Here is a 53,525-nt window from a genome sequence, read left to right as displayed (position 1 = left end):
ACCCCCGGGTCCATACCCTCGTGAAGGCTACTTTTTACAGTAAAACAAACCTTATCCAAAACAGGAGATTAACATTGGAGAAGTGCTTCGAAGTATCATAAATTTATACCAGCTTTTGTTTATGTGTGATTTTTTAAGGTGAAAATACCCTGAACTAGAAAAGACTGAGTTTTTTGTTTTTTTTTTCATTTCATTACCACTATTTATTAGATTTCGGTTAATTTATTTGGGCTCCTGTCGGAGTAATTTAACCGAGTTAATCGTGACCGTAAATTACATAGAAACGAATAATAAAGCATGCCTTGGAATAGTTCAACTAATCTATTATGAGTCAGCCTACTCAGTGCAACTTCTGATAAAAAGAATAGTTCAACTTTTTTAAAGCAGGGAGAAATAATATATTTTGTCCGCAGCAACACCAAAAATATCACCAGAAAGAAGTTTCAAAAATATATTCAAATATTTCTAAGAGTAAAAATGGAAAAGTTCTGTATACAATTCTTATCTCATGGAAAAATTCTGTTTGCACAATTCTTATCTCATGGAAAAATTCTGTTTGCACAATTCTTATCTCATTTGATTTGATATATGTTTGATCAATCACCTAAATGTCATCAACAATGGACTTGCTGGAGAAATATGGAGTATTCCATCCACATTGGCTAGAGGTATAGGGGGAGGGTTGAGATCTCACAAAACACGTTTAACCCCGACGCATTTTTGCGCCTATCCCAAGTCAGGAACCTCTGGTCTTTGTTAGTCTTGTATGTTGTTTTTATTTAATTTTGGTTTTATTTATATGTTTCGGAGTTTAGTGTGACGTCCTTCTCTGAACTAGTATACATTTTTAAAGGGTCCAACCGGGCGCAGGATTTTCTCGCTGTGTTGAAGACCAATTGGTGGCCTTCTGCTGTTTTCTGCTCTGGTCGGGTTGTTGTCTCTTTGACACATTCCCCGTTTCCATTCTCAATTTTATTCGTAAACAAAACAACAACCCAACAAAGTTTTTTTCCTGCTTGCAATATCAGCGACTGTTATACTAGGATACCTGTATTAGGTACATGGATCCCTTGCAAGGTCTACATGTCCTTTGGACAGTTTAATCTGATCTCAACCTCATTTCACGGATCAGTGATCAAAGAGGGACGAAAGATACCAGAGGGACAGTCAAACTCATAGATCGAACACAAACTGACAACGCCATGGCCAAAAATAAAAAGACAAACAGACAAATAATAACGTTTAACGTTACCTGATTAGTGCTGTTTCTCAGATACTGTTACCAGTAAGTCATTTGTCAATGTCAAGTTTTTATGTTTTGGTCTGCTTTTTCAATGCTAAAAGCAATAGGTAAACTATATTTGGTGTATGCCAATTTTGACATGATTCAATGTCACGGGTAGTAAGTTCGTCATATCGAGGAGCGTTTAGTATGTTGTAGTGAATTTGTCATAGTTTGGTTAAGTTGGTCATGGATTAGTTATTTAACTTCCCAAAACGATTGCCTCAGTTCTTTTCAACTGAGCAAATAAAAAGCAAATAACATGTTTGAATCTATATTGTAAGTCAAACAATCCAAATTGAAATAGTTGTTTTAAAGAAATTAACGCAGGTTAACCAAAATATGGTTTGATTAAGCGATTGACATGGTTCAGTTAAGTGTCTAGAAATTCTTCATGGTTTTGATCAAATTTGTTATGGTTTAGATCCAAATTAATACATATTTGTTTCGCCTTAATATTAATAGTCTGTTTGAACGCGCTTGTGAAAAAACGAAGTTACATAATTTACCAATTGACTAAGAAGAAAACAAGGCCTTTTTGATAAAATTTGGTGGGCGTAATCGGCAAACTTGGTCCTTACATTTATACATTTTTACTTTTGGTGTGTTACTAAGATAGAATTTATATAGCCACTGCTCATTTTAACTGACATTCGATGAAATAAATTACAAAAATAGAAAGCGTTGCTTCTGTTTCACCTAGACTCTTTTCTCCATATGTCCATGATGGAATCTGCCGGGGATATCGTGAGCAGCGTCACTAGTCAAATGATTGAAAACGTCTACTTAGAATTGCAAAACTTAGCAGCTAGTAAAAAATAATCTTTGTTTTAATTTTTTTTCTAGCAAACTATACATATGTTGTTTTTATTTGAACCAGATTATGTCTATGATGAATAAAAGGAGATGTGGGGGTTATATGCCCATGATACAGTAACCCAACTACAAAACTAACCTAACGGGACAAAATGTTAACATTGACAACAGTTTAAACTTATTTTTTTTTAATAAATTATAAGTGAAATTACTATGAAAATTACTTTCAAAGTGCCGAATTTAAATATATAAAAGATCACAATTTCGAATTAGAAATAGGTCGATATAATGTCCAATTAATTATTATTACGAATGAATAAAAATGAGTACGTTTTTGTCATATTGTATACTTAACCCGTCTACGCATTTTTTTCTTTTATGCAATAAATTTTCGATACTATCAGAAAAAGCTCTGTCGATCTAGTATTTCGTATGAGAAAATGTACATTATTATTGCGAACCAAATGAAACTTTTCCACAGATTCATTTGAAGGTTACCTGTTGATTTAAACTTTTGTAAGTTCTTTTGTCTCATTCAATAATTACATAATAGTTATTGAAAAACTGGTCATTATCGTGATATATGGACTGCCCAAAGGACAGTGGTATTGACTAAGACAGCTATAATGACTGAGCCGTAGGCGAGGTCATTATCGCTGTCGCAATCAATACCACTGTCCTACGGGCAGTCCATGTATCACGATAATGACAAGTTCATCAATAACTATTCTGTTTACTTCATTGAGGAACCATGTTTTTAAAAATTCTCATAAACTCAAATTGTTCAAAACAAACTCAGTTATTGAACGATTTCTATAGGAAAGAGTGAAGACAAGTCATAGTGATAACTATAAGTCACTGCCATTTATTTAAGTGCAATTTTTTGTATATGAAAACAAAAAAAAGTTTTCTATAATTTTATTATTAACGAAAACATATGGTAAACAATTCAACAATTTCAATATAAAATTGAAAACAGGAAAACGTTTTATTAAAGGGACATCTCTATCAACAGAGAAACCACGCCCATCGGTCATTAACATGTAAAAGTCTGTTAACGACCGGTTTTCTGGTCCGTTTTTTTCTGTTAAAGACCGATAGACATTGCCCTTGTTATCCAATAAGAGAATTCTTAACTGATATGAAATAAATACAAATAGCTATTGTGTTCTGTGCAATTTATTCACTGAGACCTTTCACTCATTGATTAATATACATAAGTAAAAAAATCATCTAAATAAACAAAAATACATATTTCAACTAAACAAAATGCATGTGATGTTGTTGTTTTATTCAATGTCAATAATATTTTAACAATCTGTTTCATTTAAACACTGATTTAATCATAAAAGGTTGATTTCTGACAAAACTTTCAGCATTGCTCCTATTGAAATTTGCATTTTTTATTTGGTTGCAGAAGAAGGCTTTAATTTAAACATCTTCATTTTTCAGTTTTCATTTGTCAAACACACAAACAAACAAAATTCAATACGAATAGCTACTGTGCTCTGTGTAGTTTATTCATCTTAAACAATGTGAACTCTCCAACATTGTAGACTCAAATAGATTCATGTCAAAAATCTTTTGTTGATCTTGTATTGCTGACCAATTTCTGTTTACTGTTTCTCTCTATCTTCTTTAGTTTTTACCCAAACTTGACACGAATTAGGGTAACAAAGTCGTCATTTAAGGGCAATCACTCCTATACAGAATCTACTTACTACAACGGCAAAATTTGACTTGCTTTTAGATCTTGTCTTGCTGATCATTTTTGTTATTTACAGTTTCTATTTATCTTTTATAGTTTTCAAGATAATAGTCAAAACACCAAAAATTGGTAAATAGAACAAAAGAGAGGCGAAAAATATCAAAGGGACATTCAAATTCTTAAGTCGAAAATAAACTGCTATAAAACAACGCCATGGCTAAAATAGAAAAAGACCAACAGACAAACAATAGTACACAAAAAAAAACATAGAAAAAATAAAGACCGAGCAACACGAACCCCACCAAAAACTGGGGGTGATCTCCGGTAAACTCCAATAACGAGTCAACTAATTTTTTACCTCTTTGTAGATCTTGTCTAACTGGTCAATTTTTCTATAAAAAGTTCCTCTCCATCCATTATATACTACAAGGTAAAAGGCAAAAATGAAGAAAAAAATATGGTAAAATTCAACATTTAAGATCGATTGCTCCTATCAGAAGTCGTCTGACAGTTTTGACGTGAATATAAATAAGAAGTTGTGGTACAAGTGCCAATGAGACAACTCTCCATCCAAGTCACAATGTATAAAAAGTTTACAATTATCATTTAGTAGAGCTCGACATTTTGAACATTTCTGCCTCGTCAGATTTTCTCTATTTATAGAGGTCTTCAAAATGATAGACAACACTTGCATTTTATCCCTATGTTCTATGTTTAGCCATGTCGGCCGTCTTGGTTGGCAGGCAGGGTTATCGGACACATTTTTTTTTAAATGGATAACCCAATGCTTATTGTGGCCAAGTTTAACCAAAACTGCCAGACGACTTCTTATAGGAGTTATATTTGGATAAACTTGGCCCAGTATAGTTTCAGGGGACGACAACTGATGATAAAAGCTCACTAGGCCCGTTGGAACGGGTAAGCTAAAAAAGAACTCTCAAAGTATACCACCACTCAAGATAAAGGCAGGTCTAACAGTAGAAAACGGCCATGACAGAGCGGAGACATTGGATGCACAATTCACTTTAACTGTATCTAATAAAAGGGCATCAACTGAACATGTACCACTAAAGAAACCATCATATCAAAAAATTAAAATACATAGAAATTACTTAATAACTAAACAGGGATGAAATAAAAATTAGTACATGGACTTAATGAATACATCAAAAGCCTGTGGGCCAGACTAAAATAATACCTAGAATACGTAAAAATATCAAATGAATTAGCACATAGCTATCAGTAGTCACCCTTTTTTAACAATTCACCCATACCAGCTCAATACCAGATGAATTGGCAACAGCAGACATTTGTCCACTTTTCAAGAAGGCTGACCATTCGATACTGGCAAACTACAGCTCAGTATTATTAACTTGCAATCTCTTTAAGATGCTCAAACATATAGTATGCTCCAAAATAATGCGTCACCTACATCATTATAATATCATCAACGAAAAACAATTTTTCGTAAATATTGCAGTTGCGACTATATCCACTGGTATTAATGCTTGGACCAAAAACATTGATAAAGGACATCAAAAAGATAAATTTATAATAGATTGTGAAAAAGCCTTCGACACGTACAGCCCCATATGAACTACTTAAATCTAAATTAAACAGTTACGGGATATCAGGTAAAACACAATGCTGGATTGACTCATTCCTATACTACCACATGCAGAGAGTCGTGGTATATTGGACAAAATCAAACAGTTCCAACCGGCGTTGATTCAGGAGTACCTCAAGGTACTGTCCTGGGTACTGTGCTATTAAGTCTATATATCAATGATATCTTGGATAATCGGATGTTTGGAAGGTAGTACCACCCAAACGATCAGATGCGTAGTGTAAAACAAAGTATTTTTTTTCGTCATAGAATATTAAAAAAATAAAAAGAAGAGTGCATAATGATTTTCGAGTTATCTTGAAAAATAACTGCTTTAAAATCTAGTATTATAAATAAGAGCAACTTTCAAATTTCAACATTCCTTTAATATGAAAGAATAGCAATACATGTCGGTGTGAATGTTTTAAATTATAGTAATGCTTAAAACATAATACTAAATGAGTGACACCATTTTCAGTTGTCTATCATTAAATACCGGTCAAGGCTACTTGAATGGGACTTCATTTTCAGAGAAAAATTAAGCAGCATGATATTAAAAGCACTGTCGTCAATTTTATTTTTAAAAATCATAGGACATGATTACGGCTAGGTTGAAAAGGGCACTGTGCAAGTCGTATATCATGTACTGTTTTTCCGCCAGTTTTTTTTTCACACCAATTCGTATTTATTGATATAAATATCAAGGAGAGCATGTAGTAATGTTAATACCAACAACAACCTTCAGAATTGTAATCGGGTGAGAAAGGCTTTTTATAGTGATTGATTTTGTCAAGTTTTGCATAAAAAAAAAGAGTATCCGAGTTTCTATGCCTAGATCCCAGATTTCCATATCAGTTGTTGTGCATCGCTAACCCTAATTCAAAGCAATTAAAATAGAAACAAACTAATGAAAATAAGAGACGGAAAGCATTTCCACCAAAAATGAATTACTCCACAACCTATCTAGAATCGAGGTGACTGCCCATCTATTAATCCCGTAATCGTACAGTTTTCGTTAATGTTCAGCCCTTTTATGTTGGTCATCCCTTTTGTAATAAATTGCAAGTGTGATTTTGCCGCTATACATGCGCACAAATTATTTTCGATTCAACTGTACTTGTTTAGATCGATCTCTGCGTTCACATTTAAAGTTAGATCGGTTCATTTAAGATCGATTCAAACTAAACTACCTCTTTTGGTGTTTTAGTTTAGACCGATTAAAGATCGAATCGATCCAAAGCGTTCACATTGGGCTTAAGTGATTAATCGATCTAAAGTGAACCGATCTAGTTTAAATCGATCTAAATGTCAAAGTGTGAACTGGGTCTTTATCATCTGCTGCTATCTCGGATAATGATTATAATTGTGGTATTTTGCTGCATCATTTGTTCTTTTTAACTTAGAAGGTACTGTTCCCCATTGATCCTTATACTAAAATATACCGTTTTTCGTTGATCCAAACAAAAGGATAAAGCATTCTTCACAGATCCATATAATAAGATATACTATTCCCAACTTATGTAGATAAAAGGAGGACATACTATACCCCACTGATCGAGATAATGGAAGACAAAACTGCTCTTCGCATACCCATTTTCTTTGACGAACGTTCTATATATAAAAGGTGGATATATATATATATGATCTAGACACTTATTCTCACTGATCGAGACACTATAAGGATACATTGTTCTTCGCTTATGATTCCGATACATGAAATAAGAGTATATTCTGTTCTTCGCTGATCCAGATGATAGGCGGATAACTGTTCTTATATTAATTGATCCTGATAATAGGATAAACTATTCCTCATTGGTCCAGATAATAGGATAAATTGTTATTCACTTATCCAGAGTATAAGGAGAATATACTTTTCTTCATTGGTCTTGATAAGATGATACATTGGACTTTATTGACATGTAGTTAATGCCATATACTGTTGAACTTGATGTTGATATGATATAATCCAACTAGTATTTACTGTTATTTCTATTAGCATATGCATTTTTGTATTTCCAAAATAAAACAATTCTCAGTTATTACCAACGGGGATCGAGTCTACCATCTCATTTGCTGGCGGATACCCAGTTGAAATCAAACAAAAGAAATGGAACGCTTTGTTAGAGAAGGTGAAAAAAAAATGAAATTGGTATATTTAAATTGTTTGCATCTCTTTCTATGGGCTTTAAAAGTTCAATAAAGATGCATAATTTAGGATTGTATGCATCTGATATACGTGTTTTCACTTAAATTATAGCATGGAGCTTCGAGATATTTGTAAATTTTTAAATTATAGACAAATTTTCATAAAACAGTCGATTGTGGTTGGTGCAAATACAAGTGGATCTTTTTTGTGCATAAGCATAAATTCCGCCGAATAAAAATCCACAGAAAAAAATAGATTGATCTCTTTAAAGCATTAATTTATTCTGTCTTTAAAACGTATAGAGCATAAATATTTGATACGTCATATCGCTTCAGATTCTATTATTTTTACATATTTAGGCTACAGATTGATTTAATAACATTAAAAATTCAAGGTACTAAGAAATGAAATATATGGGTCAAGTGAAATACCTTTCTAATGAATCATAATAGCAGAGTAGGTGTGTTCGGATAACAAATTTTTACTAAAAGTACTTGACGACAGACTTTACAAGTTGATCTTTAAAATGCATAACTTCAAAAATGCTTCATTTTTTGTGTGTGTTATCTAGGGTTATCAGTCTTCAACCTCTGAAAATGTTAGTCTGCCCTAATACGAAATATTTAATTAGAATTTTTTTAAATGTTTTTGAACTTTCGAAAATTCTACCTGACAACCGATCAGAGACAATAGTTTTAAGTTGATTACATGCAAAAAAGTACATTAAATGATGCTCAATAGCTAGTAGATACATTTGTCTTTTAAAATACAACTGGCATATAAGGATCGTAAAGGTGCTATGTGGATTTATCGGTTTTCAAGAGCTAAATTGGTAGTGCGTCATCCCTACAATGGTTCCATTTTTACGATTGAAAAAATTAGCTGGCGTAATGGGGAGATAATATTGACAAAGTAGAATCCTGACTGTTTGAAGACGAGCAAAAGACCATAGCCATCAAAGAGATAACTTAGATTGGTCATCTACCATGTTTTTGTTAAAGAAGGTTATTCATAAAGTATATACTTTCCGTTAAGATTAAGTTATATGTCATATATAGGCTCACCGTAAACTGATTTAGAGTTATGACATTCTTTTTATCATTGAAGCCCAGTGACTTCGGGGATGATGAAATACTTGTAACTAACTTTAAGGATTTGATTTTTTATTGTATTTTGCCTAATGTTTTTGTGAGCATGTATCTACGATTGTTCTCTTAAACATGTTAAACCACGCCACATTATGTATGTGTTTTTCCCAAGCTAGGCAACTGTTTTCCAGAGTTTGTCGTTGGTTGCTGAATGTCATATTTGTGTTTAGTATAATTCGGGCAGTTTTCTTTGAGTTGTTTCACATTTATCATAGCGGACCCTTTTATAGAGTATTATGTTCTATAGGTTTAGGTCATTAAATAAGACCGTACGATGACCGTAGTTGATGACATCTTTGTCGTTTGGTCTTAAGGGAACGACTATTTAACTCTGAGGTAAGGTGTGGCATGTTTTATTTTTATAAATAGAATATTCAGATTCCTATTTTTTTTAAAATATATTGATCATTGAGAGAAGTAATACGAATCTGTTTCACTTTGATAGTAAACTTGAGAATGGAAATGGGGAATGTGTCAAGGAGACAACCCGACCAAAGAGCAGTAAACAGCCCAAGGTCAACAATGGGTCTTCAACACAGCGAGAAAATCCCACACCCGGAGGCGGGCTTCAGTTGGCCCCTAAACAAAAATGTGTACTAGTTCAGTGAAAATGGACGTCACACTAAACTCCGAAACAAATAAATGATCATATAGCATTTGCCATTAAATTGAATGGTAAATTTTCGTGCTTTGTGTGACAAAAAACAAATAGTTTGATAAATTGTGTGGTCTCATTTGGCAATTATGCAACTGACATTTCCTTATTTGTATAATGTATACAGAAAACAATAAGTAGATAGATGACGGCTCTAAAAGTATTGGATACCAATATAAAGCTTGATATCAATTATCAAGCTCTGATTTGTAGCTGCAGAGAGAAATGCGACATGTTCCTGGAGAACGGAAGGACACAAGTGAACCCGTATACTCCTCTTTACGAGAGCGGGTTTAAATAGTTGGAAAGTTGTTAAAACTGTATAGCTAAAAATATGATAAAAGACTTTATTTCATCAATCCCATATTTCGATTAAAAACGCGAATGCAGGTGCCGAGAAACAGTCTTTTGACTACCACAGCGTAAAGCAAACGTCATGTGCAATCAATGCATCAACATTTTTTTTTCACAATGTCTCTGGTTGTGTAATTTACTACCAGGGCATCAATAATATACTGCGCAGTATAAATTCAGCTGTAGTGAAATCAATATACAACATTTATTTTTAGACTGTCACACTCGACCTATCGTAGTTTTACTTTATCTGTACTTTCGGTACAATGGCAGATGCATCAAAGGGACCAGGTAACAGGATTGCTGTTGTGGCTATGGATGGAAGTGAAGCATCAGAAGCGGCACTAGATTGTAAGTTAAACGCATGCAAAAATGCCCATTTGTATACAAATCATTATCTATTTTGTGTAACATACTTGTCATATCGGTGTTTAAGCTAATGTGAACGACCTCTCTATCATATTTATTTGTCATGAATAATACGGAAAGTGACAAAATGCACTTTTGTGCATAATACGTGAGCTTTAACATGTTAAATCATAACACCTCTTTTTGGTGCAATTGTTTATGTTTATAAAAACATAGTAAGCCCGAAATACATTAATGAAACGCTTCGAGGCAGTAAAAATATAGGTTCAAGGATTCGTGACTATAAATATAATTTGTAATCTATGAATCATGGATAGTCCTAATGTAAGAAGCTCCCAGACGCCGGTGATTTTTTCAAACAACGTTGAACATTTTTCGGTTACCTCTTGAAATTAAATCGACAAACACTTTTTTTTAAAATTTATGCAATCGAATTGTGTTCGAAATAGTATATTTGGTAAGAATATTTTCAACTATTTTAAAAAACCTTACCTTTTTACAATTTGCTTCACTAGAGTAAGACGCATGCGAATATTTTTATATTTCCCAGCATCCCTCAACATATAACTGAGTAAGGTCTAAGAAGCGCAGGTTTTGTTGATCCCACAGACTTACACTAAGTCTTCATGGCTATTTTAAAGGATTGTGAAAATTAATATAATTCAAAACTGAAACGTTAAGACTTAGGACAAGCACAATTTTCAATAATCCGAATAACGTTTCATTTGATGAGTCATAATATTACAATACTTAAACAAAGGCGCTCGGTGAATGTCACCCCTCCCCCTTTTTATCCATTTTTTTATATATATTTCCGACAAAAAGGACTAAAAGAATAAATGGGCATCATATATATTACTGTTATTGTAATACTTTATGGATAAGAGCCAGAACACATTAAATAAGTTAAACTATTAAGAATAGTTCGACTAAAAAATGAAATACACCCAAAAAAATATTTATAGACGTAAAGAGGAACCATTCCGCAAGCGCCTGTGTATTTGACCAGTTATACATGTAAGTGGAAGACTGATCGCCTTTGAATCTGCAGATAGTAAGAAAATCCATCTGTTAAACGAGTTGTCTCCTTTCTATTTACAGTTTTTGCACAGAATATAAACAAAGTAAACGACGATGTTGTAGTTATGTATTATGTTCACCACAGAGCACAACATGACTACGGATGTGAGTTTACATTAAATTTTGTGTGTTATTTATTTTCAGTTTTTGTTAAGAATGTTTACCATGAAGGCTTCGAAGTCGTTCTTATGTACTGTGTTCACCATAGAGCACAGAACACTTATGGATGTAAGTTACAATTTTGTTTCCTTTATTTTTTCTTCAGATTTTACATAATATGTTTACCTTCATACTTAAAATTGATGAGGCTTTTATGTGTTATTTCATCTATATAGCGAGGGTTGGGAGATGTTGCGGCTCTGTACTCATATGTATATTCTTTTTTTTCAACTTTTGGTGTTCTGCAATCTAAACTTGCATATATAACTACAGTTTCGTCTAGAGTTTAGGTTTTTTAGAATATTTTTCAACATGATTTATTTATGGTAATGCTTATACTATGCTTGTGTACAATACCACATCTATTTGAAATGTACTTTGGTTTGTCTAAATATGCTTAAAACTGGATTCTTTGGCATTTTGAAGACAAAATAACCTGAAAAATGTTTGATTCTCAAATAGACCTATATTTATATGTGAATGTGAAATGTGTCAGTGTTTTTACTTTATTTGTTATTTGTTTTTATTTGTTTTATCACAATCCTTAAGTGCAAGGCAACACGACATACAATAAAAGATTTCTATAACCTATACAGATTAGAGATATTCATAATAAAATGTTGGTGTTTTTTTGTGTTTTTTTTTACACGTCTGTTGTCTAGATTGAATGTATTATTGTTCTGCAAATGTTTATTATCATATTGGTCTTGTGGTGTATTCCCCGTGGTGAGTAAACCAATTCTTATTCAAATTCTGGTTGATTATCGTTACTCTAATAAATTGTAGCTGTTTGGATGCCCGTAGAACCACATTTGGTTGTGCATGCATACCACGAAGAGAGAAAGAAAGGAGAAGAGGTCTGTAAAAAACTGAAAGCCAAACTTGACACGTACAAGGTAATGTTCTTACTTAATTTAATTCTTTATTTATTTAAAGAGGATTGCCAACAGCCAGAGGCTACGTGTGGGTCTCCATGTTCTTACTTAGTAGTGGGAATTTCACTTACATGTCTTAAAGCAGCATCAGCGAAGTCAGAATTATTTGCCACAGTCTGTGCCTAACGTGCATGGATCATATCATGAGATATTTAATCTTAAGGAATTGATTGGATCACGCGACCATTGGATATGGAGTTTGAATCTTAATTTCTTTATTGGGGGGGGGGGGGGGGGGGGTTCTGAAGGGAAGTGAAAACAATAGTGTTTGTATTGAAGATTTGTTTAAAAAAAGAAATAAAAACAATTGTGATTTAAAGAAAATGTGATAAATTTATTTCTCAAATGATATTGGAAGACCCTTCTAATTCATGTTTACCTTGTTTTGTTTAGTAGTTTTGCCTCCATTGAAATCATTTTCAGTATTTTATTCAAACAGCACAACTTCATGCTTTTTTATTCGCTCCAACATCAGTCGTATTTGATTTAGTCTTCCAGCTGTTTTGATTCGAGCGCCATGCAACTGATGAGTCTTGTGTACCAAATTATTATAGCCTAGTATCTTGAAGAGGTTTTTTTTATCCAAGTTTATGAGGCAATGAAACCTTATATTATTATTTTTTTTATGTTTTTGGGATATAATGTTTTACTATAGTCCGATTACCAAATTGCCTCTGTATCCACGAGAAACAATTAACAATATAGATTTGATGCATTTTTTCTATAACCTGGGACATGTTATATTGACTATTCCGAGCTATAACAGGTTACAGCTTATTTGATCAAATTGGGTTTTTTTCGACAGTGGAAATATTATCATACAGCAGGTGGACAAAATCGTCAAAATATAATTATAGAAATGTATCCATGTTATTGTTTAATTGTGTATTATCCGCAGCGGTCACTGATATATTATATAGAGAGCTCACTATATAATATATCAGTGACTGCTGTGGATAATAAACTTGGAATTGATAGTAAATAGAAAATACAAGTTATTTCTAGTATATTTATGTTCATATTATACAGTAAAACGCGAAAATAATTGAAATTAATGGAAAACAAAAAAAAATAACGGATTTTGGAAAAAAGGGGGAGGGCTAAAAAAATTGTCCCGAGTAACTATGCAAAATAATACCCTTCTTGCTCCTTGTACTTTGTATTGTAACTTTTGTCTGTACAAATTTGGAACATGCACTTAATGAAAAATTACAATAAAACAGTTATCAGCATGTGTCAATCACTCACTTGTCTTTTTAGAATTGGACATAATTTGTAATTATTATATTAAGTTTTAGAGAAGATACGCTTATCATAGATACTAGGCTTAAAATTTTATACGCAAAACGAGCATTTCGTCTACAAAAGACTCATCAGTGACGCTCAAATAAAAAAAGTTAAAAAGGACAAATACTCATAGAGTACGAAGTTGAGAACATTACAGACCCAAAGTTCCGAAAGGCTTGCCAAAATACAGTTAAGGTTATCTACTCCTGGCGTAAAATATCCAAAGTATTTCGAAAAATTCAATGTTTTGTAAACATTTAATTAAAATTGTATCATACTAAAGACATCTGATTTGTTCAGACTACATTTTGTATGGTATAATTTCTGAAGAAAACAAACAATGCAGTTGAATAACAGATACATTTTATGCATTCTTTAGATTGGTGGACAAGTCATTCAGTTAGACGGCGGTGATCCAGGCCACACAATAGTTCAGAAATCTGAGGAATTAGGGGCCAGTTTAATTGTTGTTGGCAGCCGAGGTTTAGGGGCCATTAGACGTACACTTATAGGAAGTGTTAGTGAATATATACTCCATCATTCAAACATTCCTGTGTTCATTTGTAAACATTAATTAAAATATATGTTGTGTGTTGGACTTTTTGTTATTGATGTTTTAATTGTAAAATGCATGCTCTCATCGAGTGCACGCATGAGGTCGTGAGTTTAATCCCCGAAGTTTTCAACCGAAAACTTGAAAATTGGGATTTGCTGCTTACCTACTAAGCACGCGACATTATTTAAGACTAGTGAGCTATGTTTCGGAACAATGTGTCCGGCACGATGACATATCTTCCTGTGGACTGTTTTCTAGTGAACGAGCACATTAAAACCCGACTCCGAGTGTCCGTCTAGGAGCAGAAAAAATATTATAAGCATCACATTTACATGTTCTCACTCTGATATGCATATAATATTTCTAGTTATTTAATGATCTTTAATGTGTTCATGCTCCTATTTATACAATCACTACTTTAAACGTGCTGTCCCTATATGTTTTTATGTTTGGACTACTGTTATTGTAAGATCGTATGAATAGGAACAAAAACACATCAATTAAGTGAAAATAGGTAAAATTTAGAAGAATTTGAGAAATTAAATTATCTAAATACCGGGGAAAGAAGAAAAAGTTCATTTAGAATATAATCGAAAAATACCTATATGATCTAAATACCCATATGGTCCAGCTCGTTAATATCCAAACGGATATATACTCATATGGTCCGACCATACGCGTATGGTCCAAATACTCATATGGTCCGGAACATGTATATTATGTTTGCATTTTAACCCGTCAGGGTTTTACATTTTGCAATAAAGATTATATATAATAAATATCAAAGCCATCAATCCGTGCTGGTGTCCATATTAGTTGGCCACTCAGAACAACGCAACCATAATTGAAAAGTACCACGCAAGGATTTGCCGGCACATTCATTTCGAAGTAACATCCCTTGTCGGTTGGCCAATCATCGTGAATGGGCACCAATGCAACAACTCTTATGTCTGGCTCTTGAGAGTAAAAGCTGCCTAATATATAGGCAGTGCTTCGTTTCTGACATTTTTAGATGATACATTCTTATCATCTGTCAGTCTATTAGATATGTAGTTTTATCAAAACTTAGGTGAACTTTTTTGTAATTTATGGTTGTGACGACCTCAGAAAATGTTTACACACAATATCGTTTCTCAGTCTGTGTGTAAATTGTTTATTAAGGGAATCCATTACTTGCAGGTAGGTACCTTACATTACTCCAAAGACATATTCTTAAAAGGAAATCCTGGATGTTCGAAGGTATACCGATAAAGTTTCAATCAAAGGCGTACGACAACCTTATCTCCCTGCACAAAGACGTTCTTACAAACAACGATATATAGATGGGCTCGCCAAACACTCCACGAAAGTTCTTTCCAAATTACTAACATGTATTAATTATTATACCCTATTGCTCTATATTGCAATCACCTAGTCGTCTATCCGTCCGTCCGTTCCTCAAAAAATATGGTCGTCACACTTTTCTCAGAAACTACTTAAAAGAATTAAAGACTTCAATTTTGGTCCTTTCGTCAACATGCAGCTTTGATAGTTATGTGTTGTAACATGTGAGCACTTTTTGGATCATTCAAGTACTTATTTCCTGTTTGTCGATACTTTGATTTTTCGACATCCGACAACGTGTGCATTGTTGTTCTTTTAGCAAAACCAGGCTTACTATGAAACTCCCTATACATCACGGGCTGTGTCAATCTGTCTTCTCGTCCAAAAGTATATATATCCTTTAACCTCTCTACTCTTTTAGCAAGTATTTCTTATTTTATAAACTTGCAGACAGATTGAAGTCATTAGTTCAAGTTCGTTATAAAAAAAATGACCAACAGGCAGCCGACTTTCAAGTAGAAACCAAACATCACCGTCTTTCCTTACTTCGTCTATATTTCAAACAGTGGCTGCTCAAGAGAATGAAAAGAAGCAAGCATCATACTTTTAGTTCCTGTTTCGAAATATAGAGGGAGTATTTGTTTTTGTTTGTTTTAGTTTGTTTGCTTGGTATTGTTTGTTTGGTATAATTTAGATTAAGTTCAGTGACCTTGTTGATTGCATAGGACACCACAAATGCACTTAGGTCTGCTTCATATCTAGAAATTGACAGCGAAGGTCACCTATACCCACGAAATTCACGAAAATTGTTATCCAACGATTTACTATGTATCCACAGTATATAGTTCATTACATAACATTGATTGTATATGTGGAGCCTTTAAGTGCGGACTTTTTTTCATTTGCAATACAACGAATATAAAGTGACACCTTACAGTGGCGTAGGAGTGGGCTGAAAAATGGAGTGGGGGTGAGGGTGGCTCAAACTTCTTAAAGTGACAAAAAAGCTTTTAAATAGACTTAGAGTCTAGGAGTTATACTCGTCGTCCTCTTTCGTTTTCAATAGATTTTTATTTTGCCGCAAAAGTGGAGGGTTAAAACATGGTCCCCCCAACTACTTTTGAAAGTGGAAAAGGGGGACAATTGCCCCTTGTCATCCACCCGGTCTTCTACGCCAGTGTCTTAAGTATCACGTATCAAGTAGAAACGCTATAAATAAACAAGAGATTAGGTATTTATAAATAGTTTTAAATTACCCATCGATCTTATGTAAGTAACACGTCTATCCGACTATTAAATTTTATTTATAGACCTTTACACTTGACCTGCTGGTCGTCTAAATATTCCAGAAACTTTTTAATCTGACAAATGGCCGAAGGGACAGAAACTGCAAAAAGGATCGCTGTTGTGGCGATGGATGGAAGTAAACATTCAGATATAGCATTGAATTGTAAGTTTTATAAGTATTGATTGTGATCAATAAAAAAATCACAAGTTAAATCAAAAACTCTTTATTTACGTAGTTTATTTGTTGAACTCAAAACATTTGAGAAACATGCACATGCATGACGAGGCACAACTGCAGTTCACATAAGGTGTCATTGGTCACAGTTCAAATTATGTCAAAGGCGAATATAATATTGTCGAAAGGGACGACGAGGACAGGGGTTTCAAAAGTTGCGCACATTTTAAAGCAATCTAATTAAAATATAGATCTCTGGTTTCGTTATCCTCATTTGAGTTATATACGAGCACGCGAGTTATTAAGATAAATCTGAATTTTAATCAGATCAATTTTAAAGAATTGTTCAAACGTGTACATAGTGAGTGATAGTCGTAAAATAAAAATATGTCTATTTTCGTTTTATAGTTTACGTGCAAAATGTTTACAAAGAAAATGATGAGGTTATAGTGATGTACTGCGTTCACCACAAGGCACAACACAAATATGAGTGTAAGTTAATATATATATATATCCAAATTAGTTGACATTTGTAAACAATACATTTATGTGCATATATATAGGTGTGTGTAATTGATTGAATAATTTACTTTAGAGAGCATGAATTGTCCTTTCTCACTGTCTTCTTAAGTTTGCACAACAGCTTGACGGCCACAAATAATAAGATGTTGTCTGATTGTCAATGATTTGTAAACATATTATGTTTCACGACCAGCCTAGTTCAAACAAAATGACTAAAATTCGAATTAAGACGTAATGAAAAAAAATTCAGGTTATATGATTTTTGTAACTTTGTGTTTCTACCCTAAAACTGACATAACTGTGCAAATAGATATAAGAAGATGTGGTATGAGTGCCAATGAGACAACTCTCCATCCAAGTCAAAATTTATAAAAGTAAACCATTATAGGTCACAGTACGGTCTTCAACACGGAGCCTTGGCTCACACCGAACAGTAAGCTATAAAGGGCCCCAAAAAATTACTAGTGTAAAACCATTCAAACGGGAAAACCAACGGTCTAATCTATATAAATCAAAGTACTGAAGTACTGAACATCGGATGACCGCAGGTTCTTGTGTATGGTCAAAAGCACATGTCACAGAAACAGATCACATCTCTATACCTGAAACTGAGGTTAATTTACAGAGATTTTCTTTTCTGATACAAGTTCCTGGTTGGATGATGAATAAATGACAGGAAATTCAACCTCACCGTAATAACTATTATATTGTAGTGATACAAATCAGTATACCTTAGACTATTATACTAATATAATAATAGTTCCAGAGAATACACTGGTTTGTTGTTATATATTATATTAATATTACGGTTGCATGTATATATAATTTTCATCTATTTGTAAATCATTCTATTCTACTATTATTATAGTGCAGTGCAAGTGCATGGTGGACACTCTTCTGTAAAAAAAATCAAAGCCTTAAAGGCTGTAAAAGCAATTGCTGCCATGTTAATGCTTTGTGGACTTTTTTTTCATCCATATATATAAGAATTAACCTGGCAGGACAGGAGTGTTGACTAGTGAGAAGCAAGACGGTTTTAACTTTATATCAATAAAAGACTTTAGCAGGAAATCATTTTAAATATGTTTTATATTTCACAAGGAGACAACAAGTTTACCAGGCTAAAGTTGGGGTTAATTATACATGTGCTGAAACATATAACTAAAAAAAAAATCAATATGGATTGTCCCCTGGTAGTGTTTGTAACTGGGCAATAATTTCCTTTATTGATTTAATTTTAACAATTTTCATAATTAATTTAAATTAACCATTCAGTTAAAACATTTCAACTTTCCAGACGCAAATGTTGAAAAACGGGCAAGAAATAAAATATCTTACAAGACATAAACATGTAAAAAATAAATATATATTTCAGCTTACTAAAAATATTTTCATAATGTTACTTTGACATCATTTCTTAAAACTAAGTCCCAAACATAATTGCTCAGTTGATATGTGTCATCCTCATGCGATACGAGATAACTATAATTCTGATGCAATCCCGAAAAGGGGGGTCATCACAAACAAACATGACATTAAATTGTCATTATACGAACTAGAACAAACAGCTCTATGTTGCTTTGATATTTATCAATTTTCAGGAAACATGTGAAATAAATTTCAGGTCCATTTCATTATAGTGCCTAACAAGATTGTGTGAGGTAGACGAAATCATAGTGACCTTAAAACGATCGTATTGTCTTTTGATGTCCAAAAATAGGCAGATCGGACATATAAGGACTTTATCTAATGACTACATAAATTTGGGATTTATTATTATTATAATATTCTAATGAAACTGAAAATTGTATTTTTTTGTTAGGATAAACAACAATTTTACCTGGCGTAGCCGTGCATAAAATGTTTTTCTGCGAAAAATGACGTATTTAATGGAATAGAACGTTAATACAGTGAACTTTCTCTTTTTTCTCCGCAATAGGCTATCAAAAATAATTTATCTAATGTGTATGTGGAAAATTATGTGAAAAGATAAAAAGTGGCAATTGTTACCTTTCATACCTTAAGTTTCATTCATATGCCGCTATTATTGTTGTTGTTACCAATTATGTAAATCAATTGTATCTGATTTTATGCCCTTTATGGGCCCTGTAATTTGGAAAATACAAAAAAACAAATCTATTCATTGATAAAACGTAATATGGACTGGTCCAGTGTCCAGTTTGCAGGTCATTTAATTTACTGTACACATTCATGCACGCTCTGATTTAATCGATATACTCGTACGAAAAAGCATGAACAGTTTGAAGGTAATCTAATAATAACTTAATCCAATCAAATTGCAAAAGATTCAATAACAATGTCCAGTCCACGTCATAATGAGTAATAGGGGTAAACTTGGTAGGGAGAAAATGACAGATATTTCAAGTTAATATTTATGCAATAACGAATTAAAATTTGTCAACCAAAAGTTTTGCTACAATTTCAAAAACATGTCGTTCTGTATGGGTATAGTTTTCGGATCTTTCATTAGCATATTTAAGGCTATAAAAAGTTTGGGCTTCAAAAGTTCACACAATTATTGACTTTATACAGAAAATTCGTCCTTGTAAAACATTTAATAGTTAGCAAATGATACGCGATTTTAAAGTAAAATTATTTCTTAAAACACTGCAAAAAATTTCATTCATATTGATAAAGTGGTATCGTCATAAAGTGCGTTGAAATGAACAGTGGTATAGCAAACATCGAATTTCCTCACAAAATGTTATCACACACTATAGTAAGGGGAGTCAGTTAAGTTTGTTTATTTTTAGATTACAGGTAATCATTTGACATTACGTATACAACCTGTGTGACCTGTGTAGTGATTTTGATTTTACGATAAATTCATGAATGAATGAACGATAATTTTATGAATGAACATGAGCACCTGACCTCTTTCTTAAACACCAATTAAACATATAAAAAACGTATTTAAAAGGAGATAATTTTCAGTACTAAATCAACAACTGAAATGATTCCATTTTTTGATGAAACATCGTACGAACGGAAAACGGAATCGCAGGTATAAAAATGCACTTTTTTCCCTTGTAATGACCGCGGATCTATAATTTTTATAGATCGGTTGAAATCCCAAAACTAATTTGCATAATGGAAATTTAGGCGATAGCAATACATCGGAATGACCTGAAGGTCATCCTCTGTAAAAACGAGAAACGAGAAACACTTATTAACCACATCAACAAACGACAACTACTGAACATCAGATTCCTGACTTAGGACAGGTGCAAACAAATGCAGCGGGTTTAAACGTTTTAATGGTACCAAACCTTCACCCCTTTTCTGAAACAATAGTGTAACATCACAACATAGAAAGACACACTATAAAATATCAACTGAAATAGCTTAACTCAATCAAAGGACATATTAACACCATTGAACATACACTGAACAAATAAATTTGAGCTATGGCACAATGTAAATACAAAATAAATAAACTAAGGGAAGAATAATAAAAGTAACATGTTATATCGGTAAGAAATGTTAAACAATTAAAGAAAAACAATATGCTCGAACAAAAATACCATCCATTTGCAATAACTTTAAACACAGGTAACTGAAATAATTTTGTTGTTAGGTATACCTGTACAGTACCAAAGAGAAAGGAAATATTTTTACAAAATAAATAATTTTGAATACAAAATAAATAAACTAAGGGAAGAATAATAAAAGTAACATGCTATATCGGTAAGAAATGTTAAACAATTAAAGAAAAACAATATGCTCGAACAAAAATACCATCCATTTGCAATAACTTTAAACACAGGTAAATGAAAATAATATTGTTGTTAGGTATACGTGTACAGTACCAATAGAGAAAGGAAATATTATTACAAAATAAATAATTTTGATGTTCATAGTACGAAGTGAAAATTTATAGTTATACCAAACACTTATCAAAATCTGTATTTTTGGCTCAATTGTCCTAGAAGACCAATATTAGCTAAATCAATTAGCGTGCGTCGAAAACTTCAAAAATGTTTTTCTCTTTCACAGCTAAGCCAATTGGAATAAGCTTGGCCAAACAGTCATTATAGCAGGTTGTCTAGTTTCAAAATTATATCTGATTTTGAATTTCCTGCCGAGTTACTATTACTAATCATGGCGACTAAGATTATACTTAAAAAAAAAGTAGGATAAAATAGCGAATTGCTACTAAAATTTTGATAAATAATATTTTTTATGATCGCACAAAACCGGCATCAAACGTGTGCTTCACAGCTTAGATAATTTAGGGTGGGGATCAAAAAGTTAATTAACTAAGTATTCAAATATATGAATGATACTTAGAATGCTGTTAAATAAACTTTAATATTTTTTCTTTGATTTTACCTTTACAGCTAAATGGATGCCCGTTGATCCAAATATTATTGTCCATAAATACCACGAAGAAACAGCTAAAGGAGAAGAAATATGCAAAGGGATAAAAGAAAAACTTGATGCATACCAGGTATAATGTTTCATAAAACGGATATTGACCTTTGTCTTAAAAGAAAATGGAAAAGTTATTATAGATAAGGAAACTTTGGGTAAATGTCAATGCGATCACTATAATTAACGGTAAACAATCAACAAAATACATCTTCTGTTATATATAGAAATAAGGAGATGTGGTATGATTGCCAATGAGACACCTTTCCACCATGGTTCAAATAAGTGGATATAACAATTATATGTCACCGTACGATCTTCAACAATGAGAAAACTTATACCGTATAGTGGTATATTATATAACTCCAAAGCGTTTATGTGTCGAAAATTATGTTGATATTTGTTTGCTCAAAATATTGAAACATGTACCAATTCAGGATAATAAATCACACAATAGCAAAATGGTCAGCATAAGGGAAATACATATTAAAGTCGATGGACCTACACTATCTGGATTGAACTGTAAGTTTTAACTTGAATATTGTTTCTGTGCATTATAGAAGTCCAAAGTGTCTCCCTTATGGTCAAACATGTGGTCTTTCTTTTTTTAAACTGCAGACCAAACTCTCTACTTTCCCTTCAATGCAATTTCTTTTGGTTGGACACTCTTGGTCCTCCTCCCTGTTTGGAAATCCGGAATCCGCCACTGACGTATTAAAATGTTCAAAGGGAGTTAACTATTTGACATGCCTAAATTCCTCTATATCAATGGTGTGGACTATATTTTTAGCCAAGGAGAATTATTTTAGGCCTATTGTTTTAGGTCGGCGGAAAGGTGATGCAATTGGAAGGAGGAGATCCTGGTCACACCATAATGAAAAAAATTGAAGAACTTGGAGCCAGTCTGGTTGTTGTCGGTTCCCGTGGTCACGGTACCCTCAGACGGAAGATTTTGGGAAGTGTTAGTGAATACATTCTTCACCACTCGCCAGTACCAGTTTTCATAAGTCGACATTAAAGAGCAACCCCGCGTTCTTTTGTTCATAACAGATATTCATTTGAAGATGTGCTGAAAATCTGAGATAATGTCTTTGAAAGTCATTCTTTGTGTATATGGGATAGCTTCAGTAGAGGGGCTGAACAGATTAAGACAGATCAGTTTTCAAAGAAATTTTGACTACATACTTGTTCAAATTTATTTTTTATTTTTTTCTTCCCCGATCGACGGTCAATCGATGTCTAGTTCTAACTTGAATCACTAATATATAATTTTCAAATACATTTAATAGCAACCTCTGTATGGCTAAGTGAGGCTTATATTATATATTTTTTTGCGCATTAAAATTATTTCAATTTTGTCCGTCGTTTAGGTCACAATCTAGCATATAATGAGCCCGATTGTGAGACTACAGATAAATATAGATAAGAGAGATTAATGTGAATTTCATTTCTTTCCGCGTTTCTGCTACATATTGGTCATATTTTTATGCTGATAAGATAAAATTATCGCTAGAATTTTCTTTTTATCATTGAACTTGATGTTCAAAGGTTGTTATTGTAATGAACTTAGTACGACTACCAAATTGAGTCCAAAATACAGAATTGCATGTATTTTGATAATTGTATGTGTTTAATTGTATAAAAATATGATTCTGAATTTTAACAGTAGTTTCATTGGACTGCTGAATACAATTGAAATAGTTTACTGGCATGTGCATGTATATTTCGCTCCGGATAACTAGAAGTGGTGTAATGTATACTTACCGCAAACTTGAAAGAAAAATATCTACATTGTTGATGACTTTGGAGTAAGAATAGGTTAAGAATTATAACAATATTTTTTGACATCAATGTAGTCTATTCTGCAAATAGGATAAGATTTTTTTTTCATCGAATTTCCAAGTTTTTTTTATATTTTGTTTATCTGTTGCAAAAACAAATTCTTTGTAAATATTTTATTTCTTTCTTTATTCATATCTGTATAGGACCTTCGTAGTATTGTTTCAATATGCAGTCTAATGATGGTATTACAATGGTCCTGTCACGAGTCACACATGGCGATTTTTTGTCTATTATTGAAGATTTATGTTGACCTTCAGATATTTTTTGTTGTTAATTATCTGTTTCGTTGGCTTATATATCTGCTTTTTAGCTCACCCGGACATCACTAAATGCGCCCGTCTCCTTTGGAGCCACTGTACGAATTTGAACCAAATATTATGTGAATGATTCTAAGATTATCGAGTTTATAACTTAAATCCGTTATTTTGATTCGTTCACCAAAATTACCACCCTTAAGCTTGCTAAAATAGACTGAAAAGTGGTTACAAGTTGACAATGTTAAAAGTAGTCATCATAGAAAAATCGTTTGAAGTCAACCATATTCATGATTGTGTTTCCGTTACAAATATTAAATTTGAATACAACTTGAACTTGATATTACTCAACCGAGTACCACGGGTCATAAGGGCCAGAATACTTTATTTCTTTTTCTTAATCTTTCTAGCAATACAAAACAAACAAGTCTTGTACTTAAGTAATACAATAGCCCAATACCTACAGAAATGACAAAACAATATAGATAAATTTCTATTCTATAGTATATTTTTTATTGTGCATTTTGAATACATGTAGATCACTAGGAAAAGTATCTAGCAAGAAATAAAATAAAATAAAGCAAACTATATAGGGAGGACGAGGGTGCATGATTATTGCTGTTCTATTGATGATTCTAATCGAACAGAGATGTGAATAGATCCATTGATCGATGTTACACATTCTTTGTAGATTTGAGAGCTACTGTATCAGTTTGCGTGTCCGTCCCTGTCCCACCACATCCCTTCTTCCTCGCTCAATGTCGACAATGTTCAATGTCAAGAGGATTTCCTGTCTGTTTTCTTTTTGTTGTCTTTACAAAACAGTATTATCAAAACAAGAACCAATACTTCAAGTACTATTCCAATAAACGGCCATAAAGGAGCTAATTTTTCTGAAACAAAAAAACATCAAAATAACTCGCATTATCCATATCTGAAGATTTTTTATCTATCTTTATAGTCTTGTGTTTCTTAACAATTAATTAGGAAAAACGTTTGGACATTTTTGTATGTGTTGCTTCTTGGCCCTATTCTAGCCATTTGTTTTTAATTTCACAATTTATTTTTTGCAGCGTTTGTTTTTTTTCCTGCATAGTTTGAATAGTCTGTGTATTCATTGAGATCAAAGATGCACCGGTGTGTGTTTTAATTATACGTGTGTCAAAACGGACGGACATATAAACAAAAAGGACCAAATTCTTCTTTTGCATCTCTAATTGAAAGATAAAATATGGTTTATTTTTAAAAGGCTGTGGGTGTGTTGGTGTTGTTGGTGTGTGTGTGTGTGTGTGCCGATGGTCTAATCAACATTGTAATTCTACAAGACAGATGAGTAATGGTCTTTCATGTCTGTGATATTTGTTTTTCGTTAATTGTTTAATTATAAATTAGGCCGTTAATTTTCTCAATTGAATTGTTTTATATTTTTCATGTCGGGGCCTTTTATAGCCGACTATACGGTATGGGTTTTCTCATTGTTGAAGGCCGTACGGTTGCCTATAATTGCTTACATCCACTTTATTTGAACTTTGGTGGATATTTGTCTCATTGGCAGTCATACCTCATCTCTTTATTTTTATATCAGATGTACTTTCAATTTATTAAAACATGATAGGAGTTAAGACATAACTAGTTAGAATGCTTATTCGCACAAAAAAATAAAGTGTCCAGTAGTACCAACTGTAATGGTCTTACCTCTTACACGGACCAAAGTTGTAAAAGATTTTCTTCCAATACTCCATGATGCAGAGCAAGTATAATGACCTCTGTCTGAAGTTTTGATTGCTGAAAGTTGAAGTGAACCATCTTGTTTTCCCTGTGTATTTGACAGAACTATTCTATCGTCATTTAACAATGAACCATCTCTGTACCAATTAACTGTAGATTGGAGAAAACTTGGAACTGGACAGTCTAGAATTAAATCTTTGTCCTCTATAAAACTGTATGATTGGTCAAATTTGCTGTTGTCTGAAGTAAAATGGAAGATGTATTGTACTACTATATTACAAACATCTTTATCTTTTCTAATGTATAGTTATCAGTTTTGCAATTTTGAAACCTTTACCTTCGGTCGTTCATTTTCAACACGGTCTATAAGCTAAAATGCCCTGTACAGATACAATATCAGTTCAATGTCACAAAAATGATATTAACTTGTTTATGATGCCTAGAAATTCAAGGGTTTCGTGTCGAATACAAAAAAAAATGTTTTAATAGTATTCCTTATTCTTCTGTACTCATGACTCCGGCACATGTGCATCTTATCACATTAACTTTTTTTTTTCTGAGTCTTATAATTATTGAAAAACCAATTACCTCAATAGAGTTTATGCAATGCTGACTTAGAAGTAATAAGCGGTTCATTACTGCATGCAAATTCCAATTTTCTTCCAATGAGCGAACAAACCACACACATGCATACATATATGCAATCTAAAAACTAAGATACATGTCAGAGACAACTTTTAATACAAATAATAGTTCGATCAAAGAGTTGTTATACCTGCAAGAACCATAATCGTAACATTGACTGACGAATCGTTTGAAATGCATGTATATATTCCTCCGTCTGAAATATCTGTTGACGATTTGAAAATATTTAGTTTTACAGTTATTGAACCTTCGCTCGCAATGTTAATAGTAACATTTCTCTCAAATCCAACCAATTCTTGTCCATTTTTCCTGAAGATGGGTACTAAACTTTCATTTGTATGGCTGTATGTGTATTCGCATCTCAGAGAGAGGGAACTTTTTTCAACTGTTTGGAGTAATTCGCTTCCTTCTAATATTCTGGTAGATCCTGAAAAAACACAAGCACTCAAATTATAGACTGAGTTCAATGAAAGTAATCAGTATTATATATGTAAATGAATTTTTGCCACAGATTAAGGGCGATTTCATTTCTCATATTTGTTAGGTATATATTCCGGTCAGTCTAATATGAATAAAATTGAATGTGCTTTTCCTTATATTTGTACATATGATAAATCCAATTTGTTTAAAGTTTTGAGGTTGTGTGGCTTCTCATTAAAATCGTGGACTCGGCATCTTTACACTCCTCTCCAAGCATCAATTCAACAGTGTTGATCGTGTCGTCTCTCAATACTTATCTTGTTTTACATAGACTATAGTTACACGTAGATAAACTAACCTGAACGCAAAATGGTAAATACTAAAAATTCAAATATTGTTTAATGTGGGTATGGATGGGGTTTACAGAATAGAGAATAATTGACCAAGAATACAGAAAAATGACATACCAATAAAGAATATGGAAACATGGCATACAAAATTAGGGAATATAAGAACGAAGACCCCTGTCTTCCCCTTCAAGACCCTCTTTAATGATTATGCCACTATTTAAAGAAAAACACATTATCATTTGACAGAGGCTTTCTCTCTCCTGCTCTTGTATATGCTAATTAATATAAGATTAAGAAGATGTGGTATGATTTCCAATAAGACAAATGAGTAAACTAACCTTCAGAGAACAAATGACATAGAAGTAAACAACTATAGGTATCCGTACGGCCTCAAACAATGAACAAAACCCATATATACCGCATAGTAAGGTATAAAAGCCACTTCCAGGAAAAAAAATTATCCGTAATATATAACATAATGACCACAATGACATGGTAAACCAAGTTTTCTGTTTGTCTACAATAAAAGGTAAACTGTACAGTGCCAAATAGAAAACATACACATACACAATGTTATGTTGAAAAAAAGCATTTTCCTCGCTGAAGTACATAATGGGAATACTTTGCAGTTTGTGTCAAGAAGGTCTATTGCCATTTCCGTATTAGGAAAAATGAGATTTTTCTTGTTTCTTCTAGTTAATTTTGAGCACATATATATACATATAAGAGTCGAGGAACTCATACTTCGTTTCTAAGAAAGCATCGTCTTACCTGTAACACTAGTAAATAATCCTAAAAGCCATAGAAAAAACTGCAGACTTCTAGTTTTCATTGTGTTTAGTTTACATTATCTTACAATATGTGTCTTTAACCATAGCCGGAAACATCAAAGTACAAGGACGGATATTGTAATTGTCAAGTCTTTAAAATCGCAAATAATTTGTAAATTTAGTAATCCGGTAAGCAATAGCTCGTTTAAAGTCTTATGGTGACATAGCAGGCGCTTGGAAATGGACTTCCCTTTTTCTATATATTTTTGTGTTTCAATTTTTTTATGTTTATTTTCAAGGGCTGAGGGGCATCATATATAAACTTCTTTTATGGTAATATCATATGGATACGGGCAAGCACACCTTAGATAAGTGAAAATAAGTTCAAATATTAATGAAAATGTACATACACAAATTAAAACCTTAAAAAAAGAAAAAAAATACATAGAAAAGGGGGGTCATTCCTAAGCGTCTGTGGGTGACATTGTACAAAATTTTCTTTAAAAACTTATTCACAGAAAGCTTGTATGAATTTCTGTTTTTAAAGTTATCTCTTTCCACTTTCAGAGTTTTTAGGTTATAAACTTTTCCTCACAGAAAATTTATAAAAGTACTATGATATATTGCTACTTCAGTATGTGAACTGTATAGTGCGGTTTCTGTATGTGTACTGTATATTGTAATAATGTGACGTAGAATGAGACCCTAACCTCCAAATCAATGTGTCTGAAGAAGTGTACATGTATATTGGCAATAAGTTAATATCTACGTTATTTATGCGAGTTCGTCTCTATAACAGTCATGTATCTGCTAGTAGATACATAATTACTAGACCACAAGAAATTGTAACAGGCCGTAAGCTCAACTTTTGACAGTCCCTTAAAAGACATGCACATCGCAAAAATCAGCTGAGAATGTTGTTTTTAATGATTTTGCCTGTTTACCAGCAGTATCATCCACTAGCCCCATTATCTTTTTCGAGTTTTCTAGCAGTGGACCTAAAGCTATAATTCATATGAAATTACTAGTAGAGTGTTTCTTGTTCACGGTTTTGTGCTTTGTACAAATTTGAGGAATCATACCCTTTTCAAATGATTTCTTCAGTTTGTATTGGTGTTGTACTGTTACACGACTGTCGCATGTAGTTTATAGAAGGGTTGAGAGCTCACAACATATTTGACCCCGAAACGGTCTTTGTGTGTTTATTCAAAGCCAGAAACTTGTAGTCCGGTGGCGGTCGTTCTTTTACTTCTTCTTCCATATCTTGCCCACATTAAACTTGTTGAATATTCTGGGAAGTTTGTTGATTACACACTTCTCAGTGCATACGTAGACTAGTTAAGGATGTTTTTGGAAGAAATCTAAAAACATCATATTAAACTATCTAAGGTCTTCCCTGAGCCACCCGTACTGGCTTTCCGTTGGCCCAAAACCCTTAAAGACTTGCTGGTTAGAGCTAACTTATACTCTAAATCAGGCCCTTCGTCTGTGGGCTCTTGCAAGGGTTGTGGGAATAAACAATGTCTAACTTGCAACAAATACTGAACATCAAGACATTTAACAGTCACTCCACTGGTACGAAATACACCATATTTTGTAATGTTAATTGCAAGACTCTAAATGCTGTCTATCTTCTACAGTGTAAATGTGGTAAACAATATGATGTGAGTCAGGACAGCTATTTCACAAACGTATGAACGGCCATCGTAGTGACTATGATTGTAAGCCAGACCTTCCTCGCAGTCGATATTTGAAATCCCCTGGTCACACTACAGCAGATCTCAGTTGACTGACTATTACCATAAGCACACCACTGCTTGGTCTAGGGAGGAAAGAATCACTCGGGACAGGTTTTGGATAAGAAAATTAAAAACGTTGGCACCAAATGGGATCAATGAAAAGGTGTTGTTCAATTCGCGCAGTGCTATTTAATTTGGGATGTATAAATATGCAGTCTCTGTTGTAATTACTTAACCTTCGTCAACTTCGCTAGTCTGAGCCGGTGTCAGTTGGAATAACAGCAAAATGTTTTTTTTTTTTGTTGGTTTTTTTTCTGGACATCATTACCAATCTCGTGCTTAGCGTACTTTTTTAGTGGTGGTAATTTTATTGTATTTAGCATGTTGGTTGTAAACAATATTCGCATTGGGGTGTCTGTTGCAGATATAATAAGCAGTTTGTCTTTTGACCAATTCTAATTTTTTGGATACCAATTCAGCTGTATGATATCCCATACAGAACAAGAATATTCAAGTTTGGGTTCAACGAGTGCTTAATTTGTATGCCTGGATTTTTCTATGTTGATGTACTGTTTTCATATTGCGTTTTAGGAAACCAAGTGATTTGTTGACCGTTCAGTGGTGGTTTCAAGTGGGGTATAGAGGGCATACGCCCTTCTTTGACCGGAAAATATATCATTCATTTGCACAAAATCATAAAAAAATAATCTCCTCGCTACGCTCGGCGCTATTAGACTGTAACGGTCAGTTACGGCCCTTTTCCTCGAATCCTGAATTCGCCCTGATCTTTCATATTACATTATTGTAACTATACGTTTGTTATGGCAAGCCGTTTTACTATTTATTCTAACTTCAAGATATCTCATATAGTATATAAGATATCTTATATGATTTAGTTTTTATAAGATATCTTATAAACTTTATAAAGATATCCTATATACTTTATAAGATATCTTCTACAGTTTAAAAGATATTTTATAAAGTATATAAGATATCTTAAAACTTTATGAGATATTTTATAAATATTTTTATATAAGATATCTTATATACTTTATAAGATATCTTATAAACTATATGAGATATCTTTTATAATATATAAGATATCTCATATAATATAAAATATATCTTATATAATTTAGTTTTATAAGATATCTCATATAGTTTATAAGATATCTTATATACTGTATAAGATATCTCCCAAGGTTTATAAGATATCTAATATACTTTATAAGATATCTCCCAAGGTTTATAAGATATTTTATAAATATCTTTTATATGAATTATCTTGTATACTTAATAAGATATCTTATATAGTTTATAGGATATCTCATATAGTTTATAAGATATCTCATATAATTTATAAGATATCTTATAAAGAAAATTATATGAGATATCTTATAAATCATATAAGATATCTTATAAACTACATAAGATATATCATAAACTATATAAGATATCTTATAAACTATATTAGATAACTTATAAATTTTATTAGATATCTTATAGATTTTATTAGATATCTTGAAGTTAGAATAAATAGCAAAACGGCTTGTCATAGTATGTCGCATTTGATATTTGACTGTATGTTAATGAAAATGCAACTCAGCGACACACAGAAACACAAGTCATCATGATATCAAAACAATATGCCAAACCGATTTTAAAAAGGTTAGTTTGTATTCCTATTTGTGTTCAGTCCTTTTTTTTCGGTCTTAAGATAAAGCACGATTATTTACTCGCTTCAACGGAAGTGGAAGCCACATGTTCAACAATCAAAACACTGCCTTTAATCTAACATGAGGAAAAGAACTTTGATTCGTCCTAAAGATGTTGGTAACAATGCAGCTTCGACTGAAAATAAAGCTGAGGTCAATAGTTTAAAATCTGGAAAGGTGATGATTATTAAATGATACATTTACTGTGACAAGTTAGGCCAGACGCAAAGTTTGTGTTTAGGTTTTCACACACAGGTTGGAAGCCATCAAGTATAATATAAGCCTTCGTAGGTCCATGTCGTTTGTTTTCATCGTTTATATCGGATTTTTTTACTATCAAAGCTGAACCACGAAGTCTTATCGGAAGTCGCTATTTTCTCGAATTTCCATTTAACATTGTTTTCATCAGTCTTGTTTACTTCTGTCATTATTTATTAGATAAACGTCTAAAATATTAAAAACAATATTTTATCTTATCAGGTGGTGGTGGCATATCCTATTTTGAAAAACTTTACTAACTGTTCCCCATTCTTTCAAATTGTTGAGCAAATCACATAAGAGACCTTCCACAGTCTTTCCAAATGAATAATAAGTTGTATATAAAAAAAAACTATATATTGCAGAATACTCATTGTAAAACAAATTTATTTGTGTTTTGGATGAAAACGAACGGTGATGTGATTTAATTCTGATTTCTTCATGAAAAAGTGAGCAAGCCAGCCAATCATCAAATTTTTCTTTTAACTTTTCTAAGGGGGCCACGATATAGTATTCATAAAAATAAAGGGAGGGCAGTGTTCCAGCTAGGTCGTTTTCACAGGACGGTCCGCCCGCCCTTTACCGAGTGACTGTGCCCTTTTTCTGACGCCCTGCCCTTTTTCGTAAGTCCATGCATTTATTGCCGTAATATTTTGATGAAAATACAATTATTCTACCTGTCTTCATATTTATGACAAGTTTATGACCCTCAGCTAATTAACATTTACAGCAGGTGTAATAAGTTGTGATTACAGATAATCCTCTTATCGACATCGGATGGGTCATTTATCCGTTAATTAAACTTCATTATTGACCATTGTAATAATTTTTCTCATTAAATTCGGTCAGTCAGCATTTCAATTTCAATATTTCTTAAAAGATGACAATTTGCGTTTGATGTATCCATAGATCGTCTGTTGTTTATATGTCAAAGATTGATTTTTTTAAATTGATCTTTTAAACTAGATTTAATCCAGAAGAAAGTAAAAACAATGCTTGACTGTACCTTTCATTGAATATCTATATCCAAATTAAATTAATTAAAGCTGTAATTCATGTTCACAAATTTAAATTGACTGCTTTGTTTACATTTGTTGAAAGCCATGTGCTTTTTAGGCGGGAAAAATCGGAAAACCCCTTTAATAAGAAACAGTTACATTTCATTGTTATTTATAGACAGTAAGATTTTCATTTTGATTAACTGCTAAGATTATTTCATTAAAAATTAATACTTTCTTGGGGTGAAACTGATAATACTTTAATACTCTACATCTAGGAGTGTGTAAAATGGAAAGGGGAGGGGGGGAGATTTTTTATATATAATATTAAAAATATAAGTTTAACAGTGAAAAGACATGGTTAAATGGATTTTAATTCTGAAAAACTCAATGTGATTTATCATAATTCATTTATTATTTCTATCATAATCAGAAACACTGGGCTACATGTATTAGGCATTTCAAACATATATCATTGCCTTTATAAGAACATTCAATAGATATAGGAAGATGTGGTATGAGTGCCAAAACGACAACTCTAGACTATTAATAAGTATGTACCTGTAGTAAAAATACCCTGGTAGGGCCTTAAAATTTCTACTGGGCCCTTGGAAAAAAGTTTTGGGATCCAGGTTGGCCCCTGGAGAAAATGTAAGGTATTGTTCCTGACTGTATTGCAGATCTAGTGTAGTATTTTAACTGACATGCACAATTCATTTCACTAATGAAATAAAAATAATTCTGCAAAACACCGCTGCGCTCTGCATTGCAACTTAACCTTAGACCTACCATGCATCAAAAATGTTCTAGGGAAGACTGAGCTAGTAATATACGTCCTTGCATGGTCCCTTTAATACTGTTACCCAAAATAAGGTTGATTTTCATCTAGTGTAAAAGTGACTAAACCCCCTAAAAACTCCTAGCTGAAACCCCTGCAGTTAACATATGACAAATGTTTGACATGCCCTTTTTGAAATATCAATCATCGTGCTAAAGTGCCCTTTTCATGATTGGTTCCCTGCCCTTTTGAAATCCTAGCTGGAACACTGGAGGGGGGTTTGATAATGGAAAAGAATTTTCTGTCCTGATAATAAAAGGAATTATATAATAATAATAACATGTTGAAAATAAAGTAGCTGTCCAATGAAAATACAGGACAATGCTAGAAATAACTATATGTTTTGGAGTTTAGTGTGACGTCCATTTTTGTTTAGGGGCCAGCTGAAGCCCGCCTCCGGGTGTGAGATTTTCTCGCTGTGTTGAAGACCCATTGGTGGCCTTTGGCTGTTTTCTGCTCTTTGGTTGGGTTGTTGTCTCTTTGACATATCCCCATTTCCATTCTCAATTTTATGTACATAAATCATGATCTAAGGGGTATGAATAAAAGTTTCTCAATATTTCAATTGAGGCGATGCACATTTTTTTGTTTAATTTAAAAGGTTAAATCTGTGTCAAAATATCTTTTTGGGTAAAGACTTGGCTTATATCAAAATATTAAAGACAAGACATCAAAATGAGGCTATTCTGGAATAGTTTGCTGTTTACAAGACACAAAAAAGTTTCAAGACCTAAAGCAAATACATTTACATAGATACAGACAGTTGAGAAATATAAATGCTGATGTATGTCAGATTAATGTATTGTGAATGTTATTTGATAGATATATAATTCTTTTTAATTTTTAGAATTGAAAGGGCCAATTTGTGACCTTGTCACACCTTCTCCTACTAGCACAGAGCAATTTAGTTTTATAGTTACTTTTCGCCAGTGTTGAGGGGAGTGTGAAGCTTTGGTATGTAAAGAAAAACCCTATCATTTTGTAATTATTAATTTTATTGATTTATTTTCAGACAACCACTAATGTGAAGGCTTCGAGAAAAGAAGTTGCTGGAGTTTGTAAGAAGATCTGTAAAGTTATCCAGTACTTGATTTTAATTCTTATCATACCACCGTTTTTGAATTATGCATCAATACAGAAAGAAGTCAGAGAATTGATTCCAGAGAAAGGTAAAATTACAATAGTCTTGGACTTGCTTGTTAAATGTACTGTCTGTATGGCCAGTTCAGAGAATGACTTTCATTATATACTGTCTTTTTGTCAACTTTCATTATATTAGGTCATGATTGTGAACGTATTAATAGGCAAGACATATATCATACAACCTAGTACATTTTGATCAAACATATTCTAACCTACATAGTCTTTTTTTAGAAAATTTCAAGGTCAAAGGACTCAGCAAGAATGAAGATTTTATTTCTGTCCTCTGTAAAACATAAGTGAATCAGTGTCTAGTGACTAGGTCTAGTCCAGTGTCAATTTTAGGAAAAAAATCAGTGTATATTTGTGTATTTATAATTTTTATCTAACACATTGTAAAAATCAGGATGATTGTGAATGTACACCTCTCCATGATATATCGCAATGCTGTATGTCCAACATTACTTGTTTGATCTATCGGTATATCAAAAATATTTATCTAATTAATGATGGTTACATAGAAATATGTAACTATGTAACTCTGCACCCAGTATGGGTAAACTTAAAGTTATGATAATATATAACTCTAATTATGTTCATTAACTTTGTGACATAATTCTTAAAGAAATATTTGATACCTCAACTTTGAAAAACTATTTCAAGGTGTTCATTAAATTATGTTTGATATTTTTTCCTGAATTGGTTTAGTACATGTATAATTTTACTTATCATAGTATTATTTTTGTAATTGTTTCTTATTGGATTAAGTATAATTTTGGGGAACAACAGAATTAACGAAAACAGAGGTCAATTGTAGTATATTTTAATTGTTGCATTGCTTTGTATGAAATAAATGGCTCATACTGATTCATTGTAATTTCAGGAAGTTTGTATGATGTAGGATGGGGTCAAAAGATGTTCAAATTATGTGAAGGGCAAGGACCACCAACTGGTAAGTATTCTATAGAAAATAATACACTATTATAATTTATTGGATTAAAATGCACTTTTTATGTAGATATTTCTTGATTTGCATGGATTCAGTTAAATGAACCTACATACCTGTAAACTGACCAGTATCCTGCGGGTGTGACCTGAGATTTTCACAACTCTTAGGGGTCACCCGGGATACCCCCCGGGTCGTTAAATAACCCGGGAATTCCGAAAATGACCTGTTTTCACCCATATTCGTAAGCCTTCAGACTGATTTCATAAGTGATTTACCTTTGAAATACCGGCATATTCGTAATTCTTCCTGAACTAGCTGTGTAAACTCAAATTAAGTGACCTATTTCAGTGCAAGGCTTCACTTGAAGGCTTTAAAGTTTACCTTTAGAATTTTAGAGTAATACTGCTAACTTCTGTATACAGACATTTTTGTACATTAATTTCCATTTGTAAGTGAGCAATAAAAAAACCCACAAAGCAAGAAGTTTTTGACTTTACAGAACGAAGCATTAACTACAGATGTCATGGCTGTAGTAATTATTTTCGCTCGATGTGTTCATTTGTTGAGAAAATGTAATAGATATATGAGATTTTTTCAGTACATTCAACTACTGATATTGCAAGTTTTTGTGATGGAAGTGCAGATTATGTTACTTGCTTTTACATTTAAGAAATGACTGTAATATTTTTTCTGTCTATGAAGAAATAACATAAAAAATGTGGTGCACACTGAATAACCTGCGTAGCATTCCATTTTAAACCGGAGTAAACCATGAAAAAAAGTTTATGACGTCACGGTCACATGACAAAATTATGTCTATGAGCTGATAAACAAAACAACGTCAGCCAATCAGAAGACGCGTTACATCCAAAATTAAATTATTTTAAAATAAACAGCATTGTATAAATGCACCATTATACATGTTATACATCCACGTCATTTGAACCCTTTGTGGATAGTTGGCAATCGTACTGCATCTCCTTATTTTTATTTTGTAAAATGTCTACAATTCTACTGATAAAAAATGTACAGAAAAGTAATTAAAATGTAGAACAAAATAGTATTACCTGTATCTATGTATCTGTATATATTTTGTATATAACAAATAATATGTATAATTTTCAGTTATATTTGAGTCACCAGGAGGAATGACATCAGATGTTTGGTCGTTAATTTATCCACAAGTGGCAAAAATTGCCAGAGTAAGTATAGGTTTTTTTCAGGGTTATAAGTCTTTATGTACATGATATATCGATCAATTTATTTTGGTTTAACAGAAATGGCTAGTAATAGAACAAATAAGATTTTAAAAAAAAAGTGTAGGGTTGTTCAAGAAAAAGTTCTATGGGAATTTTTAAGGCCTTTGAATATAAATGTATATGGATGATGTGAGTAGAACATATTTAAGCATCTAGAATATGTTAAAAATTCTATTGTTGGCTTGACTTCCTAAAAAGTGTCTTTAAAGGGACATCACATACAAAGTTGACAAAAATTCAAATATATTTTTTTTCAAACATTTATGAAAGCGGAATTGTGAAATAATATTTCACTATATGCAGTCAATTTTTGTTCAATTTTGTCAAAATAAGCTCAAAACATTGATGATGTATTATTGGCTTGCAAGTCAGTAATTCAATTCATTTGAATCCATATTCATGCAAACTTCAATTTAACCCTTAACTGGCATGGGCTAAGCAGCATGGTTAGTTATTAAAAAGCAAGAATGTCAACATTGAAAAGTGAAACAAGGCAGCCACTGGGAAGCTCCCTTTCGTTGACTGATTCTGCCCACAAACAATCACTCAGACAAAGGTAAAACAATGATTTACTTATTTTTTTAATCTATGACATGAAATCAAACAGATCTAGAAAAATTGTCATTATACGATTGCACTTGCAAATGCTGTGTATTTATATTTATGTTTACATCACGTCATATATCAAGTGTCAAACTATTGTGTATTGAATTTTTTTTATATTTTAGGTATGTGTATATGACAGAGCTGGCCTAGGATTTAGTGAAAGACCTTTAACTGTATGTTTGATATATATATATATGACAATTTCCTATGCTCTTTTGAACAATGTTAAAACTTTTTATAAGATTTTCAACTATAATGTAAGAAAATAGCATTCTTTTTCATTTCTTATCCGAGTAACTTCTTAAATTGTATATGCATCACATTGAATTATGGTTTGAGGAATTCTGAATTAGGTAAATCATAACTTAATCTTTCAAAAGAAGGACATGTAACAATTTAATCTACAACTTTATCAATGGAATACTTTAATCCACAACTTTATCAATGGAATACTTTAATCCACAACTTTATCAATGGAATACTTTAATCCACAACTTAATCCTTCTGTGAGAGGAAATTAATCCACCACTTTAAAGGTCTGTGGTAGGACACACAATATTTTAATCAATGGATATGTACAATTATAATTACATGCAATGTTACTTTTATTCAGAATGCTACTGAAGCTGATGGGACTGATGCCAAAAGTAATTACAAAAATAAATGGTTCCCCTTTACTGTAGAAAGGTAAGATATTATAAAAAGTCTTAAGCTTCGGTAACTTGCATTCATTTGTAACAATGTTATACATGTATAAATGGAATAAAAATGACTTTTAAAGTTTGTATGTCCTGTGTGTACCAGTTCACAGTTCTATGACTTAAGACAAATGGTTTTAGGAAATATTTACGGTAAGAAGAAAAGGACAACTGAACAATCTGATCAATAATCAGATAATGAACCCAACTTGGAAAATCAGGAACCTCCTCCTAGTTTCTTTTTTAGCCTAGTGGAGTTTAGGACCACCAAAACTGCAAATCTGGTGGTCCTAGTGAAAATTTGGTGGTCCTGTATTTGCAGTAAAATTTGGGCTATCAATTATTTCCATAGGTTTAAATTAGATAAGGCCAATTTGCACAATGATTATATGGTTGCATATAAAATATTGCTGTACATTTTTAATTAGCCAAAAAGAAAAAGAAAAAGAATAAAACTACCACAAACTTTGAGTCTGACATCAGGACCACTACTACACTCAAAACTGATGGATCTAAGTGATTTTTCGTTGTCAGGACCTAGAGGACTTCTAGTTTTCTAGAACACTGCCCCTTAAATAGTTGTTGTATGTCACATCTTTATGTTTTTTTTGTTATTTGGATAGTTGAATGTTGATGACAAATCTTTGATTGGTTCTGTTAAATTTATTCTCAACTTTTATAGACTCAAAAGGATTTAAAGCTTGGATATGTTGTATAGACAGCTGTCTATTGTTGAGGACCATATGTTGTATAGACAGCTGTCTATTGTTGAGGACCATATGTTGTATAGACAGCTGTCTATTGTTGAGGACCATATGTTGTATAGACAGCTGTCTATTGTTGAGGACCATATGTTGTATAAACAGCTGTCTATTGTTGAGGACCATATGTTGTATAGACAGCTGTCTATTGTTGAGGACCATATGTTGTATAGACAGCTGTCTATTGTTGAGGACCATGTGTTGTATAGACAGCTGTCTATTGTTGAGGACCATATCTTGCCCTTTGTTTTTTGGGTTGCTGTCTCATAGATGTATACCCCATATTTGCTTTATAAGTAACAGTGGTATTTTTGAATGTTGTGTTCTTTATGACAAGACAAGGTTTTTACATGATTGAAAAACAGGTAACATCATCTGCATTGACTTTTCCGATATCATCATCTCTAACCAAATACCAAAAATAATGTTTTATAGTGCTTGCCACTGAATTTTAGAAAATGATTGATTGATTGATTGTTGGTGTTTAACCCCAATTTCAGCACTATTGGCTATCTCGTGGCAGCATTTTTATTGGCGGAGGAAGCCTGAGTGTATGGAGAGAACCACTGACCTTCCGCAGGGAAACGGTCAATCCAAGTCAATTAAGATTTGAGTCAAACGCAAATTTACTCTCACAACCTCATTGTTGACAGGTTAGTGATTGCTGTAGATGAACACCTTAGACTACTTGGCCACCGAGGCCCCCTTCAGAAAATTTGATAATTTGTGTACAGTTATGAAATGTATGTCAATGAATTGTGTAATTTCAGAATGGCAGATGATTTATATCAGCTGATGACGGTCAGTAGCCAGGAACCACAACCCTTTATACTCGTTGGAGCGGAACTAGGAGCTTTAGTATCCCAGTTTTATGCCCAGATGTTTGAAGGGTAAGTTCTAACCACTCTTAGTGTTTAATCATACAGTTTTTTTATTAGTTCATAACTTTAGAATATTAGTTAAAATAAGTCCTTAAACTGTGAATTCAGAAATTATTGCATGCATTTATTATTGTGATTTTTTAAGAATGGACAAAACATTTTGTCACAACAAAACAAAGCAAATGTATACAAAAGGTCAAACTATATCTTACATGCTGCTAAGTGTTCGTGCTCTCACCCACCAATTACACCTGTCTCATACTATTGTAATCGTTTTTATATGAGGGTCACTCATTAATAGGAGGATGAAGCACTTACAAACTATTTAAATCATCCTGCATGCTTTACATTTATATCATTTGTCTTATTTTATTCTTATCATTATTGCAATGAACTACATTTCTAAGTGTTTCATATTCATCTCTGAGGTCTTATAATGCTAGCTGTATAGTACTGTACAAATGTTTGCCCATTAAAAGAGGTTATCTACTTAGATTTCAATGGTCGTTTTTTTCCAAACTTTGAAGTTATATTTGGAGGGTGAATTCCATTTGCAGATACAATGTACACTAATTAAAACATTTTGATAAGTGAGACAACTGTAGGATTTTTTTTTTTGCATCAGCCATGAGTTGTATGAGTTGTTTTATATTGTACAGAAATTAGTTGTTGATTTCTTATTTTGTACAGAAATAAGTTGTTGATTTTGTTATTTTGAATAAGTGCATTAGGCTTGCCTGATTGTAGATATAAATTTAACCTGACTTTATTGAATAATCTATCAACCTAGTTTTAAGAATATTTTTTTTTTGCATTTAAAAATCCTGTGTGCTTATATACATTGTACAGTATTAATGTAGTACAATGTATAAGGGCTATTCCATTAAAATGTATGTGGGAGGGTAGGAAGGGACTTTCAAAATATCCCTACAACCAAGAACCATTTTTTAGATAATTTTGCATAATGGTAATAGACGCATACAGAAAAAAGACCCATGACCCACATTCAATAATTAAACTTCCCTTCCTACCCTCCCACATACATTTTAATGGAATAGCCCTAAAGAGTAATAGATGTAAACACATTTTCTATAGGCTTGTATGCAGACTTTGGCTAAACCACAAATCAAATATTGACTAAAATATTGTCTTTCCTCGTCTCATGAAAATTGGTACCCACAAAAATAAATGAATCCACAGTATTCATTTGTAATAGTGAAATTTTGACAGCCAACATTAAAGGCTAGATTAGTTAATGGCATTCATGTACATATTGTAGTTGGACATTAAAAGAATAAATGGAAATAAAAATTTCAATTATTGAAATCATCCTGCATATTTTCTGCTTAATTTTTTAAAAGATTTATGTTAATCTATTGGTGTTTTATTTTTACGTTTAAATTACTTTCTCAATTTTTTAGACAGGTTTTAGGAATGGTACTGATCAATCCTTTATCAGAAGATTTATTTGAACAAGATGGTGGAACGTGGCTTCAACATTGGTAACCATAAAGCAGTACATATTCATCAAGTTTTACTTTGTGTTCTTATTCAGTTTTTTTATACGCCCGTCAAACTTTGATGGGACGTATTGTGGTTTACAAATGTCCGGCGTCCGTCTGTCTGTCTGTCCGGCGTCCACATGTCGCACCGTAACTTGTAACTTGAGAACGACTTATCCAAATTTCATGAAACTTAACGTAGTTGTTTCTTATGATGGTCAAACGATCTGTATACTTTTTGCTGAAAATAAGATTAAAACTTTATGAGTTACGGGACTTTGTAACTAAAACGGGGTTTGTTTTTTTCTCATGTCGCGCCGTATCTCAAAATTAATGATTATTGCTTAAAACTTTACACACTTCTTAATTATATTAATCTAAAGATCTGTATACTTTTTGGTGATGATTCAAAATTTTATTTTAGAGTTATTGATTTTTTTATAAAAAAAAAGGGGGGTTTTCACATGTCGCGCCGTATCTCAGAAACGATTTATGATTATTGCATAAAACCTCACACACAAGACGCTGGGCGTATCATGCGCTTGTGGCACAGCTGTTTATTTTTTTTTTTTATATACCGATATATATTTTTTGGTCCTCAATGTTCTTCCACTTTGTACTTCAATCTAGATTTTCTTTTAAAAAGAAAGGTGTACATTGTATAATGGACAGATTTTTTGGTATGTAGTGATGTCATAAGAATTTACAGTTACAGTTCATGTTTGAGTTTTGTCTAAGTGGTTTGTCAATATATAGGTAAAGGAATTGTGAAAAACTAAGCAATTTAAAATGAACAGTTTTGGAATAAAATTATGGTAAATATTCTGAAAACAGCTGTTTGAATATGCTAAATCATTTGATGAATATCTACTGAAAGTTACCGATATCGAATAACAATGTGAATTGCCAGTGGATTACATAATTAAAAATTTCTACAAGTAAGAAAAAAAATTATTTTGCAGTTCTGAGAACCAGATAGTATTTAATTCTAAAATTAATATTATTGAGCTAATTTGAGAGAAATTATCAAATAAATGAAATCCAAAATGTTTTCTTTTTTTTTAGGTATAATTATATAATTCCGTCCTACCAGACTTTACAGTTAGGTGCAGCATTAGGTATAACAAGACTTGCATTGCTTTTGGGACTCCTATATCAACCAATGTCAGGTGCTGAACTGCCAGAAAAAGTAGAATACAGACAGGTATACTGTAAATAGTTTCTTAAAAAAATAACATATAAACGATTCCTATTAAGAATTAAAAATTGATTTTTTATGTTCTTATTTGGTATGCTTTTATTTTAATTCTATCCTATCAGTTATAGGAATGCTAGGATCTAGATTTTTGGTTAGTAAGTTAAGGATTGAAAATTGTTGACTTTTTCAACTTTTGCCAAATAAAGATATTTCCTATTTGTCACATTGGCTCCTGGGCCTGACTACTTATTATGGTATACTGTTGTCCATCCATCTGTCTGTCCGTCTGTCGTCAACATGTCAGATAATAACTCAAAAACGCTTAATCCAATTTGCATGAAACTTCGGTGAATTGTTTATAACTATTGACGTGAGCTCCCTTTCAATTTTTATAAATTTTAGATTTTACGTTTCCGAGTAATGGTGTTTTATTCATTAAAAAAAGGGGGATTTTTCAGTTTTCGGACAATAACTCAAAAACACTTATACCCATTTGCAAGAAACTTACATGAATTGTTCATATCTATTGATGTGAGCTCCCTTTCAATTTTTATGAATTTTAGATTTTACGTTTCCGAGTTAATGAGTTTTAATCATAAAAAAGTGGTGATTTTCCAGTTTTCAGACAATAACTCAAAAAGGCTTTGAGCAGTTTTCATGAAACTTTGGTGACTGGTTTATATCTATTAAAACAACCTCCCTTTAGTTTTTTATAAATTTTTGATATGACAGTGAGGAGTTATTGAACTTTATTCTTTGAAAAAGCGACGGGGGTATCATGTGCTCATGGTACAGCTGTTTATTGTAATTAGATAGCTTGTATTTATAAAAAGATTCTATTTAAAGAAAAAAATTTAGAAATCACAGTGGTTGTAAATTCAAATGTCTTTGCTAAAAAACTAACCAAGTTTGTGGTGAAAGCTTTACTTACTTTTTGAATTCAGGCTAACTTTGATATTAAACTCTGATGTATTATGTTCTTCAAAAATACCAATTGACAAATTGTCAAATGAACTTAAGCAAGTAATCAGTGAGTTAATGGTGGTTGTACAAGTAATAATTCTCTATTTTAATAAAAAAAAAAAAATTTTATGATGAATGTGATACCTTGATACAAATTGATTTCATTTCAGAAACATTTAATGTGCCATCCAAAACATCTTAGTTCAGTGGTAGATGAATATCATTTTGTAAATGAATCTTTTTCACAAATGAAGTAAGTAACCTATATAAAAATAAAAATATGTGGCATGATTGCCAATGAGACATTTCCCATAATAGACCAAATGATGTAGTCGTTAGCATTATAGGTCACTGTATGGCCTTCAACATTGAACAAAACTCATACCGCATATAGAATATTTTGCATATCAAACATGATAGAAATTTCATATGTAATGAACAGTTTTTCCTGATAAATTTTTTTTCAGTTCCTCTTTTGTTTCTGGACTGAATTTTATAAGTATCACTGAACATTGGTTTTAAAACAGTATACATAATCTTTACCTTTTATCTCCAAAACTCCAAAATAAGTATAATAGGATGTAATAAGGTTAAGCAAGAGAACACAAGACAGGAAATCATAAGAACCAGTGTGTCAGTAGATGGTATAAGGGAGATAATCCCAAGTTTATTTAAATACTGTACTTAAATTTTTTTTACATCATAATAAACTATTTTACAACTGGTGTCAGTCTAGGCTTAACTTGTTCATTGTTAATATTCTCCAATACCCGGTGATTTTTATTAGAGAAAGTTTGAATGCTATTTGTATATTTTTAGTAGAATTTCAGATTAACTATTAAAATATAAAAATCAGCAGATGTCCCCTAATTGAATGCAATCATAAACCAAATGAATAAAAATTTTGATGTCTGTACATCTACATGGCTGGTTTAAATACATTTGTGACCTTTTTTTGTCAATTCATCCGTACATAGATTTCAAAACAAAATAGTAAACTTGACTGAATTTCCCTTACATTTAACAATTTCTTTGGAAAATTCCTAAACATGTCAAGATCCCATCTTTTCATTCTATGGTGAAGATGTCTGTTGGTTTGTATTTAAATGTTTAATGTGTGTTTCTTACTTTTCAGGACATTACGGATGATTAAGAGTTTACCGGACAATATAACAGTAACAGTAATAAATGGGAATTATTACGATGAACAAATGCCTAGTTATTTAAATAAAGTAGGTTATTATTATCTATTGTTTTAGCTAAAGCTCTCAGTAACACATCCCATATGATCTCATGTTAACCATTGGGATATTTCTATTATACTGAAACTACATTTAAAAATAAATAAGCACTGTATTAAAATATAAAAAAGCAAATTGTTTTGGCAACACTTTAAGCCATGTTTTCAAATGGGAATGTGTTTTAAATTTAGTTTTATTGCTTTTAAAGACAATTTTCTGAATAAATCTTGACATTAAGCTGTCAACTATTTATTATGCCATGCCTACAATAGTAAAAGATGTATTGTTATGACAATATATTTTCAATGTGCTTGAATCATAGAAATAAATTTTTATAATATTATAATCATTTTCTGTTTCAGGCTTGGGCAAAATCAGAACAGACATTACTGACAAAACATTACCCTAAGGCTAACCACATAGTTATAAATGGTGCAGATAAACATATGTTATATAGAAATCCTAGAGCTGTCATAGACCCAGTCAGTCGTATCATCAGACAGTATAAAAATAGAATGAAAACAAAACAGCAATAAAATATTATTTCTCTAATTTTTTCACTATTTTCACATTTCCCAACTGATTGTGAAAAAATTGTTTTCCTCACTAGTGAAATATCTGTTCTCGGCAAATAATTGGTTGACATTTAATTATGATGTCAAATTTTCTTGGTTTCTTCTGAATTTCCTATTGTGACGTCATGAAAAAAGGCGACCATGCCTGATGACGTCACACATAAAGAACACAACTTTCTGCAAATCTTTGAAAATGAAGGATAAAAATCATCAGAGAAACAGATTCCACCACTATAACTCGTGTACATTTGTATTACGATATTTCTCCACTCTCAACAGTTAAATTTTAATTATTTAAAAAGCTCGGCATGCCTCGCGCTTTAAATATTAAAATTTAACTGTCTCGAGTGGAGAAATGTCATAACACTTGTTGCAGTGGTGGATTCTATATTTCACTAACTGAACTGATTTACATTTTTCTTACTTTTTATTTGTCTTTTTTCTCCTGTTCTCAGCTCTGCTTTGGTTAAATTCAATAATGATGTCAAATTTCAATGTCATTCTCTGGTTTTATTATTTTGGAAGTATTAAAAAGGTAACAATGCTGAATTTTGTCACACTGAAAGAACACATTTTTTGCTGATCACCAGCAAAATCTTCAGTTTAAAAATAAGATGTGGTATGATTGCCAATAAGAAAACTCTCCACCAGAAACCAAATGATGTAGAAGATAGTAAGAACACATTTTTTGCTGATCACCAGCAAAATCTTCAATTTAAAAATAAGATGTGGTATGATTACCAATAAGAAAACTCTCCACCAGAAACCAAAAGATGTAGAAGGTCACAAAAAGGCCATCAACAATTAGCAAAACCCATACCGCATAGCAAGCTATACAAAGCTAGAAAAAGTTTTGTTTACCTCTGGTTTAAATATTTTCATAGAAAGAAGATTCGCCACATGTATCTCATGATGCTGTACACTAAACAGTTAATTATTCAAAAAATTCAAACGTGAAGCTTCGAGAAATATAAATATTTTCATTGAATAAATATCTTATCTCATTCAATACAGTGGTAGGATCTAGATATAAAATGTTGTTTAAGAATGTAGTACGGAGACCAACATTTTATCCACAAATGGTTTGGGTCTCTCTGACAATTGGACATTTATCAAAATATAAATAAGAAGATGTGGTATGAGTGCCAATGAGACAACTATCCATCCAAGTCACAATGTGTAAAAAGTAAACAATTATAGGTCAAAGTATGGCTTTCAACACGGTGCCTTTGCTCACACCGAACATCAAGCTATAAAAGTGCAAAAAAGACTGGTGTAAAACAATTCAAACAGGAAAACCAATGGTCTAATCCATATAAAAAACTAGAAACGAGAAACACTTATAAACCACACCAACAAACAACAACCACTGAAAAACAGGCTCCTGACTTAGGACAGGTGCATAAAAATGCAGAAGCACATTAAAGTTATTAATGGTGCAGAGATAAAAGTTCTATGCATTGTACCTGGTAACTAAGAAATGTACACAACTTACCCAAAAATATCTCTTAAGATTGCTTTGTAAAATAAAATCCTGAATAAAGATGAGGGTACATATCAGTAAGACAGCAACCCAATGACTCACTACATGAGTGGGAGTTCAAAAGGTACCAGAATCCCAAATCAGGGAAAAATTCCATATTTTGTAAAGGAATATATAGGAGCAAAATCTCAACAAGACTACACACACTGAAATATTTTGCCTGTTTAACTTATCATTGAATATATGTTGAAAGGCTGTAATATGTAGGTATTACTACAAGTATCACATAAACTCAACACTATCAATGTTCTATGAAAATGAGGTCAGTCAGATGAACCATCCCAGACAGACATGTTAACCTTACAATCATTCCATACACAAAATATAGTGGTTCTATTACTTATAGTACTTCAGAAACAGATCAAACCACAAAATTGTAACATAGACCTATGAACCATGAAAATGAGGTCACGGTCAAATGAAACCTGTCAGATGGACATGTACACCTTGCATACATTCCATACATCAAATATATTGGCCCTATGCTTAAAATATCTGAGAAATAGACCAAACCACAAAAACTAATAATTGTCCAATAAACCATGAAATCGAGGTCAAGGTCAGATGAAACCTGTCAGTCGGACATTTATACATTACAATCATTTCATACACCAAATATAGTTGACCTGATGCTTATAGTATCTGAGGTGCAAACTTGACCACTTAACTTTAACCTTGATCACTGATCCATGAAATGAGGTCAAGGTCAGGTGAATCCTACCCGACAGACATGTAGACGTTGCAAGGAACCAATACACCAAATACCAGTATAGTTATCCTACTACTCATTATAAGTGAAAATTTCACTTGACAAAAAAACTTTTTTTTTTCAAGCAGTGACTGAACCATGAAAATGAGGTCAAGGACAAGGGACATATGACAGACGGACACATAAGGTATCTGTAAACAAGGTATGAAGCATCCAGGTTTCCAGCTTCTGAAATATAAAGCTTTATATAAATAGTTTAAGCCTGTTGTAGCCACTGGATTCTAATCCCTATGTCCCTCATTCGACTTTTGCAGGCGAGACAAAAATCGGCAAACCCCTAGAAACTCATGCAAAAAACTTTTTCCTGGTCATCCCAGTGAAGTTGGTTGGCATGTGACTCCCATTTTCCAAGACATATTTACCTTACCTGGACAAATGTCTTACACCATTAAATGATTCTTGATTGTCAATCTTAACTTTTCTTCATTTTCTATATACCGGTACTATATTCAACACTACTTGTGCAACAGTGAGGTGTTTGTTTTGGATGCAATATGTTCAGAGTTCCATATTGGCTTGCGTATCAAGTGATTTATCCATCACAGGACATTTCTAGGTAGTAAATTAAATGTAGGCACAATTTGCAGCAGGGGGTCATGGGCGGCTAAAGGCCCTCAGCAGGTCTAAGACAGAGTCATGATAGGGGTTTCAGGAGCAGACAGAAAAAAAAATTTCAGCATTTAAAGATGCAAAATTTGCGAATTTGGTAAAAACAAAACATAAATTTACTGGTCATTTTATCATGCAAATATACATGAGAAAGTCCTTAGAATGATAAATAATTTTACAATTAAATACAATTGAATGAAAGCAGTAGTCAAGAATCTGTGAAAAATGCCCAGCATAGGCCTTTAGTTAAGCAGTAAATCCTGTTTAACTTTTTTATATCCATAATGTCTGATTGAGGTTACTAGATAAATACGTCAATGAATTGTACATATTGAAAATCCTTCATTGAGAAATGTGGGATGTAAACACTATAGACTATATTTAGGTGTTGTTTATCAAACTGTACAAGACAAGGACTATCATCTTTTGATTCTTAATTTCTTGAAAAACTAATTTGTTTCAGCACAAAAGTGAAAAATCAATTTGACCCAAGAAATAATCATTCCCCCCACACACATTTGGTGCCTAATGCAGAAGTTCTATTATGTTCATACTATCAAACAAAATTCAACAGAATTAAATTGTCTGATTTCCTGCACAATAAAATCCCTACCAGCTTGGGACTTTGAATAAATTATTGTTGTTCCTCTTTGTGAATAGGAGTTTTTTGTTTTACTCAATCTGATTTTTAAAATTTAAATGACAAATTTTTTTCCTGTTTGTACATGCCCACATCTCCCACCCAACCCCCTTTTGAAAACTTTTATGACAAAGACATGTACTGCATGTTTAAAACAGCCGATCAATAATGTTTGGCACTAAAATTTTAAGGAATGACAAAAATGTAAAAACAAATATTGTAATAAATATGCAATTTTATACATACCAGAACTGATGTCTTGATAGAAATTTTTTCAATAGATTGTCCCAAATCTTTCAGATTAAAAATTGGTAAACTGACAAATTAAAAATAACCCTGGACTTATACAACTGGGTTATAATATCCTGGGCAGGTCAAACAGTGGTACAATATTTTGATCTTTGTACATGAATTTCAGTTTGACAGCCATATCAGTTTTTCTTGTCCTGGGTATTCAAGAATTTTAGAAGAAATACTAAGTAGTACAATACAACAATTTAGAAACACAAGCATGCACACTCTGAAATGTCTTGCCTACTTTACTGGCCATTGATTTTATGTTGATAGTCCTAATTATAAAGCTTTACTACAAATATCACATAAACTTAACATGATCCAAGAAAATAAGGTCAAGGTCAGATAAACCAAGCCAGAAATACATGTACACCTTACAATCATTCCATACACTGAATATAGTTGACCTATTGCTTAAAGTATACAAGAAACAGACCAAACCATGAAAACTTTATATTGACCAATGAACCATGAAAATGAGGTAAAAGATGAACCTGCCAGACAGACATGTCCACCTTAAAATCATTCGATGCACAAAATATAGTTGACCTATTGCTTTTAGTATCTAAGAAATAAACTTAACCATGAAAACTTAACCATGAAAACTTAACATTCACCAATGAACCATGAAAATTAGGCCAAGGAAAGATGATACCTGCCAGACAGACATTTACAACTTACAATCATTACATACACCAAATATAGTTGCTGAACAGTTGGGGAAAGTATGGACACAACATTCAAGCTTGATACAGCACTGAATTTGGATTGTGATTAAATATTTGATACAGCATAGGTTTCTGACACAGAATGAATATGGTCTAAGAACTTAAAAAATTTTAATTTACCTATTCAAACCATATCATTATTATTTGCTTTTATATATAAATCAGAAATAACCAATTTAAAATGGAAAATTTTAAAGAAAAAAAATATCCCTCCCCCAAATTATTTGAACCCCCTTATGATTCATCACCCCCAAACTCAATCCCAGCCTTCCCTTTGTGGTATGGTACCTTGCAGTACAATTTCAGAGAGATCCATACACTTGAACACAAGTTATTGTCTGGAAACTAGAAAAATGCTTGTTTTTAGGCCCCTTTTTGGTCCCAAATTCCTAAACATTGAGGGCAATTACCCCCAAACTCAAACCCAGCTTTCCCTTTGTGATGTAGAACCTTGTAGTACAATTTCATAAAGATCCATACACTTACACACAAGTTATTGTCCTGAAACTAGAAAAATGCTTGTTTTTTGCCCCTTTTTGGCCCCTAATTCCTAAAATTTTAGGGCAATTACCCCCAAAATCAATCCCAGCCTTCCCTTTGTGGTATGGTACCTTGCAGTACAATTTCAGAGAGATACATACACTTGAACACAAGTTATTGTCTGGAAACTAAAAAAATGCTTATTTTTGGCCCCTTATTCCTAAACGTATTGGGCAATTACCCCCAAACTCAATTCCAGCTTTCCCTTTGTTGATATGGAACCTTGTAGTACAATTTCAGAAAGATCCATAAACTTACACACAAGTTATTATTATGAAACTAGAAAAATGCTTGTTTTTTGCCCCTTTTTTGGCCCCTAATTCCTAAAATTTTGAGGCAACTACCCCAAAAATCAATCCCACCATTCCCTTTGTGATATGGAACCTTGTGGTACAATGTCAGAGAGATCCATACACTAACACACAAGTTATGTCTGGAAGTTACAAAAATGCTTATTTTTGGCCCCTAATTCCTTAACTGTTGGTACCATAACCCTCAAAATCAATCCCAACCTTCCTTTTGAGGTATTGAAACTTATGGTAAAATTTCATAGAGATCCATTCACTTAAACTAAAGTTAGAGTGCGAAAACCAATGTGTCTTTGGACGACGACGACTTCATACCAATATACGACCGCAAAATATTTTTGCGGTCGTATAAAAACTTAACATTGAGCAATGAACTGTGGAAATGAGGTCAAGATCAAATCAAACCTGCCAGACTGACATGTACATCTTAAAATATTTCCATACACCGAATATAGTTGACCTATTGCATACATTATTAGAAAAACAGATCACAACACAAAAACTTAACTTTAACTGAAACAAGTAAACGAGGTCAAGGTCAGATGATGCCTGTCAGTTGGACACACTACAAACCAGTAAAAGTCTGAAATAGCCTATATCTGTACTCGACTGTACTGATTTTTACTCGACCAGTATGAATTGGTCTGAATTTTACTCGACCCAAGTCTTAACCATACTCGTCTGTACTGATTTGTACTTGACCCTTATCTTTGCCATTGAAAATAGTCTGAACTATTACTCGACCAGTCTGAAACAGTCTTAACCCATTCTCGACCTGTACTCGACCTATTTTTTTCAGTCTAAACCATACTCGACCAAAGGTCTGAACAATACTCGACCAGTCTGAACCATACTTGACCAAATAACCTCTACTTTTTCTAAATTTTAACTGTTAAAATAAATTTCTTTTTAACTGGCATGACAACAGCCACAATAGAATAAAGATATATTGTAAAAACAGATTTTTACATTCTTACATGATTTTCAGATTTATCGAATAGAGATAGTTAAATCAAATTATCTTATATAATAATTTAATTACATGAATTATGTTAATTATAAAGTTTTAGAGTTTTGTTAAAAAAAGATTTTCTTTTACCTAAAAACCACACCTATACTGAGGGTAATTAAACCTTATTAAGGTGCTTCTTGTTTGGTATGTGTTTTTTTTTAAATTTATTTTCCTAAATTCCTAAATAAAAACTACATAGGTTTCATGGTTACATACAAAAAATGTACAATAGTTATATAATTATCTTTTTAATGAGGTAACAACAGCCAACAAAATCACTGAAATTGTTTAACCTTATTTTAGAAATATATCTATTATTATAATTTGGGATATATTATATACAATATATATCAAAAAGGGATAAAAATGAAAGAAATTAATAAAATTGTTCTTCTGATTAGTGGTGAAGTATACAGTAATACCTCCTGCTTGGGGCAAAGTCATGAAACAGATCACACCTGGTGAGAGAGTATTAAATTCTATATAACATTCATTCAAAATTGCAACATCCTGTGAAACTTAAATCGCAAGGCCTTTTGAATTCACTAGATAAGTAATACACGAGTTTAAGAAAAATAGGGCTTTCTTTTTACCTGTAAAACAAACATGTACTGAGGTAATTAAACCTTATTAAAGTGCTTCTTGTATGCCATGTCTTTAATTTTGACAAAAATCATTTAAATTTAATTGAAATAAATTTTTACTGTAACTTTGGAACAAATTTCCTTTTTTAAAAGTTTATCACAGGATTACTATGGAAGTTCTATTATCATGATTATATTAAATTCTTGGTTAAACAAAACAAAGGTGTCATTTTTTAAATTTATAAAGTTGCTTTATATGCTATTTTATATATATTTTAATAAAAAAAAATGTTCACTGCAGTATTAACTAAACTCAACTGACACCATAAATCTATACGAGGCTCAAGTTAATGGTGAAAATTGTCCAGTAACCATAAAATATATCTGAAACCAAGGACGTATAACTATACGTCCTTGCTGAAACATTAAAAAATTTTGAATAACATTGAAAATATTAGTCACAATTCAGTTTTGAGATTATTTGATCAGCTTGTTTTATTTTTATTTTAAAGGTGATATATATGTATGTATATAAGTGTTGATGAATATGGTGATGAAGCTTAAGTTATATTATGTTTATTGTGAAATTTTGGTTTCAATGCTATATTGAATACATTTTTAATTTCAAATTGTTGTTCAAATTTCTAGCCATGGGAAATAGCTGTTTTTAAAAACAGTTCCTAAATTGATGAAATACAATAGATAGATACAAAAAATAGGTCTAGGTTGGTTAAGACTTGGTCGAGTATGGTTCAGACTAGGTCGAGCATGGTTCAGACTAGGTCGAGCATGGTTCAGACGCGTATAAAATGGTTAAATACTGGTCGAGTAAGGGTCAAGTACAAGTTCAGACTGTTAAGTATGGTTCAGACTACAGTCGAGTATTATCAAGTAATTTTCAGACCAATTCAGACGTATCGAGTAAAAACCAGTACAGTCGAGTACAGATATAGGCCATTTCAGACTTTTACTGGTCTGTAGTGACATTTACATGTTACAATCATTCCATATACCAAATATAGTAGACCTATTGCTTATAGTATCTGAGATATAGACTTGACCACGAAAACTTGACCTTGTTCACTGATCCATGAAATGAGGTTGAGGTCAAGTGTAAATTGTCTGACAGACATGAGGACCTTGCAAGGTAGCACATACCAAATATAGTTATCCTATTACCAGTACTCATAATAAGAGAGAAATTAACATGACAAAAAATCTCAATTTTTTTTTTAAGTAGTCTCTGAACCATGAAAATGAGGTCAAGAACAATGGACATATGACGGACGGAAACTTTATAACATAAGGCGTCTATATACAAAGTATGACGCATCCAGGTCTTCTACCTTCTGAAATATTAAGCTTTTA

General features: G+C 32.4%; 4 protein-coding genes across 4 annotated transcripts; 3 read left to right on the top strand and 1 right to left on the bottom strand.

Moving 5' to 3' along the window:
• The first annotated feature begins 9,904 nt into the window (after positions 1-9,904).
• Positions 9,905-14,138, top strand: LOC127735254 (universal stress protein YxiE-like). The gene is made up of 4 exons (XM_052245373.1): positions 9,905-10,066; positions 11,309-11,392; positions 12,110-12,219; positions 13,925-14,138. The coding sequence occupies exons 1-4, from the start codon at positions 9,982-9,984 to the stop codon at positions 14,117-14,119; spliced, it is 474 nt and encodes a 157-aa protein (XP_052101333.1). The 5' UTR covers positions 9,905-9,981; the 3' UTR covers positions 14,120-14,138.
• A 2,558-nt stretch (positions 14,139-16,696) lies between these two features.
• LOC127735255 (universal stress protein YxiE-like) lies at positions 16,697-23,898 on the top strand. The gene is made up of 4 exons (XM_052245374.1): positions 16,697-16,874; positions 17,295-17,378; positions 21,770-21,879; positions 22,624-23,898. The coding sequence occupies exons 1-4, from the start codon at positions 16,793-16,795 to the stop codon at positions 22,816-22,818; spliced, it is 471 nt and encodes a 156-aa protein (XP_052101334.1). The 5' UTR covers positions 16,697-16,792; the 3' UTR covers positions 22,819-23,898.
• A 480-nt stretch (positions 23,899-24,378) lies between these two features.
• Positions 24,379-27,950, bottom strand: LOC127735249 (neuroplastin-like). The gene is made up of 4 exons (XM_052245366.1): positions 27,811-27,950; positions 26,400-26,696; positions 25,592-25,864; positions 24,379-24,789 (listed from the first exon to the last, which is right to left on the bottom strand). The coding sequence occupies exons 1-4, from the start codon at positions 27,869-27,871 to the stop codon at positions 24,674-24,676; spliced, it is 747 nt and encodes a 248-aa protein (XP_052101326.1). The 5' UTR covers positions 27,872-27,950; the 3' UTR covers positions 24,379-24,673.
• Positions 27,951-31,289: 3,339 nt separating this feature from the next.
• Positions 31,290-45,107, top strand: LOC127735243 (uncharacterized). The gene is made up of 12 exons (XM_052245360.1): positions 31,290-31,440; positions 34,370-34,526; positions 35,381-35,449; positions 36,572-36,648; positions 37,434-37,484; positions 37,925-37,998; positions 39,541-39,660; positions 41,073-41,153; positions 42,219-42,357; positions 43,485-43,567; positions 44,450-44,546; positions 44,918-45,107. The coding sequence occupies exons 1-12, from the start codon at positions 31,345-31,347 to the stop codon at positions 45,089-45,091; spliced, it is 1,218 nt and encodes a 405-aa protein (XP_052101320.1). The 5' UTR covers positions 31,290-31,344; the 3' UTR covers positions 45,092-45,107.
• Positions 45,108-53,525: the final 8,418 nt, after the last annotated feature.

Source organism: Mytilus californianus, unplaced genomic scaffold (genome assembly GCF_021869535.1).
Source record: "Mytilus californianus isolate M0D057914Y unplaced genomic scaffold, xbMytCali1.0.p SCAF_3, whole genome shotgun sequence".
Classification (NCBI taxonomy): Eukaryota; Metazoa; Mollusca; class Bivalvia; order Mytilida; family Mytilidae; genus Mytilus; species Mytilus californianus.
The sequence above is the reverse complement of the archived record's forward strand: the minus strand, read 5'-3'. Positions and strand labels throughout refer to the sequence as shown.

Excerpts from the sequence above, each read along its gene's own strand:
- LOC127735255 (XM_052245374.1), top strand. The coding sequence starts at position 16,793 with ATGGCCGAAGGGACAGAAACTGCAAAAAGGATCGCTGTTGTGGCGATG. Across the intron at positions 16,875-17,294 it reads TTCAGATATAGCATTGAATT|TTTACGTGCAAAATGTTTAC; the intron begins GTAAGTTTTATA and ends TTCGTTTTATAG. Across the intron at positions 17,379-21,769 it reads GGCACAACACAAATATGAGT|CTAAATGGATGCCCGTTGAT; the intron begins GTAAGTTAATAT and ends TTACCTTTACAG.
- LOC127735243 (XM_052245360.1), top strand. The coding sequence starts at position 31,345 with ATGAGGAAAAGAACTTTGATTCGTCCTAAAGATGTTGGTAACAATGCA. Across the intron at positions 36,649-37,433 it reads AAGTGGCAAAAATTGCCAGA|GTATGTGTATATGACAGAGC; the intron begins GTAAGTATAGGT and ends TTTATATTTTAG. Across the intron at positions 39,661-41,072 it reads TATGCCCAGATGTTTGAAGG|ACAGGTTTTAGGAATGGTAC; the intron begins GTAAGTTCTAAC and ends TCAATTTTTTAG.
- LOC127735249 (XM_052245366.1), bottom strand. The coding sequence starts at position 27,871 with ATGAAAACTAGAAGTCTGCAGTTTTTTCTATGGCTTTTAGGATTATTT. Across the intron at positions 26,697-27,810 it reads ATTATTTACTAGTGTTACAG|GATCTACCAGAATATTAGAA; the intron begins GTAAGACGATGC and ends GTGTTTTTTCAG. Across the intron at positions 25,865-26,399 it reads TACGATTATGGTTCTTGCAG|ACAACAGCAAATTTGACCAA; the intron begins GTATAACAACTC and ends ATTTTACTTCAG.
- LOC127735254 (XM_052245373.1), top strand. The coding sequence starts at position 9,982 with ATGGCAGATGCATCAAAGGGACCAGGTAACAGGATTGCTGTTGTGGCT. Across the intron at positions 10,067-11,308 it reads ATCAGAAGCGGCACTAGATT|TTTTTGTTAAGAATGTTTAC; the intron begins GTAAGTTAAACG and ends ATTTATTTTCAG. Across the intron at positions 12,220-13,924 it reads CCAAACTTGACACGTACAAG|ATTGGTGGACAAGTCATTCA; the intron begins GTAATGTTCTTA and ends TGCATTCTTTAG.